The sequence below is a fragment of the Meriones unguiculatus genome, chromosome 6 (assembly GCF_030254825.1).
Source record: "Meriones unguiculatus strain TT.TT164.6M chromosome 6, Bangor_MerUng_6.1, whole genome shotgun sequence".
Taxonomy (NCBI): domain Eukaryota; kingdom Metazoa; phylum Chordata; class Mammalia; order Rodentia; family Muridae; genus Meriones; species Meriones unguiculatus.
Window position 1 is genome coordinate 73403927 of NC_083354.1, and position 60948 is coordinate 73464874.

Genomic DNA, 60948 nt, shown 5'->3' on the forward strand with positions numbered 1-60948 from the left:
TTTGTCCTAATGGAGGTTTTTTGTTTGTTTGCTTTGTTTGGTTTGGTTTTGAGATGGGCTTTCTTTGTGTAAAAGCTCTGGCTGTCCTGGAACTAGCTGTGAATTCAGAGATCTACCTGCCTCTACCTCCCTAGTGCTGGGATTAAAGGCCTGTGCCACCAGCACATGTCGCTAGTGGGATTTTAACAGTAGGTTTTTTTGTTTTTGTTTTTAAGATATTAACAGTAGTTAAAAGAATATTTTTTTTGGGCAGACTGTATTTGGGTGGAAGACAGGCAGATGTCCTACCTCAAATTTTTTCTTTCAGTGGCCTTGAAAATGGTGTGTGTGTGTGTGTGTGTGTGTGTGTGTGTGTGTGTGTTGTGGGAAAACTGAATCTCTGTTTTGTCTCATGCATAGCTTCATAATGGAACAAAGATACTCTTCGTAACTTTTTTTGATTTTCGTTAAATTTGTTGGTCTTTTATTATGGTTTGCTTTCTTCCAGTGCTAGATTTTCAAAAAATTAAGTAGAAGGCATCCCCTGGAGTGTGGGAAAGATTCAATTAATATCCACTCTTTTCTGTGTAGAGTGAATCCCTGGATTTCATTGTTTTCTAACTGGATTTTTCCATTTCCAGATAATTCCTCCACCCCCTCCCATATCTCCAGATTGTCTGGATGACACTGATGCTCTGGGCAGTATGCTAATCTCTTGGTACATGAGCGGTTATCATACTGGCTACTATATGGTAAGGATTCCCTGGGAATGTCCTGACATGCTCTGTGAAGGTGTACACTGCTGAGCTTTGCACCTAAAGCCAGCACTTGAATGAATACAAATGTGGCATGTTCTATGGAACCTAAAAATTTAAGGCAGCTTTTAAGACTACCTTAAAGTTTAAAAATTGACAGGTTTCATCAGCCCTCCTGAATATGATTGTAGTTAATTTCAAAGGTCTGGTTTTGTTGTTTGTTTGTTTGTTTGTGTTTTTCAAGACGTGGTTTATCTGTGGGTATTGGGATCACATCCTTGGCCTTGCGCATGCTTCCCAAGCTCTATCACTGAGCTGTACCTCAGCCTGGCCATTTTTTGCAGTTCAGTGTTTAAATCTTGTGTGTAGGTGTAGCTCTTACCTTCCATTGTATATAAATACATAAGTGTTCTGTTCTCCATTCTACAACAACAACATTGTTTTGTCTTGGTTTTTGTTTTGTTTTTGAGACAGTTTCTCTTTCTAGCCTTGGCTGTCCTGGTCTTTGAAGACCTCAAACTCACAGTGATCCACCAGCCTCTGCCTCCCTGAGTAAAGGCATGTGCCACCACACCTGGCTACTCTAGTCTACTATTAATGACCATTTATCTTGTCAATTTGAGGCTGTAAAAATGTTTCTGGGATAGAGAGATGTCATTGCAATCAAGAGCATTGGCTGCTTTTCTAGAAGACCCAATTTCGATTCCTGGTACCCACATGGCTGCTCCTAATGTGTATAACTCAAGTTTTGCTAGATCTCATGTCTTCTTCTTGCATGCACAGGTACTCTGTGTATGGAAGCAAAATACCCATACATATAAAATAAAAATTTTTTAAATTTAAAAAATATGTTGCTATGAATATGCTATTTTTCTAGCACCAAACTGTTCCCAGTCTCCTGGGTTTTTGTTGTTGTTTGTTTGTCTTTGCATAGCGTCTTTCTGTATATTGCAGCTTTGTACTAGCCCAGACTGGCTTTCATATCACAGTCCTCTTGCTTTGTCTACTAAGCACTGGCTCATTAGGCATACATCACTAAGTTGAGCTTAAGGGTTATTTTTTTGCTTCATTCTGTTCTTATTTTTTTTTTTTTTAAAGAGAGACCAGGCTAGCCTTGGACTCACAGAGATCTGCCTGCTTCTATCTCCTGGTGCTGGAATTAAAGGCATGGGCTACCACTCCCTACATGAGGCAGGGTTTACTGTAGCCCAGGCTGGCTTTGGACTCACTGTGTAGCTGAAGATGACTTTGAACTCCCAGTCCTACTTACTCAGCCTCCTGATGGGGGCTCGCAAAGCTGCATCACCAGGCTGGGCATCAAACTTGGCCTGAAATGTTTATGCACACTTTTATCTAGTGTGTTCCCTGTTCTTTTAACTTTTTATTTGCATTCTTTACAGGGTTTCAGACAAAATAAAAAGGAAGGATAGAGCTCACCCACAAATTAAGCAGTAAGTCTGTTATTTTCTTGTATAACTCTTAAAGTTTGTGGGAAATGAGTGTTTTGAACATTTACAAATTAATGTTTATGTAAACTATAGGAAAAGTTTTTGTTTTTTGTTTTCTTGGGTTTTTTGGATTTGCACATGTGCGTGTGCCCCTGTGTGTTGGGGGTGAGGTTGGTTCATGCCGACAGAAGTGGATGTTGAATCCCCTGGAACTTGAATTACATGTGGTTGTCAGCTGCTTGTCATGGTGCTGGAATGGAACTCATAGTCTAGAGGAACAGCGAGTGCTCTTAAATTTGTGTCCTCTCTAGCCCCACTAAAGTCTGCCAAAAATTAGATTAAATATTGAATTATCCCCACATAATAAAATTCTCATGGTGTCAAAGTGTCATCTTCCAAATACTTGCTGGATGGTTTGGTTATATTGACAAAACAAAGAGTCTTAGGCTGGCCTTGAACTCCAAGCTGCCTGCCTCAGTATCCATAGTGCAAGGATTATACTTTGCACCACTGTACTTGGCTTACCATCTGGTGTAGAGTGTGAAGATAATTGCAGTATCATTGCCCAGTCAGCCTTGGGTGCTTGTGTGTGGGTGTTGGGTGAGGGGTGTGATAGTGATTAAAGCGAGGTCCTCTCACAGAAGTAGTAAGCAAATATTCTGCCACCAGATCCACATGTACTTTTTAGGTTAAACTTTTTGTGTGTGTGGTGGTTTTGTGTACATGAATGTTTATGTTCCATGTGCATGGCTGGTGCCCTTGAGGCTAGAAGAGATAATTGGATCCTATGAAACTTGTTCTAAATGGGTGGTTATAACTTGCCTGGATCTTCCAAGAATAAGAGTAAATGCTGTTAACCACTGAGCCATCTCTCCAGACCCACCTGCTCTTTTGATAAGTAATGCAGTGTGCAGTACACTGTATTATCTGTTGTCTTAGTTACTGTTCTATTGCTGGGAAGACACACTATGACCACGGCAACTCATAAAAGAAACCATTTAATTGGGGGCTTGCTTACCATTTTAGAGGATTAGTCCATGATCATCATGGCAGAAAGAAGACAGGTAGGTTTTGTTTTTTTTCTTGTTTTTTGTTTCGGTTTGTTTGTCCTTCTTTGTTTTTGTTTTTTGTTCTTTGAGACAGTGTTTCTCTGTGTGTAGCTGTGGTTGTCCTGGAACTCGATTTGTAGACCTTGAACTCCCAGAGATTTGCCTGCCTCTACCTCCCAACAGGTGTTTTTAACAAAATCTCCATCGTTTGGTTTTACCAATGAAGGCTTGGGAGCCAGATGTTGTGGTGAAAGCCTGCTAGATCAGAAAGAGAAAACACCCAGCTGATTTTCCTTCTCAGCAGACATCACTCAAGGGTCTCAAACAACCTCCTTTAAACTAAATGTCCTTCCGTTCTACTTCCTGTGCATCTCTATCCATCCACCTGACTACCTCTTACTTTCTGGGATTTTTTCTTAATAATCCTATGATCACTTCCTATCAACTGGTTGCTTGCTCCACCTCTTTACTGTGGTTGACCTTATTTAATTCTATTCACAGTGTTCAGGCAGAAAGCTCTTGGATTAAAGTTGTGTGGCAAGGCTAAACCACACCACACCACTAGAAACAGGTTTTTCTAGTAAATAACAGAATTTCAGGGTTCACAGTGTAAGCAATTATCCTGCAACAAACAGGCATGGCCCTGGAATGGTAGCTGTTTATATATATATATATATATATATATATATATATATATATATATATATATATTTCTTGTAACTTTCAGGAGGCCCTAAAGATTTTAATTCATTTTTAACTTTAGAGACACTTAACATTATAATCCAAGTAACTAATTTCTAGCTTTACTACATGGAAATACATATTCATAAAAAATTATTCACCAAAAAATCTGAGCACAGGAGTCTTTCCTGAGACTGATACTCCAACCAAGGACCATGCATGGAGATAACCTAGAACCCCTGCACAGATGTAGCCCATGGCAGTTCAGTATCCAAGTGGGTTCCATAGTAATAGGTACAGGGACTGTCTCTGACATGAACTGATTGGCCTGCTCTTTAATTACCTCTCCCTGCGGGGGGAGTAACCTTACCACGCCACAGAAGAAGACAGTGTGGCCACTCCTGATGAGACCTAATTGACTAGGATCAGAAGGAAGGAGAGGAAGACCTCCCCTATCAGTGGATTTGGGAAAGGGCATGCGTGCAGAGGGGGGAACAAAGGAGGGATTGGGACGGGAGGGAACCACAGGGGGGATACAAAGTAAGTAAAGTATAATTAATGAAGAATTAAATAATATATATATATCAAATTAGAAGTAACTTAAGTTACAAAATTCATCATTTTCATGTATTTTCATTTACTCTGACAGAAACATGGTTTGGAAAATTAAAAAACAAAACAAACAAACAAACAAAAAACCAGTTCTATAAGTATTACCTAAAGCTTTTATGTTATTTTTAACATCACTGGGAATTGTTATTCATTGATCTCACACTTCAAGAAACCTGCCAAGATTAACCACAAAATGTGTCAGTTGAAGCTGATATTAAAAGAAGAAAAAATACTCATTATGCTGTTGCAGTCACTGTTTTTAGTTTGTTTGCTTGTTTTTTTTTTGTTTTGTTTTTGTTTTTTTCCTGGTTTTATGACACAGGGTTTCTCTGTGTAGTCTTGGCTGTCCTGGAACTCACTTTGTTGGCCAGGCTAGCCTCAAACTCACAGAGATCTGCCTGCCTCTGTCTCCCAAGTGCTGGGAGTAAAGGCCTGTGCCATCATGCCTGGCTCAGTCACTACTTTTTAGGAGGAAAAATAAAAAAGATTTGATAATTTGTAGTATGTTTAAATTCTAGTAGGAAAGATCAAATATAGTACTTCTTAATTTTTAAATCAATATTATGTTTATATTAGCATATTTTATTATTTGCCTTCTTTTTAAAAATATGATCTGGGACTGACAAGATTGTTTTGGAGGGCAAAGGCCTGATGGTCTGAATTCAGTCCCCAGGGTGGAAGAAAAGAACCAGCTCTTACTGGTTGTCTCTGACTTCCACACTTGTATACATAAGTGCCCATGCAGTTTCTTTTTCTGTATTTTATAACTGACTAGACTTTTCTTTCAAATTCAGGTTCAGCTCTCTCCCTAGGAGATGGTACGTTGATGTCCCTGGTCCATAAGAACAGAAGTGTCACCTTCATCTTTGTGGACTCTTGTTTGAGTGACGTCATCAGCATTTTTCCATTCTGGGGTCCACGCCTGAATCACCAGTGGAGCGTGTTTAGAGCATAAGTGGATTGAGGAGCGAACGGGGAGATGTAATGCATGGAAGCCAGTCTGCTGAAACTGTCTGAGCACAGCTGTAGACTGTAACTTTCCTAGTGTGTCAAGATTTTTATTAATGCCTTTAAAAACAAATAAAAGTCCTTTTTTAAAAAGTCTTGACTTTATAACTATTTTCCTTTGGGATATATACAGTGAAATTGAGTCTATTTAAAGATACAGAAAGAAAACTATCTAGACTTATTACTTGGGTAAAAGGTAAGTGCAGAAAGTAGAACAAATTGGTATTCCAAGATAAGGGGACAAAAGCTAACTCAAGTCGCAGGGGCTATCCTGACCAGGCAGGAACGAGGGTGTGTTTTGGTTGTGTGTGTGTGTGTGTGTGTGTGTGTGTGTGTGTGTGTTTTCTGTGGCCCAAATATAAGGTCAGAGAACTACTTGTGAAGTCTTCTCTTTTTCTATGTAGGTGCTAGGGATTAAACTGAGGTCATCTGGTGCCTGGTGTGTTGGAGGTTGGTCTGATGCTTGTGTTTTGATGCTAATTACTGGCCCTCAAGATTTGGATAGACCTATCCTTGTTGTGTAAAGCTGCCTAAGACATTATACCTGATTGGTTGACTAAAGGCCTAAAACCTGGACAGGGCAGAATGGGGTAGCTATGGCTAAGGTTCCCAGGCTTTGGGAAGAGGAAAATCATGGGAAGAACACAGAAAGACAGGAAGAGAGGAGGAAGGAGGATACCAGTATGGGTTAGGGTGGAGAAGGAACCACTTCGGCCAGGAGGAAGGACTCCCGATGGTCAGATGGAGAAAACACCAAGATCAAAAATATAAGCCATGTATTTATAAGATTATGGGTGGAAGGTAGCTCAGATAGGAATGGTTAAGGCAGATGGCATTTGATGGGGGCTGGGAAGTGGATTGTGAGGATATTGAGACAGCGTAGGTGAAATATCTGCCTGGCCCAATGTGAGGAAATTATAAAATCTGACAGGTGCCTGTGTCTTATTAATTGTGGTAATGGGTTAAATAATACTGCCTCGATAAATATAGGGCTAATAATAAACATCATATGGCCCAAACCCCATTTTAGTTACTACAACACAGGCGCCCTTACCTGCTGAGCCACCTTGCCAGCTCTGTTCTTCATTGAAACAGTCTTGTTTTCAGCCTGGCTTGCTTGTGATTCACAAGCCTCCCAAACGCTGGCTTCCCAGGCAGGTGTTACCACACCCTAACTGAGTTCTGTCTTTTAGAAGCCATGCTGTTCTCTCTGCACCTCCCTTTCTCTGTCTGTCCTTCTAGTGTCCCTCTCTCTCCATGATGTTCCTTAATCATGTCTACTTCCTGACCCAGTTGCCCATGCCATTCTCTTCCCATCATGGCCTTGCTGTTCCAGGTACCACCTCCATTATATTCTTATGGTAAGGATTAATGTTTAAGCACTCAGGCTTCTCCCTGGTTTACTCACTTTTGGAGGTTAAATATGATCAGCATTTTATGCTGAAGATGGAGCCCATTGGTAGATCACACATGCAAGGCACTGCATGTGATCTCCACTACTTAAAAAACAGAATATGGCAAATGCTATCCTTTGCTAAGTCTTGGCTAGGTACACTAAATTAACTAAGCTCCCTCTGTGCCTAGCATGTTAGCTGTCAAGTCAGCATGATTAACTTAATGAATTGTCAATACCTAGTAAGTAGCTTTGCAAAATATGTTCTGTGACTTGAGGTTGTAGAAGAGAACATTACATTTCTTAACTACTAGCTATTATAGATTGAGCATAACTTAGTTAATTGGGAGTTTAAATTTAATTATTAACATTTCCATTAAATCTAACCAGACGTTGGATATTAACACTAATTTTAATTCCCTTTAGCACCTAATACATTTATTTGAACTGAAGTCATTCATTCAACAAATACTCAACATTGTTTAAATGCTAGGAGTTGCTCTTGGTGAAGGATGCATTGAATGTTGGTGTAATGTAGTTCCAGCTACTTGGAAAGCTGAGGTAGAATTTATCGTTTGGGACCAGCCTGGCCAACATAGTGAGATCACATCTCATACAGTAAAGCAGAGAGAGCAAGGCAGTGGAGATGCTCGGGTGAGTAAAAGCATGGATAATGGTTAGGTAAGGGCAGGAGGATCACCAGTGTACTGGCCATCAGCCTAACTCCACACCCAGGCTCTTGAGCAAGTAATACAGGACAAAGACAAAGGGCATGTGGAAATGGCCATATGTGTGCCCATATGTACATGTGTGGTCTCGCCTCTCACAAAGTGGAAAGAAGCCTATTGAGGAGTAGTTAGAAAGATGTGTTTTGGCTCACAGTTCTGGAGCTTCAGGGGTGATGATTTTGTCTAGTGTGCTGAGCTTGAATGAGGCATAATATTGCAGGAGGCAACGAGCATGATTAGTGCATACATTGTGTGTATGTGTTCATATTTGGATTCTCAGAAAACCACCAGGATTCAGCGGGAGCTTCATATGTTTTCATTTGTTTATATTTCATGTGCAACAGTGTTTTACCTGCATGTCTGTCTGTGTGAGGGTGTCAGGTTCCCTGGAACAGGAGTTACAGACAGTTGCGAGCCACCAACTGGGAATGAACCCCAGTCCTCCGAAGGAGCAGCTAGTGCTCCCAACCGCTGGAGTGTCATCTTGATGACTTTATCCTAAATACCTTCAATACCTAAATACCTCCAGCTGCAAACACAGTAAGTTAAGTTCCCACTCCGAGTAGTTCACAGTGGGGGGTTGCATTTTAACACATGAACATTTGAGGAATACTCAAAACATTTCTAACCCATGGCATGAGAGAACATCCCAGCAAAAGAAAAAGACAACAAACGGCAAGGGCCCTTGTATAAAAAATGCACACACCTTGAGTCCCAGCACTGGGGAGGCAGAGGCAGACAGATCTCTGTGAGTTCGAGGCCAGCCTGGTCTATGGAGCAGGTTCCAGGCCAGCCAGGGCTACACAGAAAAACTCTGTCTCAAAAAAATAAGAATGTGTGTGGAATATTCAAGGACCAGTAAGGAGTGGAAGGAAGGCGAGATTAAGGAGATGGGAATAAGCAGGGCCCAAAGGTCAGGCTATTGTGAAGACAGTTCCACAGCATTTTCCTTGAACTGTGAGCCCCGTGGAGAAGAGTGAGTCAGAGGCAGTGCATGATCTGACCTCCACGAGGAACCTCTGGCTGCATGATGATGCACCACAGACTTCAGGGAAGTGGGCTACTCATGTGGAACCCACAGTATTTTGTAGGTGAATTGTCAGGATTTGTCAGATTATATGTGGCGTAAGAGAAGAGCTAAGGACAACTTCATGGGTTTCACAAAGCAACTGGAGAAATAAAGCGGGAGTGTCAAAAGATGAAAATGTGCAATAAGAGTACTTTGGTGAAGGGGAGTTAGCTTTGGAGATGTGATATTTCAATGCCTTTTGGAGTCATATCAATAGAGTCTCAGGCTAGAGGTGGAGATGGAGGAGACAGTGTAGACCTGGAACTCAAAGCCATTCAGCTGGATGAGGTGGTCCAGGAAGTGCACTTAACAGAGACAAAGTCAGAAGAACTCAGACCCCCACTTCCCCTGTGGTCAGAGAGGGGAAACAGCAGAGGGCTCAGCTGCAGCTCTCTGAGGAGGAAAGCAGGAGTGATGCCTCAGGGAAGGTGGAGCAGGTGCTTCCTGAGGTCATTGAGGAACCCCAATAGTAGCTCAGCTGCTAGTAACAGGATAAGATTCGGACTGCAACGAATGTATCAGTGTGTAGGTCTGTGTGATACTAAAACAGCTGTTGTGGTGGACTGGGAGTTAAAAGCTTGGGGGAGAGGACATAACTGTAGTGGAAGTTTTGGTTTCTTTCAAAACTCAGTTATATAAACATGATTTTGTTTTAACCCCAGGTGTGGGATACTGGGCTGCTTTAGTTTGTCCACAGCTGTTAACTATGATTGTCTCATGCTCTAAGAAGGGCGTCATCTTTGCCAGCTGCAGATAGTTTAATTCTGAGGACTCTGAGAGGGTATAAATGCCAGGGCCCAGAGAGAGATGGGGCTTTGAGAAAGAAGCGGGCAGCTGCTGCCCACTGCTGCTCCTGGTTTGTCCTGCTGCTGCATTTGCTGCACTGCTGGATATTCTGACTACAGATATTGGACTTGCCCAACAAGCTAAGTCTAAAGAGGTCTACCTCCTCTTTCCCCTCTAACATTTCTCTCTTACCTAGTGCTGGGGAGTTTGAAGGAAGGTAGAGGTATAAGAACCCAAATAAAGTAGATAGCATGAAAAAAAACAAAAACAAAAACAACCCACCACTGCTTGTGAAGTACCCTTCCAGAGAAAGCTGTTTTCTAGACTTGTTTTCTTTGGTGCTTAATAAAATATTTAATATCTATTTTCATGACTTCACAGTTATTTCTTGTTACTTGTTTCACTTGTGCTCGATGTAAACTATGCTTTGATGTAAAATTGATTTTCTGTTTTTTTTTTTTTATTAACTTAAAAATAAAGCAGATGTTCTAAGAAGATACAGTGTTCAGAAAGGCAGCCCATTGGATGGGTTCAGGGAGTTGGTATATGGAGTATGTGATCAGAAACACACATTTCAGTAGCTTTGTTCTTTCCTTGTAAGTGCTGAGAAATAAACCAGAACCATTGAATTCTTATTAGAAAGTTTTCTTTAAAGGCTTTTGTTTTTGTTTTATGGCTATGGGTGATCTCTCTCTCTCTCTCTCTCTCTCTCTCTCTCTCTCTCTCTCTCTCTCTCTGTGTGTGTGTGTGTATACCATGTGCATATGTTTGTTTGGTATTCAGAGAGGCCAGAAAAGAACATTGGATGCCCTGGAACTGGAGTTACAGATGACTGTGAGCTGCCATGCGGGTCCTGGAAATTGAGCCTGGGTCCTCTGCAAGAACCATCTTCCTAGCCCCTGTTTCTTTTGACTTTGCAGTACTATGGGCCTTAGGAACGCCAGACCACAGAGCAGCATCCCTAGCACTTCCTCAATTTTGTTTTGAGACAGTGTCTCTCTAGATGGCCCAGGCTGGCCTGGAACTTCTGCCTCAGCCTACAGAGTAGCTGCGTTACACTCGTGTGCTACTGTACACAGCTTACCTAGGTTTTCCCCATCTGTGCTACTGCATATAATAAGTTCAAGCAGTTGCCACGTCATTGCCTATTTCCCAATTCAGCATTCCTGCAGTACAGGCTTCCTGATCTGGACACTGGTCCCGTCAAAGCTGCATGCAGTGTTTTCAGCAGAGGGTGCTGCTGAGACACCGAGGGAGCTAGGGCTTCTGCTAGTTCTGGAGAGGTAAGGAGGACTTTCTTACACTAGTACATTCAGTGACTGCTTTGCAGTCCGCATCTTAAGCGTCCTGTTACCAGCAGCTGAGCTACTAACGGGGTTCCTCACTGGCCTCAGGAAACACCTGCTCTGTCTTCCCTGCGCCGGCTCCATCCGCAGACATCCGGGGCAGCACACATGGCTGGCTGTGCATTGTGAGGCCTCTTGCACCAAATACAGCCCAGCAGATCCCAGGCTGCAGCTCCAGGGTCCCAGCAAGTTCTGGTGTCATGGCTTTGTCCTACAAGGCGTTGCTCTAAACACCAGGGTTTCTCACCCGACGGTGAAGAGCTTGAGTGTGGTCAGAGTTACTCCTTTCAAGCCAGTTTCTGTTCATCCCAGTCCTCAGAGCTCACGACTGCATCGCACTTTCCTCAGACTTCCCTATGGTAATGGCGTCATGATTTCGGTCTTCAGTGGACTCTGATATAACATGTAAAACCTTTCTGATTACAAAAGTCTTAACATATCAGATAAGCAGAGATCAGATCCCCCAGAGGGAGGGTGTGCTATTGTTTTGATGACAAGATACTTTATTTAATTATAAAAATTATGTATGTGAATGGGTGTTTTGTCTGTATGTACATCAATGTGGAGCTTCCACTGCTGAGAATTGAACCTGAGTTTTCTGGGAGATCTGCCAGTGCTCCTAACTGCTGAGCCTCCAGCCCTAGCTTACTTAAGTTTTATAGTTATTTTCTTATGTTCTCTTTGGCAGTTCTGGAGATTGTGCTTAGGGTCTCAAGAATACTCTGTAGGCACTTTGAACTACACCCCAACCCTAAAGTTTTACTTTAAGTATTAAAGTAACAAGCAATTATAAAACAAAAAAAATACAAAAAGGAGAAAAATAATAATCAAGAATGCCACCTTCCTCAGTCCTCAGAGATAACCAATGCTAATTATTTTTTATGTTCAACCTTTCCAAGCCTTATTTCATAAGGCAAAAATAAAAAGCATATATATTTAAGGTGTTTAGGTGTTTTTATATACATTATGTGTTGGAATATGGTCTAAGGATGGGAGTCGTGTGAGAATTCTTGAGTGCTTATGAGAACACTCCAAGAAAACAAGTGTCTTGTGACGTCAGTGTCTTCAAAAGATGGAATTGTTCTTGGAATGTGTTTTTGTGCCCCTCCCAGATGTAGTGAATAGGAGCGGGTTTCCATTAGATTACGCATTGTTTGCTGCTATTCTATTACATATTTTAAGTATCCTTTGTATGCCTCTCTACCAGCAGTTCTCAACCTTCCCAGTGCTGTGACCCTTCAGTACAGTTCCTCATGTTGTGGTGACCCCCAATCATAAAATCATTTTTATTGCTACTTCATAACTGTAATTTTGTTACTGTTATGAATCATAAATATTTATGTTTTCTGATGGTCTTGAGTAACTTCTGTGAAGGGGTTGTTTGACCTCCAAGGGGTCAGTACCCAGAGGCTGAGAACTGCTGTTCACAGAAAAATGTTTTTGCTACAATGCAGCTTGTCCTTATGATTATATACAGCTTAAACTCATGAGAACTTTACTCAGTACTTTTTTTTTTCTTGTCTGTCAGAGTATAAATTGTCTGATGCTCTGAGTAAAATTGGCCAGTGCATGAGACTTTAGTCTACCTTATTTATTGGTTCTCTTCTTCCAGGTTCACTGCCTCTAGAGAGGCGAAAGTTATGAAATGACAAATAATTATCACAATCAAGTTTAAAATACCCAGAAATTCAGGGTATAAGATTAAAACCTGAAGAGATTATACCCTGAACAGAGTGGATTTCCAGAAAAGTTATAAAGCTATCATAACATATGTAACTCCCCAGAGCCTCTAGAACAAAAGCATCTCTAAGCCCGTATTTTCCCTCATGTTGTCAAAGGAGAGATGGCATTAGCTAGCATGGCCACACCAAGGCTGGTGAACACATAAAAGCCATGCAAAGAGCAGAGCATCTCCTGGAAAGAGGCAGCTGCATCCTGTGGTGAAGTTGACTCGTGCTTCATCATGTGTGGGACTAATTCAATACTAAAACTGTTTCTAACCTCCATCAAATACTCCTTCCATGCTGTGCTTTTTACATAGATCAGTGTTCTTTCCCCAGCCCCTCCCTTCTGGCTGACCTTGGAAATGGAGGGTTTTCTGTATGAACGTGACTGAAGCTCTAATCTTTAAACATGACTATGTAAGGACTGCCAAGGCACTGTTCATCATAGTTCCATGGAGGTATTCAGGCTTTCAAACAGTTACCAGCCTGGCCATTCTTGTATATGCAATAGTTATGAAACAGTTTGATTTTGATTTAGGTCTAAAGTAAGGACTAGTTATGTAACCCAGGGTGAATTCAACCTCTTGATCTCCCTGCCTCAGTCTCCTAATGCTGGGATTATCCCATAGTCAGTTAATGTTAAATGTATTCGAATATTGGGTTTGTAGAACTGTCGGTAGCCTTCAGCTGCATCCTTCACTTCTGAATGACAGGAGAGAATGGCACTATCCATTTCCAGTGAATAATCAAGCATTTGCACTGAGGGTGTCTTTCTTTCATAGCATTCATCACTTTCATGTCCTCTTCATCCAGGAGCCAGCTGAGCATCCTGAGCCTGGTGAGTCTGGGCAGTCTCATCACACACTGAATCAGCGCCTTGACAGTGGTGGCCTGCACTTGGATTCGTTCTGGGATATGCCTGGAAATGTTCAGCTCTTGCAAGTTTGGCAGGTTGTTGAGGGCTTGAAAGAAGTGTCTATATCCTTCCTCTGTAATTTTGTGATTCATTGAAAGGTCTAAGTTCTCAAGGTTTTGGAAGCCTCTGCTGGTTGCTCCCTTGGCTGGAAAGAAAGCAGACAAAATATTCATGAAGACACAATGCTATGAAGACTTGAGTAAAGCTTACAAAGTTATTTGTAACTAACCTCACACCCACCACCAATGAAAATTGCTAATCATATTTTTTTCCAAGACCAGGTCCCACTACACAGCCCTGGGTGTCCTAGAACTCACTTATTTAGCTGAGACAGGTCTAGAACTCACATCTGCCTTCTTCTGCCTTTTGACAGCTGGGATTAAAGGAAATACCACAATGTTTGGCTTTAAATGTGTTTTAAAGATATTTCTTTGAAAGCCCTGAACAGCTGAGAAGTTGATAGGGAACCACCTGGCCAAACTGCAAGGAAGAAGAAGAAATCAGAAGTCAAGAATAGAGCATTTTAGCTGTCTGGGCAATGAGGACTTCTGTTCTGGTTTCAAAGGATGACATACACCAAGGCGGGGCACATAGGAAGAGGTTATAGTACAAGGGACTGAGAAATTGTGGCAACAGTGCCTCCCCTTTTGCAGAGAAAGGTAGGTGCTATTCCAAAAAGCTTGTCTTTTCCTTGTGTCTGTGCTCCAGTGTGCCCAAATGACTTCCTGGTTCCTTAGAGCTCTGGAGGAAATTGGGGCAGGCCAGAGTAAGTTCTCAACCCAAGTCTATGACTGGAAGTGGGGTTTTTGCTAGCAGTGTTTTTTGCTTCAGTTTTAATTGTCACAACCGTGTCCCCTAATTTGGGCAAGTGTTAGGTTTGATTTCACTAAGAATCATGCTATAGCTTGACTTTAAAGACAGAAGCCCTAATGTGTCAGCTGTGCCCTAAGTAGGGCTGTTCAGTGATAGTTGGGATATTTCTCATTGCTTTGAATGATGGGCTTTTCTCAAGAGGGAGAATGTCAGAGGTTATTGCTTCAAAATTTAAGATTCTGGGTCTGAGACCTAATGTAAGAGAAAGGAGTGAGGCAAAATATTGATTTATAATAAACAGAGATGAATGAGGCTATACAAAGCTGGGCCCAGCAGCAAATGCCTGTATTCCCCATGCTCTGGAAGGCAGGGGCAGGCAGATCACTGTGAGTTCAAGACCTGCCTGGTCTACAAAGCAAGTCCAGGAGAGCCAAGGCTACACAGAGAAACCCTGTCTTGGAAAACACAAAAAACAAAAGAAAACAAAACAAAACAAACAAACAAACAAACAAAAAAAAACAGAGAAAGAAAGAAGCCATCCAAGCTAATGTTGCCCAGATTTCCTCTAAAGGGGAGAGAAATGAAACTCTTAAGAAAATCATAAATTACTACCCTCCCTCCTTGTTTTTGAGACAAAGTCTTATGTGTACATGTAATATACACACTGTATAGGTGGGCATGATGCCTGGGAAAGCCAGAAGAAGGCATCGGTTGTCTTTATCATATTACATCATTTCCCTTGAGGCAGAGGTTTGTCCCTATACCTGAGCCTTGCATTTACTCAACTAGGCTAAAAGCCAGCAGTCTCCAGAGTCCTATATCTGGTTCTCATGGTTATAGAGCAATCACTCTTAATCTCGGAGCTATTTCTCCAGCCCAAACCTGATGTCTTAATTCTCCTCCTCAGCCTGTGAGTGCTGCAATTCTAAGGCTGTACTACCACCATGCCTGGCTAAATTACCTTTATTTTATTCTATTCTATTTATTCATTTTTTAGACAGGCTCTTACTATGTGGCTCTGGCTGGCCTGGAACTCACAGAGCAGACCAGGCTGGTCTTCATTTTACAGTGATCTGCCTTCCTTATGCCTTCGGGGAAAGCTGAGATTTCAGGCACATGCCAACACACCTGGTTAAATCACCACTTTAAATATTGGAAAAGTACTTTCTGGAAAAGACAGTCGCTGTGACAGTCCTAAGAGATACCTGTATATAGACACCTAGATGTCTATATATGTATATAGATCCTTGTGTGTTTATGGAATAACAAACTATGAGTTTGCACACATATTTCCAATTTGTGGTTCTTTCTTTTTGACATTTGAAAAACAACTTAAATTACATTTGGCAGTGGCCAAGCCTCTTCTGGGAATGGTGCGTGAGTGTGAAGCTGGCGGCTCCCCTTATTACAAGGCCTGAGGACTTGGGTCTCCACATGACAAGGACCTGTGAGGATATTAGTGCAGAATCTCCTGGCCTTTTCCGAGGGAATGCTTGGTTCACTTTTGCCTTGCATTTGCAAGGCTCAGATCAGGCTGTGATTGATTCTGGTTTGTCTCTGAGGATTGTGGGAGTTTGTTGATGATGTGGTTGAGCCAATGTGAGGGCCTGATCTAGGTACATCAGCTATTGTCTGGATGTTCTCTCCACATAGAAACTTGGTTCTGACAACAATTTGCCCACTGACCTGTTCCAAACAATAGCTATGTGATTATCAGAAAGTTAGGAAGGTCTTGATGGATCTCTAGTTCCAAGACGAAATAGGAACACTCAGAGGCAAGCCAAGCAAGGGTGAGGAATTGATTCAGGTTGCTGATGTGCAGAGAGCCCAAGTAAGGGTGGCCTGAGCTGTCTCAGTGTCAGAGTGTGTGAACTGCATCCCTTGATGCAAGTCTTCATTCACCGACTGCACACTTCCTCCTTCAGGTTCTGAACCCACTGGCACTGCACTCCAGCATGTACCTATATGTATTTAGTGTGTGTGTGTGTACATACTTGAGAGTGCATATGTGCATGTACTTTGGCTTACATGTAGCATAGTATGGGTTTAGGGGTTTAGAGATCAGAGGACAGCTTTTGGAAGTAGGCTCTTTTCCTTTCCATCATTTGGGCCCCAGAGATCCAACTCAGGTCATCAGCCTTGGTGCCAGGCCTTTTACTTGCTGAGCCATCTCCGGCCTTTTTCCTGAAAAAGCTATAATTTTGGCTGACCTCTGTGAGGGAAATCCTGAAATTCACTTTGTGACTGTTTGTGTGTATGTGTGTGCACTCATCTTTAAAAAAGGAAATATAATCCACTCCATTAAGGCTTCATTAACAAGCTGGGCACAGGAATTCAAAGTGTTGCTTCCTTAGCCTGACCAGCATTCTGCTTTAATACTTGTAATTTTCTTTTCCAGCAGTGGGGAAACTTGATGCTCTCAGTGTGAGTTTTACACAGTCAACCTGAGACAGTAGCCTTGAGAGTACCTGATGTTGTCCCTGCTGCTTTACCAGCACCTCCAAGGCCAAAGCAAACACACGAGGCAGCTGCCTCTGCAGAAGGGAAGAGGAAGGGGGGGGTCACCTCTCCTACAAAAGTCTGGGAAGCACTGTGAAGACAGAGCTCTGCACCCCGTATCGCCATTGCCTCCATTTTCCCCATTAGTGCTTCCCATGAAACCATATTATTTTTCTAAACTTTCTTTTGTTTGTTTGTTTTTCAAGACAGGGCTTCCCTATGTAGCCCTGGCTGTCCAGGAACTCACTCTGTAGAATAGTTGGCCTCTAACTCAGAAATCCACGTGCCTCTGCCTCCCAAGTCGTGGAATTAAAGGGATGCATCACCACCACCTGGCCTTCTAACATTTTTTTAACTAAAAAAAAAAGTATATAAATTGTCTATACTCATCATTGTGCTCAGTATGGTTTATCACAGATTAATTTTCTTAACATAAATAGAAGTTTTTGTGTAGATTCTGAAACCTTTGAAACAGAACAGGTAGAGCACATCTAGAATGGGTGTCCAACAATAGAGGTACACAGTGCCACCATGACCAACTTCTATCCTAAGGTGTCAGTGAGTCTGAGAGTATTGCATTTAATGAGTTTAAGCATGAGGATGCATGAGAGCAATAGTATCTGGCGGTGAGACTAAGTATCACCATGGTGTCCTCCAAAGGACCAACATGGCTGGTACATGACCTATAAGCACATTCCACAAACCACAGGTTCAATTTTTTTTTAAAGTGTCTGAGCTAAACATATCCAGACGTTTCCCCCTCTTCCTTACTTTAAGAACAACACACTCTGAAAGGCTCTGCCCTGCAGACTATCAAAGCAGATGCTGAGACTTATGGCCAAACTTTGGGCAGAGTGCATGAAATCTTATGAAAGAAGTGGGAAAGAGTAAAATCTGGAGAGGACAGGAACTCCACAAGGAGAGCAACAGAACCAGAAAATCTGAACACAGATTTTCAAGTACCATGCATGGAGATAACCTAGAACCCCTGCACAGATGTAGCCCATGGCTGTTCAGTGTCCAAGTGGGTTCCATAGTAATGGGAACAGGGACTGCTTCTGACATGAACTGATTGGCCTGATCTTTGATCACCTCCCCCTGAGTGGGAAGCAGCCTTACCAGGCCACAGAAGAAGACAATGCAGCCAGTCCTGATGAGACCTAACAGACTAGGATCAGAAGGAAGAACTTGTGAACTACCAGTGAACTTGGGGAGGGGCATGCTTGGAGAAGGGGAAGTAAGGGAGGAATTGGGAGGGGAGGAGGGAGGGAACTAGAGGGGGGATACAAAGTAAATAAAGTGTAATTAAAAATAAAATAAAATTAAAATAAAAAAAGGAAAACACAATGTAACATTTTTTTTTACATGGCATTATGCATTGTAAGCAATGGAAAAGTTACTTAAAGTATATGAATGTGTGTGGGGTCATGGGAAAACACTGCACCATTTTGTATCATAGAGTAGAGGATGTTCTAGTGTTTACAGCAGCAGTACCTCCTGGACCTAACTGTCATGGAATTAAAGGGACAACTGTACACACCTTGATTTGTTGTGAGTTCACTGCAGGAGGAGGAAGAGGAGGAGAAGGAGGAAGAGGGGGAGGAAAATAATAAATTAAGAAACGCTTCTATAAACTTACCAAACTTTTCTGATGTTTTCTTATCTGGAAATTTTTGGCAATTAAGATCTAATGTCTTCAGAGAAACAAAATTTGGCAATATGTTGACTATGAAAGGAAAAATAAAATTTATTTGGGTCAAACACATTACCTATGACTCAGAGCAGTACTGTTGAGATAAGGAGTATCTAAAAAGTGATGAAAGGTGATATAATATTCAGAATTACTATGACTAAATCCAAGCACCATCCTTACCTAGTCTGAAGAGATCAGACTCCATAGAAGTTTGGATGGATAACTTCTCCATGTGGTGGAGGTTTGGGAACTCTCCCAGAAGGACTGAAAGCACATCTGCTTTGCCATCTAGTCTCAACGACAGTTCTTTCAGGCCTGGGAACTTGTTCAAGTTAGCAAAGAGTTGATCTGGAACGCAACACATAGTTCTCATCACTCAAGGTCCCCAGTGGAAGTTCTCAAGTGTGCTGCAACCTTCAGCCATTTTCATGCTTTCAAGATGAAGTTTATTAGACTTCCTAACACCAGTCTAGGAAGCACATCCAGGAAGATACTGTCAGCTATAGTATCTGCTGATCATAAACTACAGGGAAAGCCCCATAGTGGTCTCTAAACTTACGAAATAAATAAAGCTTCTCTCCATCCAACAGCATGGGAATGTCTGACTTTGCGCATGCGAAAAGGGTGCAGTTGGACTCTCACTTCCAATTCATGAAAGCTAACTCAAAGTGAACTAATGACAACTATAACAACTAACACTAGAACTCTTAGAAGAAAACAAGCAATATTCACAAACTTGGGCTTCACCATGGATCCTTAAATATGACTTACTGACTTACTAGAATATATTTACGATGAAGCAGATGAAAGGGAAAAATAAGACTAAATGAGATTTGCACCTTGTGGGTGGGGAAGTATAATGAAGAAGCCACCATGAAACACAGCGGTTTCCTCAGCAGGTTAAACACGAAGAAGGTGTGGTGGCTCACAGATGTGACTTCAGTGGCTGGGAGACTGAAAAAAGGGGGTTACCATAGCTCAAGGCTAGCCTGTGTTATATGGTAAGTCCCAAGGAAGCCTAGCCTGTAGAAGGGATCTGTCTCAGAACACTGAGCCTCTGTCTCAAATGCCATATGATCAGGAAATTCCTAAACAAGAGGGGTGTATGGCACAGGAATACGGCTCAGTGAGAAAAAGGACTTGTACCAAGCCTGCCAACCTCATTTTGATCCCTAAGAGCCACAGGGTGGTTGGAAGGGAAAAATGGCTTTCCTGAGGTTGTCTCTGCCCCCCTATATGCATGCTCTGACACAGTTCCGTGCCCATGCACACATCTGCAAAAACACACACACACACACAGTAGAAAACAAAAAAACATTCAGATATAGACAAGAAAAGCATTCCTAAGCATGTAACACACAGCTAAAGACAAGAACTAGACTAGTTATGATTATGAAATTAAAAAAAAAACCGAACATTTACAGGACTATCAAAACTTCTAAGTAAAGATAAACAAATTTAATGAAAGTCAGGTGAAGCCTGTACTGAAAATAACCAAGTATTACCTAATGTTAAACACAACTAATAGGAGATATTTTTCCTAGTTGGTTTCTGTCAACTTGAAACAGGCTAGAGTTATTAGGGAAGAGGATCCTAAATTTGGAAAAAAAATCCCCTAAATTAATGATTGATGAGCAAGGGGCCAACTCAGGGGGGATGGTGGTGCTGCTCTGGGTAGGTGGTCAAGAGTTGAAGAAGAAGGCAGATATGTAAGCAGCCAGGAAAGGAAGCCAGAGTCCTCCCTGGTCTCACCTGTTCCTGCCTCCAGGTTCCTGCTTTCATTCCCTCTGCGACATCTGTGAACTGTGCTAGCCAGGAGGTGTAAGATGTGATAAACCCTTTCTTCCCCCAAGTCACTTCTGGTCAGAATCTTTTATTACAGCAACAGAAACAGAAGTAAGACTATATTGTTCCTACTTTTTAATTCCTTTTCTGGAGAAGCTAACCCCCCTCCTCCTTCTCGCACCCAGAATGCAGATATCTCTTCAGCAACATCGCACACACAGTCCAACATTGACTAATAACAAGCAGTTCAAGTGCCCTTACAACCTCTCAAGCAATGAAACAGGGAAGCTATTCTTGAATTATGTGAAACCCATTCTGTCATTCAGGACCTTCCAATGATCTATGCACTGCCCCAAACAGTGAAAGCATTTAAACTTCTCCTATAAAGGAACATTCATGAAGAGATGAAACTGAGGTTTCATTCATCTAAAACTAAGGATGAGAAAATGGAGACATAAAGTTATTGTGTAATTTAAATGCTGATTTCTGTACACACACCCCCATATCTGGTTGCAACCCTTGTTCTGAGAATCTCCTGTTTCCATGTTGGGTAAACACTGCTTCCCAGTTATCCCCTAGTATGTCAATAAGGTAAATTACACAACAATACTGAGCAGTCATTACTCTATTCTTAACCCTCTAGGCTAGTCTGGCTTCTTCCCTGCATAAATCATTGACATACTTGCATTTTATGGTATTCTCTGCTCCAGCTGCTCTCTCTTCATGTCTCTTGGACCTCTGCCTATGGCTGGAAATTCCCCACTTCATCCTCTAACTCTTCCCCTCCTGGAGAGCAAGAAGTCCAGCCTTATTCTCTCCTCCACTCAGCTCTTGGCTGTAAGCTGCTTGTAATTTCTCTTTTCTCATAGGCCATGGTTCTATTCGAATAGGTTGGTTAGTCAGCCTTAGCAGGAAGGCCATTGGTGTTGTGTCAGCAGGGTCTCCTCCATATGACCTTGGAGAATCAGCTTGTGCTGTGTTCTGTTTATGGACAACTTGGACAGTTTTACTACCTTTGTCAAGAACATCCCTGATTTTATGGCTTGTCCCTGCAGTTGGAGGAATGGCAATCCATGCTTCTTACTGTTGCAATAGATCCCTCCCCCATAAATTCATGGCTGCATCAGTCATATATGGCCTTAATTTTCCTGTTGGGATTTCTGGCCCTACACATTTAAGACATTTTAGGCTTTGTTTTACCTGCGACAGTGACACAATTCCCAGGAGCTGTGTAGATACAGTTTTAAGTGGCCAAATTGGATACCAGGAGTCTTAGAAAATTATTGTTACATATGCTCCAGGAGACACTAATCCTTCCATCTCAATGATATCTAACTGTAATTCTAATTTTGGCCTTTTATCATTTATAGCATTTGCCAAAATATCTGTATTTTCATCTTTAGTGCCTCTTGTTTTATCCCCTAGGAGCATCTTTATCTCCTTTAAATGGTTTATCTAAGTTTTTAGTAGCCCTGTTTGTCCTATAAGGCCTTGAATTTTCTATTTTTTTTTTTAGAATAATCCTCTTTTGGTGGGCAGGAAACTAATGGTTCATGTTGTTTTTTTCTGTCAGACCTTGAGTGAAGTCCCTTAGTCAGTTTTCTGAAATTAAGGAATTGCCTTGGATAACCTGCATTCATGAGCCATATAACCATTCCTTACCATCTTTGACAATATCAATTCCTCTAGTCCTATTTCATTAATGCATAAGTGAAGCCTCATCTTTCCACCATGCCAGCCATTGAAATTAAGAGCTAAGCTCTAGAATGGCTGTCATCAAATCTCTCCAGTCTTTTGGAGTTATGCAATTCCCTGTGGCCCAGTTATTAAGTATTTGTTCAACGCATGGTGAGTATAAGCCACAACTTGTTTTTCCTCCTTAAGCCTTTTAAAATCTTGAGCCTCTATAGATTTCCATCTGAATTCTTCATCATGAGACATGAGGAGAGATCAGCTGGAGCAGAGAATGCCATAAGTGCAAGTATCTTGGGTATTTACATGGGGAGGAAGCCAGACTAGCCTAGAGGATTAACAGTAGAGTAACTTCTCAGTACTGTGCTGTAAGCTGCTTTATTAGCCTATCAGGCAACAACTGGGGAGCAGTGTTTACACAATACTGAGGTGGGAGATTCTCAGAACAAAGACTGCAAACAGATGTGGGGAGTATAGAAATCAGAACTTGAATTACACATTAACCTTATGCCTACAAGGAAACAGAATTAGCCAGACTGCTTGTGAAAGCACACTCAGGGATACCTGGTAACTGGTTTGTCCCTGAGACCTCAAAAGACTGCAGGGCAGGCAGGGTGAGAAGCAGCTCCTGTTCTGCTGTGCTGAGCTCCAGCCTGCACACAGAGCACTTGGTGACAGAGGTCTTATTCAGCTCCAGAGCCGGGTGGATGCTTTCAAGAAAGCCACTGCTGTTGGACAAGCAGAGCTCAATATTCTGTGAAGCTGAGAAGACTTCCATTAGGACCCGGAGCAGTGCTTGGTCTGCTGGGCCCATGTCGGCCACTGCAACTTCCAACCTAGGGATCTTGTGTGGCTTGAGTGACAGTTTCCAATAGCCAGTACTGATATTTGGTGGGGCCTGGTGTCGGATATCCACATAGTTCCTCACGATCTCTTCTTTTTCAGCCAAATCTTTCTTGCATTCATTCACGGGTTGAAAGGCAGATGCATAGCCCTGATCTACAGTTGGTGGCTGTAATGTTTCCAAACTTTTTTCTATTAATGACAAATATATTTGCTGTACCCACTTATTTCCATTTATTGAGACCTCAATACTCTTCAATAATAACAGGCTTTCTGGGTGCTCCCAAAAGTACTGTAAATTCAATACTTTTAAAGTCAGTGTTCTTCCCTGAAGAAATTGCAAAATCAATGGAGAACATGCAGAAACTGTGTTGCTTTCATAAGCAAAGTTTAAAGCAATGCTCACTAAATACACTGAAATTAATGAAGAGAAAAGTTTAGGCGATAACTGCCACAATCCTCTAACGGAGTCCATCCATAGTGAAGCTTCCGGGTGGAGCTTCATGTAGTCCTCATAGTCAGACATGTTCTCCAGCGACTCTTTCTCATCCACCAACTGAAGCAAATGAGACACAACTTTCTGCCCTGCCTTTGATGAAGGGTGGCTGGAGACATATTTCAAAAAGTTGTTGTAGGTGGTCAGAGCCTTCAAGGGCGAGTTAATTTGTCTCAAATAATGAATTCCCAGGTATTGGTCTCCCTGCCTGTCTGAACCCAGGAGTTCAGTGAGCCTCATGGCAGCAAGAAATTCTTGGAAGAGAGGACTTAAAAACCAGTAGACTGGTATCAGTCTCTGGACAGTGAATTTGCTCATCGCAGGTGGTCAGGTCTTCATCTTCATCCACTCCAGCCTCTGTGAGGTCATCATTGTTGTACTCAAAGCATGAAGAAAAACGCCCCCTTAAGGCCAGCTGCCCACATGAGGACACAGTGGCCTTGAGGGTCTTAGCTGCAGCTTTGTACTTTAAGGACAGATACTTCATATAGGACTTGAAAAAGGCCACATCATGAAAGGGCTGGTCAGAAGGATTTTGAAACCAGTCAGTACAGACTGCTGCCATGAAGAGAGGAGTTTTGTTAATTCCTCTCAGATGTTCATTCTTTCCAAAGTAATTGAAAAACCTTTGTACACGGATTATATTATATGAAAAGAACTTCCGTAATACAGAGACAGTATTATAGAAAGGAAAATCTTTGATCTCTAGAATTGTATCCAGGTATGGACGGATGGACCTGGCCCTGTTTGTATGGACAGCAATCAATAAGCTGGTTCATGACAAGTAGTTTTTTGTAATCAGTGTCTCTAGGGCTTGGGGGAGCGAGTCCACCCCATTATAGTCATCCAACAGGAACAGCACCTGGTGTTTTAACTGCTGGATGATGCTGCTCAGGCATGCTTCACCAACACAGCCTCCTGCCTCTAGGAGTTGGGCGCAGATGATGCTGGCCAGACCCTGGTCTGGTCTGGTGGAACTAAGGGAGAGGTAGAAGACTAGCTGGAACCTGTTCAACAGGGGACAGCATCCTGATGCCCAAAGAAAAGCTATTTTCTTCAGGAAGGTTGTCTTCCCACTGCCAGCTTCCCCTTCCACACACATGACAGAGCTGAGATTGGCGAAGACCTCGGAGATTGTCAGGGCCTCTTGCACTGGCCTGCTGATGTGCTTTGAAACGATGGACACATAACAGCCAAGCAAGTGGTCAGTACCTTGGCTGGAGCACACCTCTGGCAAATTCATGTGGCAGAAAGTGGCTTTGGTTTAGGCTCCTCGCAGCTGCTCACTCAGACTCTTTGCCTCTTGAAACCACTGGGCTTCCCTCAGAGCCAAGCCTGTGGAGAGAAGGGAGGCAGAGGAAGGTGTATCTTTACATCTCTTTGATTGCTTTGTTTGTCTCCTAAGAGTGGATTAGGACTCTCTTCTCCTTCCCATGACCCCCCTCCATACCCTAAGACCCTCTCAGATCTTTCCATAGCATCAGAATGTGGGGTACTATGTCTAAGGCCTCTCATTTGACAGGGACTTGGATATCCTGGCACCCTAATTTCCCTTTAGGATCTCAGGAGACCAGCCTGCTGCATGATGCCTTAACACTGGCTGCTTTGGATCTGGCATGAGGACTGCTGTTGGTAGTCCTGCATTCACTCTCAAGATGCCATGGGAGCACTGACTCTCTCACCCACAACTCCCTTCACCTCAGTGCTCTCCTCTAGGCGTTCCTCAGACAATTAGAAATATGCTTTCCTGTCCAATGTACAAATACACAGAATCCCATGTGCTTTCATGTTCCTACCAGCCTCGGTGGGATGAACTGGGTCCTCGTGATTGCTTTCACTTGTGATTTCCTTTGAAAGAGAAATTCTTTATTAAATCATAACTGGGTCTTGATTTAAGAGTGGGCATTGTATTATTACTGAGGATCTTCTAAACATCTTCTAAACCTAGCCTGCTCAATTCTGATAAAAGGAAGGCATAGTCCAGGTATGAAAGAATAAATTTCACATGTGTGCAGTAGTCATGTTCCTAGATGGTACATGCATTTTACACACATCTTCTGTATGGGTGAGGACTTTGTGCGTTATCAGAACTGTAATGTATGGTACATGCATTTTACATACATCTTCTGTATGGGTGATGACTTTGTGAGTTATCAGAACTGTAATGTCTAGGACAAGAAGAGTCCTGCAAAGTTCATCTAGCATTCCTCCCTGCTTAGTCATTAGTAACTACATGTTTAATACCATACACAGGGATGGATGCAGACATATTATTAAACACACACTTTTTTTTTTTTTTTTTGAGACAGTGTCAGGTAGTGTAGTTGGTCTGGAATTCCCTATGTAGCCAAGGGTAACGTTGAAGTATTTGTCTGCCTTTCTCCATTTCCCAACTGCTGGTATTATAGACATGAGCCTACACACACCCTTGGCTTTGATACCATTTTTTTTCCTTTTCTTGAACTCCAAACATCTTACTATACCTCATTTTATTCAGAGCTAAAGATGTTTTTATGGAACGTCATATGGTTTTAGGGAACCATATGATATCTGAGTTACATCCTCTGCGCTTACAATGTCAGCCCCACATCTGACAAAGGGCTGATATCCAAAATTTATAAAGAAGTCAAGAAACTAAACATCAATAAAGCAAATAACACAATTAAAATATGGAGTATGGATCTAAACGAAGAAATCTTGACAGAGGAATCTCTAATGGCTGGGAAGCACTTAAAGTTCAACATCCTTAGCCATCAGGGAAATATAAATAAGAACGACTCTGAGATTTCATCTTACACCCTTGAGAATGGCTAAGATCAAAAACTCAAGGCACAGCTCATGCTGGTGAGGACGTGGAGCAAGGGAAACATTTCTCCACTGCTGGTGGGAATGCAAACTTATACAGTCACTTTGAAAATCAATTTAGCAGTTTCTCAGAAAACTGGGAATAGATCTACCTCAAGACTCAGCTATACCACACCTGGACATATACCCAAGGATGCTTCATCCTACCACAAGGACACTTTCTCAAGCATGTTCATTGCCTCTTTATTCATAATAGCCAACTGGAAACAACCTAGATGCCTTTTAATGGAAGAATGGCTAAAGAAAATGTGGAATATTTGCATGATGGAGTATTATTAAAAACAATGACAGAATGACATTTGCAGGCAAATGAATGGAACTAGAAAAGACCATCCTGGTAAGATAACCCAGAACGATAAACATGGTATGTTCTCACTTATAAATGGATATTAGCTGTGATGTAAAGGATAACCATGATTCAATCCACAGACCCAAAGAAACTAAGTAACAAGGAGGGCTCAAGTGGGGTTGTGTGACTCTCACCGAGAAGGAGAAATAGAATAGGCATTGTGGGTGGATGGTAGGAGGAGACTGGGTCAGGGCAGAGGTAGGGATGGGGACAGGAAGAATCAGGTGTGGGGAGGATGGAGAGAGTACTGGGGGAGTCAACTGCAATAGGGGGTCTCTCTGGGACAAGCTAGAAACCTAAGACAATAGAACCTCCCAAGAATCTCTGAGGGTGACCGTAGCTAAGACTCCTAGCAATGGGGAACATGGAGCCTGACGCAGCCATCTCCTGTAACCAGGCAAGACATCCAATGGAGAGATTGGGACACCAACCCAGCCACAAAATCTTCGACCTACAATTTGTCCGACTTACAAGGGGTAAAGATGGAGTAGAAATTGAGGGAGTACCCAACAAAGACTGGTCCAGCTTAAGACCCATTCCATGAGAAGGAGCCTACCACTGTCATGATTAATAATATTCTGTTATACTTGCGGACAGGAGCCTAGTATAACTGTCATCAAAGAGGCTTCACCTAGCAACTGATGGAAACAGATGCAAGACCCACAGCCAAACACTGGGTGAAACCTGGGGAACCCTGCAAGAAGAAGGGGAGGAAGGATTGTGGGAACCAGAGGGGTCAAAGACACCACAAGGAAACCTACAGAATCAACTGAACTAGTCCCATGGGGGCTCACAGAGACTGAACCGCCAACCAGGCAGCATGCATGGGACTGATCTAGGTCCACTACATGTACGTAACAGTTGTGTAGCTTAGTCTTCATGTAGGATTCCTAACAGCAGGAGAAAGGGATGTCTCTGACTATGTTGCCTGCCTTTGGAGCCCTTTCCCCTATTTGGGCTGCCTTGTCTAGCCTCAACAGAAGAAAATGTGCCTACTATACTTGATATGCCAAGGCGATTGATATCCACAGGAGGCCTCCCATTTTCTGAAGAAGAAAAGAAGAAGAGTGGATAGGGGTGTGGGGAAAGGGCTGGGAGAAGAAGAGGAATGAAAAACTGCAGTCAGGATCTAATTAATTATTTGAAATAAAAATTTCAAATACAAGAGATTTGTCAAGGGAACCCAAAATTGCACTGCTGTTTTGTTTTCCTTTATTTTTCTCTATTGTAATCAGCTTAAACTTTGTACATAACTATAGCTCCTCCGTTGAGACCTACTGTAGTTCTTAGCATAACTTTAGCTCTTCTGTTAACAAATGCTGTCTCCTTTAGCATATCAGAAGCCATTTTACTTCCAAGTATCCATTTTGATCATAAGGTAAAACTGAGTTCAAGTTCTCAGGCCTACCTGCCTGAGACCAGGGTCCACTGAGTCAGAGAAGGGGCGGGGCTCATTACCATGGCTTCCAGAAGTGCATGGTGGATCTCAGGGGCTGGAATCACTTCTGCAGAGGACTTCAGGTTTTGAAGAAATACGCAACTATGCAGAGAAGGTAAACGTCATAAAATAGTTCCATGAGATAAGGATTTGTATTTGCTTTTTTAAAAAAAACATGAAGATCAGGACCAGGTGTGAGGACTGGCTTTAGCTCCGAGGTTTCTTTGGCAAAGAGACGGTTCTGTCAACCCACACTAGCCACTTATGTAAAGAGTGAGTGTCTAGTTCAAGACCCGCTGGCGCTTCCTAGTCCTTTATATCTGGAGCGCAAATGTGTTGCCGGTGGCGCGATAGGTGAGAGGCGTTCCCGTGTGCCCAGACACTACCCGAAGAGCCCACCGAGTTTCACAGCACCAATGTTATAATAACACAACCGCCCCAGCATGTTTCGTATAAGGAAGGAAGTCGGTCGTGGAAGGGGGAGGGTTAAGAAAGAAGGGATGAGGGGTGCCCCAGAAAGAAACAGAGGGAGGGAGAAAAAGCAAGAAAGTCAATGGACTTGGGGAGGGACATGGGAGGAGATGAGGGAGGTAGGAAAGGATTGGGAGAGGAAGAGGGAAGGGGCTACAGCGGGCATACAAAGTGAATAAACTGTAATTTATAAAAATATAAATAAAAAAGAAAGCCAGGGAGAGAGCGAGAGAGCGAGAGAGCAGTAATGGGCAGGTCGTTTATATCTGGAGCATGCCTGGCTTGCACCTGGCAGAGGCAGGTGATGACATCAGAGGTTGCTAAGCAACCTAGTCTAACATTAAGCATGAAGCAGAAAGCAAAGATTTTCAGTGATTCTGTCAGTCTTGTATCCTGAATAACCTTCAGTTTCTGGGTTCCAATAAAAATGCATGTGGTTTGTAAAGTAATGGTGAGGGTATTCAGGGAATGTGTTGGGGTGAGAACAGAGTTAGTGCCTGTCCGTGAAACCAGCTGAAATAATCTTAAAGAATAGAAAATATTGACACAGCACTGTGGGTGCAGAGGCAAGAGGATAACTAGGGCACACTGGATGCTAGCAGGTTCAGAGAGAGACCCTGCTTCAAGGGAACAAGAGGGTGACATAAAGGAGAGGATACTCCCTGTCTCCCTTTGGCCCTATGTAGAACACACAGTGCACACACAAACACACATTACCTAAGTGAACAAGGTAAAAATGAATAAAAGTTTAAAGACTAACTAATGAGAAAACTCTAGAGTCATGGAAAAAGAACAACAAAGGACATTAAAAAATACTAAACAAAGTATACAATTAAGAATTTAGTTAACAGTAATTTTTAACCATATCAACTCTTGTCAAACTGTCAGAAACAAACCCACAAGATCCAAGTGTGCCAACTACATGAAATTCACATAAGATAAAAACATAGATAAACAATAAAATTTGTGTGATAGCCAGAGCTTGGAGATGGCACAGTTGGCAAATGCTTGCTGGGCAAACATGGAGACTGGGCTAAGATCTCCAGCACCTGTGTAACAGCGAGGCAATAGGGACAGTGTAATCTTAGTGCCTGAGAAGGAGAGACAGGAAGACCGTAGGGGCTCACTAGCCAGCCAATAAGTCTCATTGGCCAGCTCCAGGTTTAATGAGAGACCTGTCTCACAAAATAAGTTGGACAAAACTACAGACCTATTTCTGAATACACAGAAAATGTTGCTTTCAGGATAGAGAGGAATCAAGCTGGAACTGACTCAGAATTTCCTCCCTGCTGTCTCCCTGTCACAGTACTGGAAGAGGCTTTACAGTCTGCTGGGGGAGGAGGGCCACCTGCATTCTACAACATCACCATCATGCGCCAGACAAGATGAGGCCAACTGCTTTTGAATTAGGCTTGAGGCTGCTTCACAGATGCACTAAATGTGGTCAATCTTGGTGTGGTGGTGCAGGCCTGTAAATCTCAGCACTTGGGTGTCAAAGACAGGTGGATTTCTGGGTCAAAGGCCAGACTGATCTACATAGCAAAGTCAGAACAGAAAGGTCAACATAGTGAGACCCTATTTCAAAAAGACAAAATGAAAGAAAACAAAAACCTAAACTAAACCTGGTCAAAAGCACAATGCCCAGAAAGTCTATAAAGGTCTTAGCAGAGCAGGGTCTACTAATGCAATCTGGCTTAATGGACATCCTGTCAAATTGTCTTCTAAATATTTATGTTCCTATAAAACGAATGATGCTGCTTTGAACCTTGGCTAGATAAGCTTTTCACTGCAGCACAGAAAATAATTGATGATCGAGTTCTCAGCTCTGAATGAGGCATCTATATCAACCTCACACAGAGGCTCTGGGGACATCTGGGAAAGAGTGTTTGAACAGCTGTGAAATGCTGCCTGCTGAGCATTATTGACCATCACATTCATGAAACCTCATCTGTGGTTACCTGAATAAGAGCACACAAGATCAAGCCAACTTTATCCCAGAACCAGGAGCCTGACTAGCACCTGTTGCCACCTGGGCCATTTTTTCCCTCTTACTGAGTTTGGTCATTTGCTTGCTCAGCTAAGGTTCTCCCTGTGTTGCTGTCATTCATCCATAAGCACTGATCAAAGTGCAGAGCTTTCTGAGCCATGGTTTGGAAGCCTGTTCTTTTTTAAAAAGTATTTTATTCTTTGGAAATCACAGAAATGTGTGCAATGTATGTGAATTATATCAACCCCCAGTGCCTTTCTTCAGTTTCCCCAGACTCCTCGTAAAGTCAGGTCTGCTCCCAGCTTTGTATCCTCTTTTAACTGAATTCAATTAGTGCTGCTCATGTGTGAGTGGACACAGGGCCATCCAGCAGAGGTCGGGAAACCTCAAGGCCCACGGGCTGAAGAAGACTGACTCCAGCAGAAACAAGTGTCAACAGCTCCCCTCCTACAGGTGGGTCTTGGCTTGGCTGGATTTTGGGCAGGCTTGTATGGATAGGCAACCACAGGAACTGTGAGATCCTGAGGGAAGGACCCTGCTGTGCACAAAACAAGACAAACCCAAGACAAAGTCCTCTACAGCCTCCTCTTGGGCCCCTCTTCTGCAAAGGCCCTTGAGTTTGGGAGAAGGAAGTGTTCCCTCAGGAATGAGCACACCCTGTCATTTACTGTCTGCACTTTGATCTTGTTGTAAGTCTCTGGAATTCTGTTCTTGTTAAGGTCTGAATTTATGTTTATTCCAGACTCCCATTAGCAACTAAGAGCCCTGGGATGTCCCAGAGAGACACTTGGATGAAAGGATATGGTTGTGATTGCCAGTGATCATTTTATATCTTGTCATTGTCTATCTAAACAAGATCTGGGTGTGGTGGAGCATGCTTGTCATCCAGCACTTGGGATGTGGAGGCAGTAGGATGAGTTTAAGGCCATCCTCCCTAAACACTGAGTTGAAGGCCATCCCGGGTTATCTGACACTGTGCCACAAAGACCTCTCTCCAGCTGCCCTTCCCCAACACAAAGAGTCACTAAACCAGGTTATGATAGCACATGCCTGCTCTTCTGGTATTCATGAGATGGAGGCAAGAACATGGGAGTTCAAGGGAAATCTGAGCTATACTGAAAATCAAGATCCATTACACAGTGAAATCTTTTCTTAAATTGCCTTTTTTTTTTAAACAGAGGTTCTCTGTGTAGCCATGACTGTGCTAGGACTCTCTCTGTAGACATAATTGAACATTGTGTCAAACAATATAAGGGTTGGAACTATAGCTCAGTAGCAATGTGCTTCTTGCTTTTTTGTTCATCTTAGGGGGAAATATGGGCAAACCAAGAGTTTCTGGAGTTTGTCACTGGTTTAGTGTATAGTTAGCAATCATGACACTCTGGATTCAATCTTTCTCCCTCTCCTTTTATGTCTGTCTGTCTGTCTGTCTCTCAAACAGACATACAGACACACACACAGCAAATATAGAGCTAAGACAAAAAAGAAACAAAAGACAACCAAAGAAGAGCAGGCAAAGCTGAAGGTTTATGTAGATGTGTGTGTGTGTGATTGTGCGTGTGTTTGGTAAAAGGACAATGAACTGAAAATCAGGACTGTTTGCCCCTGAATGAGGAGGACAGCATCAACCAGGACAAGGGACTGGTACGGTGGCCTCTAAGGCACTGAGAGACCTTGACTTCTTGACTTTAGCGCTCAGCTCCTAGGCTTTATTGTTGTCCTTTCAACCAGATATGTAATTACAGTAGATACGCATTACATATGCTAGTTTGTAATTATAACAAAACAAAACTTCATCGACACATTATAAAACAAGTTTTAAATATAACTAGATTTCCTCCCTACTTACCATCCCAGGGACTGAGAAGACAGCTCCTGCAGTCTCCACAATTTTCTGCATATTACTTCCAAATTAAAAAAAGAAAAAGTAGAACCTGAAAATGTCTCAGTGGGAGAACAGTCACTACTCCTGAAGAGGACTCAGGTTTGTTTCCCAACACCCATATCAGGCAGTTCACAGCCTCCTGTAACTCAATTCTAGGATATTTGATGCCCTCTTTCTGACCTCTGTGGGAATCAGGTATGCAAGTAGTACACAGATATACATACAGACAAAACACCCATGCACATAAAGTCAAATACTAAAAAAAATAAAAATAAAAATAAAAATAAAAAAATAAAGTCAAATACTTTAAAAAGTAAGAGAAAAAGAAAAAAGTGACCACTGTTGTCACTAGTCTTCTAACTTCAAAATTAAATGGAAATATTCTATGTATGTATTATTTATTTATTTATTTAAGTTGAATAAAAGTTTTACTATGTAGCCCTGGGCTGCTCTAAAACATGATTTTAGAAGGAAGAGGATTAAGTGAAGACAGAGGGAGATAAGAGAAGGTAAATGGAAGGATGGCGGTGACATGATTGTCATACACTGTAATATATATATTTTTGTGTGTAAAGGTTATAAATGTACATATATTAAAATGTCATTATTTTATATAATTAACATACACTAACAAAACATTTTTAAAGAATACTTTAAGGACTTGGGATGTTATTTCCATTTTATCTCAAGACCAGATAGTTATTTAAAACTTTACATTTTAAAGTTTAATAATTAGACTTAAATAAATCTAGAACACTTTGAGGTATGCATTGGCTGCACACCAAACACACCTGAGGAGCTGAACACAGACTGCAGAGCATTTCTAAGGCAGAATGAGCTACATAGAGAAATATGTATGCATATTGACTCAACCTAAATTAAGATTTAACTATGATGTCTAGCTAGACAGAGAGACTCTCATGTGAGGAAAGAAATGAAGATACATGGATGTATTCTTCTCAGTGGGAACCAGAGAGTGAGCAGACACTACCCACAGATAACAAACATGGACAGTGAGGGAATAACAGATGAAGTGAATTCAAAGTGAAGAGAATTCACTTTGCTCACTTTGGGAAAAACTTGGTGTGGTCTGCTAATGGGTCGTCACCTTCCTCCCACTTCTCCATACATCCTCCACAGGAAAAACACCGGACAAGGTCCTTTTTTGCCTAGGAAAAGGATACGGGGTCAGCTCAACAGTATGTATACCTGTTAACTCACAAGAATTCGACTCCAGATTTCACTAGTTAAATCCTGCTTGCTCCTCCAGTTGGATTATGTGGCAATACCACACACAGGAGGCAAGAGTTCACACAGGACTCTTAGTCCTTCCGTCGGGTGGTCAGCAAGAGACGCTGAAGGTTCCTGTGCACCGTGTGCTTTGATGAAACCTGTCCCAAACCATCATTCTGAAAGATTTGCCATCAGGAACTGGAGTAGGAGCTCCGTGAGAGCAGAGATTTCTGTCTGTTCTGGACAATGATGACACATGGGACATTCACAGACAGGCAACCAACAAGCAATTGCTTACGGAGTAAATCGGGAGAATATACTTGTAGCTGGGGCAGGATGGAAGAGCAAACTTAGGAGCCTGTATGCAAGGCAGGTTATGAAGAATCCCTGTCTCTGCTCACATTATTGCCAGCTCTCCTCCCCTAGAAATAGGAGCACTTCATCGGTGAAACTCAGGCAAGGCTGGCAAGAGAAGACAATGCAGTAAGACTGGGTGGTGAGTTTTGTGCCAGTGGAATAGGCCTGTAGGATGAAGTGACCTCAGGATCCCCAAGCCCAGAGGCTGAACACCGAGGGAATTACGGAAAACTGAAGGTCTTATGAGGCCCCAAAGAGATCTATGACAAATGAAAATAAAGAAAAGTGCAAGTTCGGGATTAGACTACTTGTCAGACACAAAATTCTGACTTGGGTGCTAAAGAGATGCTCCATGAAGAGCACTGGCTGCTCTTGCAAAGGAGTCAGGCTTGTTTCCAGCACCACATGCTGGCTCTCAGCAACTATATCTCCAGTTCCAGGATCCAACACCCTGGCTAGCCTCTGAGGGCACCAGGCAGGCCTGTGACACCCATACTTACATTCAGACAACACTCACACCCAGAAATGTAAAAATAAAGGGGAAAAAGCCGACTGTGTAGAAAAGGCCTGCTTTGACGAGAGCTTCAACAGCCACAGGTGACTCGTGGGGCCAGTCCTTAAAAGTGTCCTTCCTCACTTCTTCATTAGCAAAGACGCTGTCATTGCAGTAAGCTTGGAGAAAAGATGTGGGCGAGAAGAGCAGGCTTTGATAACAAAGTTCAAGTGAGTTGTGTGTATAGGTGGGATGATCTTATGATGTGTGCTTGTGTCAGCATAATTAAGGGTGGTTAGAAGAGCAGGAAGAAATAAGAGATACAAGAAAGACCATGTTAGAACTGCTGGGCAAAGACTGGGGTATTCCATTCATTCTATTCATTTCTGTGCATGGTCAGTGTGTTAAAATGTAACTTAAGACTGTCCCCTGGTCATCTAGCATTGGGATAGAGCAATATTGAGAGGAGATTCCTATTTCCAGAATCATTGTGAAGATTTGAGAAAGGTCATTTCCCCTGTGGCTCCCTTAAAAACATTTGTTATAACAGCTTGCTCTTTGAGATGACCACATGTATGGGTGGGGTCTCCATTAGACTTTTTACCTCACCCTGGTCTCTGGACACTGGTACATGTCTTCTCCATGCTGTGAGCATGTGAAAATTAAATTCCCATTACCTTGGTCTGACAAGTTTTTCAAGATGAAAGCCTGCCCGTGTTCACATTTCATCCTAGGATTAGGATTTTTTTCCCTTTGCTTTAAGAATTTCATTGGCACAAAGAATACTATACTTTAATTTAATTAAGAAAAAAACTTAGAGTTTAGAAACATTTTGTATTTTACTTTTGACTTCGTTAAGCCCTGAGATCATAGGGAATAGGTTATAGTGTTTTCCTCAGTGCTCACCAGTGTGCTTTCTGGTTGTGTACTCTGAAGAGCAGGTTGGCACTTCAGACTTTCCTTAGTTTCCTTCTTTATCTCATCATTTTCTTTCACTACATCAGGAAGCTGTCTCAAGACTTACAATTCAGAGTGTTTCATGTGTGTGCAAGTCCGTTTGCATATATGGACTCACATCTGTGGAAGTCTGAGGACAACCTTCCCTGTTTCTCTTTTAACCTGCTCATTTAACAATGACAAGAGTGCGCTGGGCAGCACTGTAGACTCTTCATTTTGCTAAGGCAGCATTCATGAGCAAGCCTTCTTCTGAGAAACCCATTTCCTATGTTCACAATGTCACCCTTCTTGTAGACTCTTGCTCATGTGGCCAAAGACACAGCTCTGCGTTCCCAAGACCTAGAGAACACTGCTTCTCCTTTTCTCCATAGTGTTTGCTATTTTAACAACTTATTGAAAAATGGTGTTTTCAGTCAGAAGGATGCCGTGTGCGTGCTTGTAAGTATGTATGTATGTATGTGTAGCCAGACATTTGAGTACTTTATTGGGTTCTTTTATCTACCACCGTTCTGCCCCCTTCTTCCACCCTTCCAAACCCCCAACACTAAGTAAAAGAGAAAGAAGGTTACAGGGGAAAGGGGGCTTCAATACTGTTAGAATACTTCCTGCTGGTTAGGGGCGTCGATTTCCTTGGAGCAATATTCAATTTCTTCCACTCATCTCTGCACACAACCGCGTGACAAAGAGCAACCAACTCCAAGAGCACCAGCCAGCAACTACCAGCAGCAGCTGCAGCAGCCAGCGCCTCTACCATAGTAGGAGGAGCAGCAGCCACAGCCCCGCTGACAGCTCTAGCATTTCTATACTCACTCAAGAGTCCCCAGAATTCCAAAAGTCTTACACATGCAGAAACTACCCGCAGTTGGCCAAATCACACCCAAGCCAAAGTAGGAGGCAAATCAGAGTCAGCTTCTGGGGACAATCTAAAGCAGCCCCAGATCTCACATCTGCGATTAAAATGAAAACATATTCCTATAACTGTCTGTGTTTTTAAAGAAACCAAAATCCTCACTACATGTATGTGTGAGTGTTTTGCCTACATGTTTGTATGTCTACCACATGTGTGCCTGGAGACCTCTCTGGTGGCCAGAGAGGAAGTCAGATTCCTGTGAGAGGGGGTTGCAGATTGTTGTAAACTGCTACCACTTTAAACTGAACCTGAGTCCTCGGCAAGAACAACAAATACTCTTAACATCTGAGACATCCCTTCACCTTCTGCTTATTTGGGGGGTGGGACACAATGCGTTGCCATGTAGGCTAAGCTAAGCCATCCTTAAACTCATCCTATTTCTGCCTCAGCTTTCTTAGTGCTGGGATCACAGGCATGGAGCTCTACACTTGGCACCAACCTCATGCAGCCCATACTGGCCTCTGACCTGTTACCATAGTCCTACCTGGGCAGAAGTGTCTCCTTCCACCTTCCAAGAGCAGGAATTCCAGGGATGAGCAGCCTCAGGCGACCATGGAATTCTTACTGTATTATGATTGTTTTCATCCTGTCTACTATCCCTTCTCCCCACGTACCTGACCTCTGCTGGGGCTGAACTCAGGGCCTATCCTACTTGCTATACAGATGTTCCCCAACTCAGCGAGATTCCTAAAACTCAGATTTTGTTTTCCTGTGGGTGTTGGGATGGAACCTAAGGACTTGCTCATGCTAGGCAAGGGAGCAACACACTCAGGCCTCTCGTCTCATTCAAATGTGGATATTTCTTAACTTCTTAACAGCACACAGAGCCATTTAAGAAAGCAAAACAACCAAAGTCATTCTCTATTACAGAAATCACTTATGAAAATAATTTTTAAAGAAAGATGATGAGGGCTGGAGAGATGGCTCAGTTGTTAAGAGCACTTACTGCTGTTCCAATTGTTCTGAGTTCAACTCCTAAGACCCACAATCAGGCAGCTCACATCACAAATGCCTGTTACTCTGTCTCCAAGGGATCTGACACTCTTGTTTATCTTCTATAAGCACTTGTATACATATGGCACACACAACACACACACACACACAGACAAACACACACACACATTCGAGCATGAGAAAGAGAGAGAGAATGAGAACACAAAAAAAGAAACAAGCAAAGCCATTGGAATGTGCTTGAGGTTTTACCTGATACCATGGGTAATTCTCTTCTGACCCAGGAATTCATAAAATGTTCTCCCTGGGGAAAGAAATTCAAGTTACTGCCAGATTGGCTGACTTACAGGATATACCTCTATCTGTGGCCTACAACTTAAGGTCTTCCCAAACTGAAGTGAATTTTCATTCGAGCAGCAGAATTTGAGCAAAGCAGTCCTTTAATTTTGGTTTGATTTCTATTGATCTTGTAAACTTTGATGTAGTGCCAACATCAGTGAAATGGAAGCTTCTCAGGGTCACTCTTACCACAGACCCTGCTCAACCACAGAACTGTACTTACACACAGAGGTGTATTTTGACTCATGAGGAACTGAGACATGGGAAGGGAGCCTTGCTCAGAAGAACCTCTCCAATCATGCAGCTCTCCCTCAGAGAAAACTGCACCCCAACTGTCAGCCCATGCCCTCTGCAGGGGCTGCCTCTCAGTAAGTCAGACAATACAGTTTCCTTTGGCTTCAGTTTGAGGTGGGTTCCCACTGCTTGCTACTAGGAAGTCCTTACTAATTATAGAGTGTGAATAACCAGGTTCAGGAGCCAGCTTTGAGTGCCCAGCCTCTGCCATGTACTAGGTCAGAAGATTGAGTCAGACATCCAGATGGAGGAGGCAGGAGGTAGCTAGAGTAGTGGCCTCACTCAGAGGCAAGATGAAGGAGGCAGCGGAAGCAACCCAAAGCCAGACTGGAAACTGTCTAAGTGGTTCCAGCTTCACAAGACAAGAGTTTTGTTTCCTCTCTGCAGAGAGAGGGAGGACAATGAGAAGAGAAAAGAAGAAAAACAAAGAATATTTGGGAAAACAAACAAACAAACAACAACAACAAAACATCACCCTGACGTATCACATCTCAGAAAGAGTTGACATTGGAAATTACCGTTACATGAACAAATCCCTCGTAGCTCTGAATATACTGGGCAATTTCCTCTGACGATTTCTCGCTTTGAAGAAATTCACATCTAAAATTAAAAATATGGTTAAAAACACTCCCAGTATTGTGACGAAGACCGTCTATATCACAAGAAATATTTGCTAAAAACCCATCAAACTGTTGAATTTCATGCTTCAATAAAACTGTCCATTTTTTTCCTGAAGTCTTACTCATGAGAATTAACATTGTGTTAGAAACATGTAAATCATATTAATGACAAAATACCATTATTTAAAATTCCAACCTTGTGCTGCTTTAGTTTTTCATCAACTTGACATATAAGCTAGAGTCATCCAGGAAGAGGGACCCTCCGCTGAGAAAACACCTCCATTACACTGGCTTGTCAACAAGTCTGTGGGGCATTTTCTTGATTAATGATTGATGTTGGAGGGTCCAGTCTGCTGTGGGCAGAGCCACCCCAGGCAAGTGGTCCTGGGAAGCCTAAGAAAGGAAGCTGGATATGAACCTGGGGCCAAGGGGACAAGCAGTGTGTCCCTTCATAGTGTCTGTCTGTTCCTGCTTATGTTCCTGCTCTGACACCCCTCAGTGTGGGTTGTAATCTGGACATGTAAGCCAAGTAAACCCTTTCCTCCCGGGGCTGCTTTTAGTCATGGTGTTTATCAAAGCAACAGAAAGCAGAGCAGGACAATCTTCATATTATTTTAACTTTTAGTTCAAGGCAGGGTCTCCCTGTGTTGCAATGGTGATGCCAAACTCTGACCTCAGGCCGTGCTCCCACCTCAGCCTCAACAGTAGCCTACGCTATAGGCACGCACTGCTATACCCCGCTGCTCTCTTCTTGAAACACATATGCGGTAAATCAAAGAGGTTGATTCATAGCAAGCAGAGAGTGGAACACACACTCATACTCTAAATCAATGTAAAAATTCACCAACAATGAAGGGAGCGGGGCGTTTGAATACTAGCTAAGATATTTAATGTTATTCCACTTTATTGTTCATCTTTGTAAGAGACATAACAATTCTGTGGCTCTTTTTTTTTAAATCACTATTTAAAGTTATATGCTAAAGGAATAAGAAATGAAACCATGTGTTAGCTGGATTTTGCTTTGACATAACCCGATCATGACCATTCCATGGGGATGGCAGGAAAGAGGTAGATGAAATAGGATGAGGCCAGCTGCTGACAGGTGCTCATTTTATACACTTCTCTGATTTCTTTGAGACTTTCATAATGAAAATTTGAAAACTAGTTAGAAGAATACATCTGTATGTAACAGAAACAAAACATCAGATGCCAAAATCATACCACTAAACACATTATCACAAATAATTAAAGCACACGTCTTTCCTAAGCCCCATCCACTTCCCAGGGGCATATATTCTTTGTTCTCTGGAAGTTGAACTGCCCATCAGCTGTTCCCAGGGTATGTGATCCCTATATGGCTCTCGCTGGCCATTCCAGGCAGGCTTCTCGTCTCCTGCTCCTCCTGACTTCGTCAGCTGCTGGGAGGCAGCCCCCCAGGCAGGAGGAGAACCACAGTTATGAGATTACAGGTGTGTGATACCATATCCAGTGAGAGAGAATTTTCATTTGGTGCATATTTCTCTGAATATGGGAAACCACTTGTAATATTTTAAAGACTGTTCTCGTCTTTTCCATCAATACATCGTTTCCATTCCTGTGCAGATTGACTCATTTGGTAGTTAAGGTAAATCATGAAACTGCTCGACCCGACATATTGTAGTGTTGGGGACAATAAAACAACAGTAGTAACTGTTGAGAGGGCTGGAGAGCATGTGCTCAATGTACTTGCAGAAGACCTGGGCTCAGTACCGACACCCACTTCGGGCAGCCACCTGTAACTGCAGCGGTAAGGAAGTCTGACACATCTGTCCTGGAGGGTGCCTGCACTAATGCACATCCCCAATGTCCGAAATATTAAAACTGAAGTAAACAATTGGATCTGGGGATTGTCTCAGCAGGTAAAGTACCTTAGCTTAGGCATGACGCCCTGAGTTAGAATCTGTGTTGCCCATATAAAAGCAGGGACCAGGCCACCATGTCACTAATCCTAACCCAGGAGAGATGGGGACAGATGGATCCCATGTGGCTTGTCTCAAAAGATAAGGTAAAGAATGATGAGAAGGTGGGCTAGGTTAGCATGTGACCTCCACAGGAATGCACAAGGGCACATATGTACACTACACACCAACACACCACACGTATTAACACAGTCTACATGCACCAACATACTACACAGGAAATATGAAAATGAAAAGATAAAAAGCAAAATAACACAAAAGAGAAAAGGGCCATTTAAGTTGATGTGATTCAAGCTTTTCACTATGGGACCAGATTTCCTTGCTTGAAAATTTCTAGGGTGACCCCATATTGAACAGGAGAAAGATCAGAACTCATGTGGTACTCCAACAAGGTTGCTCTTTTATCTCCAGTTTTATTTTGCTAAATATCAAGCAACAGAAACAGAAATAAAAGCTGAAATCTTTAAGAAACAAGCGTTTGAAACTTACTTGGGGAACCACTTGGCATGCTCCTTCCAGGGATGGTCTCCTTCTTCCCAGTTTCCCAGGCATCCACTGCAGGAGAAGCACTGCACAGTGTCCCTTTCACCTACAGATGCAGGGAAGCGATGGCACCAGGTGTGTCTTGGAGCTGATCATACTGAACCAGAGCAACACAGACCCCAGCATGCTTGCTCTTCCATGTCCCCTCTGGCTGAATCCCTGGCCACATCCCACTGCCCTAAATGAACCCCCTTCTAAGCTCTGGACGTACATTTCCCAGCCATGGCCATCCTCCATAGACTTAGCCCTCAACATGCCAGTTTCTTACACATAGAGGCTGCTCTTTAGCTTTCAGGACCAAAGTGATGGAGAAGTAGGCAAAAGCTAGAACTACCTGGAATAATGCTGTCAGAAGGTCTAAGAGTTAGCTTTGCCATGTCACCTCTATGGAAATAGAGGCACAGTTCTCTAATTCTCTGAGCCTCAGTGAACTCAATTATCAAACACGGGGAAAGGGCAAACTGAGTGAATTAGAATTAGTGTTCAATCCTTATATAGCATAAGCAGGTACTCAGCACCCACAGATCCTGTTGTAATTGTCATCCACATCTGTCCTAACACCTGTGTGTGGCTGAGGCATTTCAAATTGTAGTCTTCTTGAGGATAGTTTGCCTCATGGATGAGAGTTAAATAAATAAAAACAAACCCTTCCAAAACTATAGAAATTAAATTAATCAAGGAAACATATAAATAGTAATATTTGTGAAATGAGAAGAAAGTGGACTTAAGCTATCTCATAATCCATTTTCAGGTCCTTATGAGTGGAGCTAGTGTTTTCTGGAGTCTTCTTATTCTGTTTTCCAGTGCTGGGACTAAACCAATGGCCTTTCACATCCTCAGTTAGGCCTCAAGTAATGAGCTACACCTCAACCTTCAGTTAATATATTTCTAGGCCCACATTTACAGAAATGTATCCATATTTACAGAAAACCTTTTATTTTATACATATTTGACAAGTTAATAATGCTACACTAAAGTAAATTATAGCGGAAGTAAAATTATTAAAGTTTAATGAACTAGATCTTTAATATAACAATTAACAAATAAGGAATGATTAACAAGAAGTAGTAAAAGAAGGAGGAGGAAGAAGAGAAGGAGGAGAAAGAAAGAGGAAGAAGAACAACAAGAATAAGAATGTGGATTAGGAGAAGAAAAGAAAACAGAAGGAGGAGAAAAAGGAGGAGGAGACAAAGAAGGAGGAGAACAAGGAGAAAAAAGAGGAGGAAGAAGAGAAAAATAAAAACAACAAGAAGAACAAGAAGATGAAGAAGTTGAAGACCAAGAACAACAGGGATAAGAACAAGAAGAAAAAGGAGAACAATAAGAAGACCAAGTCCAAGAAGAACAAGAACAAGAACAGAAGAGAAAGAGTAAAAAGGAGGAAGAGAAGGAGGAAGAGAAAAGAAAGGTTGGAGAGATGGTTCAGAGTCCTTCCTCTTGATTAGTTTGGAAACTAAATTTTTACAGAAACACCTCACAAAATGAGACCCAGTTACCTGTAAAGACAAAGCCAGCTGCGGAGAGTACACATGGCGAGGTCCCATGGGCATAAAAAGGCCACTTCTCAAAGGACTCCAGCCTGTCCTCCTCTTCTTGGTACTGTGCTTTGCCGCTTCTCAGTGTCTTCTCTGGACTCTTCACCCTTATGTCATACTTGCCAATGTTACCGACATCTTTGCCCAACAGGAACTCACATTCCGGATGTAATTTCTTGTGGATTTCTATAGGAAGGTTCTTGAGTCTGGTGCTAAAGAGGATTAAGCTACAGCAAAAGCACTGCACCCCAAGTTTCACCCCGGTATGGTAAAACCCAGCAGCTGCCATGTCCTGAGGCGTCCATGATTTGAATGACTCATAGGTCACAAAAGTCTTTAATCTTCTGGCTTCACTGTGCATCTGTGAGTTAAAACCTTTCTTCATCTTCATTCGTTCTTTGTGGTCTTCTTCATGCTGTCTCTTTAAGATCTGAAGTGCGTCCACACCGAGAAGAGCAGAGAACTCAGAGGCCAAATCATCATCAAACTCATAAATTCTCTCCTCGCAGGCTTCTCCCTGGGATGCCATTTTCTAAATGAGACAGGAACGCGGATGATTTTGGTGTCTGCAATACCTTTATTATAAAGGGTTGTGTCTCTGAGCCAGGAAGATGGCTCAGTGGGTAAAGAGGCTTGCCACAGGCCCAATGATTTCAGTTTGTTCCCCAGGACCCACATGGTAGGTAGAAGACCAGCAACTTTTGTATGTTGCCATCTGATCTCCACTTGTGAAAGACAGAAGTTGCTTGAGAAACTATGAAACTTCAATATTCACTCACTCAATCAACAAATATTTGCTAAGCACCTACCTGTGTGTCAAGCAATGGGCTAGGCCTTGAGGACTGGCAGTGAACTAGACACAGAGAGCTGGCTCCATTCATGGAGCCTTGCAAGTGTCCTTCAGTTTGACTGTTTGCTTGTTTTTCTTAGACAGAATCTTGCACTTAAGGGTGAAGCCAACAAGCATAGTAGAGCATTTGGTCTGGGACCCTATTTGGTTTTGCAATAATGTGCTTGGTGTTCCTAAGTTCTTCACCTGTACACACTCTTTGCACACCCCTCCTTCAAGACACAGCTTGTAGCCTCATCTCTGGACAACAGTATAGATTTCCCTGTCCCTAACAGTAATCAACTTTAGTCAGTCTCTAGTCAAGTACATTCCCAATGTATTGGGATAGGAGGACTGGAAAGGCTGATCAAACTGACCTGGATTTGGGTGCAGATGCAGGCAGGCAAAACTGTGTCTTTAATGTTTAAGGAGAATCCTCTATTTTCTATCTTAGGCACATATATACTTAAAATCACACACATTCTATGACATACATGTGACATGCGCAATGACCAAAGACTTGGATAATTCAAATCCGCCAGTCAAAACAGAGGGCCCTTACTTAGCAACCAGCCTTTCCATCTCCTGAGCCCCATAAAAGAAATCCCTAAACAATGATGAGACTCCCTAAACACTCTCACTCACGTGATCAACTATCAGTCTTGAAGGTAAAAGTCTGTGCCACTGTGTCCTTCCAGCTAAGGTTATTTTGTTCTTGTGCAAATCCATGGGGCCCTTTATCTCTGAATCCTTCTATAGGAGGCCAAGAACTTGGAATGATAAACCCAGTGTCTCAGCCTCTTGGATGCTGAGATATGTGTCACCATGCTCAGCTCCACCTCTGAAGTATAAAGACAATGACATAGCTTTACCACGTATGTTAAAGAAAAAATATGCACAATTATGTAGCCTGAGAGTGACAATTTGATAATATCATTCAGTTAAAATTATTCTTGAAGATTTTATTTTTAAGTATGTATGTATATATTTCAGAAAAGGTGTTGGGCCCCCATAAACTGCAGTTACTGGTAGTTATGAGTGGCTTGGCCTCGGGGTCGTGAGCCAAAATTGGCTCCATTGCAAGGGTAAATCCATTCAACTGTAAGGCCATCTCTCCAGCCTCCAAACACATTGTTTTTGTCATGTTTGCTCTCCAGTCTTAGTGCTTCATGTGATCTCCAGATGCTCCCTGTTTCAGGCATGGTTTTGAGTCTGGGAGGCAGCTGCTGGGGTTCATAGGTTCTTAAAACTCTTTACAATGGGTTGTAGAGAGCATGTGGATAGTGATAGGGTGAAGAGTCCTTATTAAAGGAGAGATACTGATGAGCTCAGAATCAAATAAGACCTGGGCTATGACCTGGCGCCAAGAGAGGATGGAAGTGGCTCAGCATGACATCTGATATGAAATTTGCATAGAACCTTACTGCCCTGATGATTTTATAAAGCTAGCTCTTCATGAACATGCTCCCTTTGTTAATGAAGCCCAGGTGGGGAAGGGCTTCCAGCCTTACACCTTTCTTGTTAATTTCTGGAACCTCTTTCTTCACCCAATTCCCTATTCTTCTGACTCACAATTATTGAAATGACTACAATAGACTATACAGACTATTTTACAGTGTAAAATTGACAAATATTTGCAATGTATTGAATTTTGGCTATGTGTGCTTGTAGGAACGAGCCCAAGGCCTTGGCTCTGCTAATCAGTACCCACCACTGAGCAGCAGGCCCAGCCAGCACTGTCATCTGTTTTTGGTTTTGTTTTTGTTTGAGACAGAGTTTCACAGTATAGTCTTCACCATCCTGGAACTCACTCTGTAGACCAAGCTGGCCTCAAAATTACAGAGATCTGCCTGCCTCTGCTTCCTGAATGTTAGGATTATAGGCATGTGCCACCACCATCCTGCTGGTTTTGTTTACATTTTTTGAGACAGGGGCTCACTGTATATCCCAAACTCATCTGGAACACAATATAGAGACCAGGTTAGCATCAAATGTGTGGCTATCTTCCTTTTTCTCCATCTGTAGTGCTGAGCTAACAGGCCTGCATCACCATACCTGTTCTTCCATCATACTTCTCATGAGACCAGAGGATACAAGCTACTCAGGCAGTCTGAGCTCAAGTAACTGGAAAACAAGAAGTTTCCTTGACTGGAAGCCAGAAGTAGCAAGACTGACTTGACACCAAATGTGAAACGATTCCAGGGTCTCAACACTTGAGATGCCAATGCTAGGTAGCCAAATAGAGACTAGCAGCCTTTGATGGAACTGATGGAGCCCTCCCTTACAGCTGGATTTGGACACCAGCTTTCCATCGCAAAGCTGTTTCCTCTTTGATAAAGGAATGAAATCTGAGTTCTACTTCTGGCTCCAGTTAGAGACGCAACATTCTCCACTGTTCCAAAGATTGCAATGTCGCTTATTACTGTGTTCTCCTTTAAGAGTAAATCTAGCTAAGCCTATGAATCACCTGGCTGGGAGTCCACACCAGAGTCACTGGAAGACAAGGTAAAGAAATGGGAGGAATACTTATCTCCTCAGAAAGAAGATACACTTCTCAGAAGCCCTCACCCCTATGTAGTGGCTTCCACAGCTAAGCCTCTCCACTTTTCTGAATTCTAAGTTAAAAGTATTAACTTTTCCTCTGCTTTCTATCTCTTTTTCACATACTGATCCAAACTCTATGCATGCTTTTCTTGACACTCTGGACTCCCTTACTCTGCAGACTCCCTACACACTCTCTGTCCAGGTGGTTACTGACCTTGATTGTCAAACCTGCCTGTTTTCTTGGACCCATCTCCAAAGGTATGGCCTTCCCCCCATCTCTTTCCTCCTGGCAGTTACCAAGATTTACAGCTTGTCCTTCTTGTTGTTTTTGATCAGACACTAATAAAATGGTCCTCAAGTTTCCTTCTGAGTCCTTTTAATTTGTTGTTGTTACAAGACTCATAATACTTAAAACGAATTCTCGTTTCCTTGGCAACACTTCATGTATGAGTATGTGTGTGTGAATGTGAATGTGTATGAGTGTATGAGAAGTGAGTGTATATGTGTGTGTGGTGTAAGTGCACACATGCCTCAGAGCTCTTTGGAAGTCAGAGGACTTTTAGAGGTTGTTTCAATTCCTTTCATCTTCCCTCTCTAGTGGAATGCAGGGATCAACACAAGCCATTAGGCTCGTAAGATATGTACTTTTACTCACTGAGCCATCCATCTTGCTCCCCAACTCTTCCATTTTTAAAAATCTGTTCATACATAATTGTTTAATTACTCCCCAAATGTGGATCATTTAAATCATTGTCCTTCTTCATACATAAAGATGAATTCAATATTCAATATTCTTGTAATGATATTAATAAATATTTCCAACATTTAAAAAATTTCCCCAGAGTAAATTCCTGAAATAAGAATAGCTGGGTAAACCACATGCATCCTCTTAAGGATTTTGGTGTTTGTCAGGCACTGGCCTTGCTAATGGTCTTCAGAGTTCCTTTTACCTTCAATATGGTCAGGGTCCTGCTTCTTTTCAGGTGGTTTCTTGCAATGGGATTTCACATATCAGAACTCCATGTCTCTCTGTAATAGGAATTAAAATATGCTTATGAACTGAGAACTGATTTCCCAATAGAAAAGAGTGGTCAGGAGTCTTCATGGATTCCTAGCCCAGCATCCTAGTGGCCATGTGGGTGACCATCAAGAGGCTGTCCTAGGCACAAATAAGTATCTGACACTTCTTTAAACATGAGTTCTGAGACTCCACCACAACCTTTTGGACAATGACTATTTGAAGTTCCCAAAGAATCTGCTTTCATTCAAACCACACATCTAACTCCTCCCCAACATCCACTCCATTCAAGGAGGAAGTTACAAAATTCTCAAACATATGTGATTTCTCAAGGAGCTCAGCCAATATTTGTGCCCCCCCTTCTTTATCTTGTATCTAGAAAATTAACTTAGTAGGCTGGGTTTTTTAAGAGAAATGTAAGTAAATCCTAGGAATTTATGTTAGATCTTGTTTTTCTCAGTTTAACCAGCTAGGCTGGTTAACTGGCACTATCAGTTCATCTTCAGATTGTTGGAATCATATGTACAATGAAACATGGCTGCTCAGCTAAATTAAATTGGAGCCTTACCAATAGAATGTATCAAAGAGAAGAGAGAATATTAGGACTATTCTTATATTGGATATTAGAATATTAGATAAAGTAGAGGAACTGGACCACTCAAGGAAAGAATGCGTAAACTCTCTAAAACTACATGAAAGGAACATGCAGGAACTTTGGAACATCGTGAAAAGACCAAAATCTTCTAATTATAGGCACAGAAGAAGGAGAAGAATCCAAGGCCAGTGGCTGTGCCAACTAGTTTTACGACAACTTGACACAATCTATAGGCATCTGGGAAGAGAGAACCTCAACTGATAAATTGCCTGCATAAAATCAGGCTGTAAGACATTTTCTTAATTATTGATGGACAGGACCAGCCTATTTTGGGTGGTGCCATCCCTGGGATGGTAGTTCTGTAAAAAACATGCTGAGCAAGCTGTGTGGAGCAAGCCGGTAAGTAACACCCATCCATGGCTTTTGTATCAACTTCTGCCTCCGGGTTCCTGTCTTGTTTGGGTTCCTGTCCTGACTTCATTCAATGGTGGAATAAAATGAGAAAATGTAATCCAAATAAACCCTTTTCTTCCCAACTTGCTTTTTAGTCATGATGCTTCATCGCAATAATAGAGAGCCTAAGTAAGACACTATTTTAAACTACTGTATGCAGCATAACTATCTCTCATAGCTGAAGGACAAAGAAAAACTTTTCAAAGTATAAACAGGATAAAAGAATTCTTTTCCAGTAAACCAGACCAACAGAGGAGCAATTCTTTGGACTGAAAATTAGCATAGCCAAGCAACTGAAGAAAGTAAACTTTTATAATAATTGAAATAATAATTAAAAAAAAGGATTAACACCGTAAACAGCAAAATGACAGCAATGAACATACACTTTCAATAACAACTTTAACATTAATGGCCCTAACTCACTGGTTAGTATTTTTGTCAACTTAATACAAGCTAGAGTCATGTGGGCAAAATGAGCCTCAATTGATAAAATGCCTTCACCAGAGAACATTATAGAGAACATCAGCCAATCGAAACCGAGAGAGCACAGATCTTGGGTGCACAAGCACAACTGATACATCTACAACATGACTTGTGCCCTTAAAGCTCAGGAAATATCTTGGAAGAGGAGGTCAAGAGATTTTAAGATACAAAGGACCAGGAAGTCTGCTGTGAGACTGTGTCTCCTAAAAATGACAGGGAAGCTTCACTCACGATACCTCAAAAATCTGGCTGCCTAAACAAGGCCCGGCCAATGACAACACCAGTATATATGCTGGCCTGAAAGGAAGGACTCTCACAGGGTCTTACCCCAGATAAAAAACCTTGGATAACTAAGAAACACTAAGAACACGACAAATAGTATTCCCTGAGATGAGCCCCCAGTTGGTTATCCAATACCAAGTAGTAGGCCCTCAAATCCTGTGCAAACAAGTAACACCAAAAGAACTAGAGAGGTTGCATTTTTATGTTTAGGTACGTACATGCACACACACATATAATACTGCGACAATAACCATTAAGATAAAGAGACCATGGTTTCAAGAGGGAGCCAAGAGAAGTAAGTGTATGATTAGTAGAAGAGGGTGTGCGTGTGTAATTTTAATTAAAAAAAATAAAAAATAGGTGACAAGATGGTGGCGCCATCTTGTCTGAAGAGCAGGACAACATTTTCTGTACAGCGACCAAGAGACTGAACTCTGGGCCCTAAAACAACAGTGATTGTGTTTCCCAGGTGAGAGGAAACCCCCATGGCATGGGAATCAGTCGGGTCCACGCTCAGGCCACCCAGTCAGAACTTGGAAGAGATCCCAGGTCGGGTGGGCACTAGGTCGCCAGACCAGAGCCACACGCCTGCGTGTCCTGATCACCTTCCCAGGATTGGTGGGCACAAAAACACCAGAGAATGGGAGTCCCAGTCACGAGAAAACCCCACAGGGAAGGAAGAAAACGGGACTGACTTGGGTCACCCAGTCTTTCCCTGGAAAAAGTCTCGCATACCGGTGGGTACAAGCCGCCATCACTGAACTGGGCTCTAGCGGCGAGCACAGACAGTTGCTGCGTGCCCAGCTCTCCAGCACAGACAGAGCTGTGAGCCTCAGGGCAACAGAGACTGGGAGTCACTGTCAGGAGAAATCCTCACAGGCAACAAAGAAAAGGTGATGGACTTAGGCCACCCAGTATATCCCTGGAAAAGGTCCTGCCGACCAGCCCAACCTAGGGACCTGCTGTGCACCAGATAGTCTGCTGTTACCAGGAGAGCGGTACCCACCTGCCACAGATTACAGCTTGGATATTGGGGCACAAAGCCCCAACCTCAGACCAACAGAAGTGCAGAATCCCCGAGATCAACCCCCAGATACTGCTCCAAGGGGCAACCAGTTATCCCTAACAAAACTGACCAAACCACGGGACACACAGGTTACAGCAGCAGAAACCCAGAAGCAGGGCAGCTGTCTTCAGGACTTCTCTGGGTGAGAAGAGAGTCCTCTCGACTAAAAAGGACCACAGTTACCACTCAGGTCTCTATGCCTGAGGTGAGCAGTGGCAACTCCTGAAAAACACTGACCATCCAGTGACTATACCCAAAAAGCTGAGAAGTCTTCCTTCAGGAAAAATCAGCTTCCTGCCAAGGTGATTCTTTCCACCACAGGATCCAAGGAACCACCAGAAACTAATTCCAAACACCTAAGATAGCCCATTGGGTAGAGGCCAGCATAAAAACTCAACCAACAAAAGACAGAGCAATATGGCATCTCCACAACCCAGTTATCCAGGGGCAAGTAGCTCTGGACACCCCAGCATAATTGAAATTCAAGAAGATGACCTAACATGTATGCTCATGAAGAGTATAACAGAGGAAAAAAATAAAATGCAAAAAGACCTAGAGGAAGATAAACTCAAACAGATTATGGCCATCTGTAAAGAAACAGAGGAAGATAAAAACAAACAGATTATGGCCATCTGTAAAGAAATACAGGAAGTGGCAGCCAAACAGTTTGTGGCCTTTAGAGAGGAAATGCTTAAATCACTGAAAGAAATAAAAGAAACAGAGGATTGTTCAAACAAACAGCTGAAGGAATTGAAGGAAAAACAGGAAAATACAGTCAGACGGATGAAGGAAATCAACAAAATGGCTCAAGATCTGAAGATGGAATTGGAAAAATTAAAGAAACACCAATGGAGGAAAGTGTGGAGAGAAAGAACTTGGGACGAATACAGGAACTACAGAGGTTAACATAACCAATAGACTACAAGAGATGGAAGAAAGAATTTCAGGTGTGTAAGATACAATGGAAGAAATAGATGTATCTGTCAAAGAAAATCTTAAATCTAAAAAATTCCTGACACAGACCGTCCAAGAAATTCAAGACAACATAAAATGACAAAACCTAAGAATAATAGGAATAGAGGAAAAAGATTCCCTGCTCCAAGGCCCAGAAAATATTTTCAACAAAATCATTGAAGAGAATTTCCCCAACTTAAAGGAGAGGCCAATAAGAATATAAGAGGCCTACAGAATACCCAATAAATTAGACCAGAAAAGAAATAATTGAAATTCAAGAAGATGACCTAACATGTATGCTCATGAAGAGTATAACAGAGGAAACAAATAAAATTTAAAAAGACCTAGAGGAAGATAAACTCTAACAGATAATGGTCATCTGTAAAGAAATACAGGAAGTTGCAGCCAAACAGTTTGTGGCCTTTAGAGAGGAAATGCTTAAATCACTGAAATAAATAAAAGAAACAGAGGATTGTTTCCCCAACTTAAAGGAGAGGCCAATAAGAATACAAGAGGCCTACAGAATACCCAATAAATTAGACCAGAAAAGAAAATCCTCCCGCCACATAACAATCAAAACAGTAAATATACAGAACAAAGAAAAAATACTAAAAGCTGCAAGGAAAAAAGGCCAAGTAACATATAATGGCAAACCCATTAGAATCACACCTGCCTTTTAAACAGAGACTATGAAAGCCAGAAGGGCCTGGACGGATATCATGCAGACCCTAAGAGAACACAGATGTCAGCCCAGGCTAATATACCCAGCAATACTCTCAGTCCTCATAGATGGCAAAAACAAGATATTCAATGACAAAAACAAATTTCAACAATACTTACACACAAATCCAGTGTCACAGAAGACACTAGAAGGGAAAATACAGCCTAAGAAAACTAGCTACTTTCAAGAAAACACAAGAAATAATTAACCTCACTACAGTAAAACAAAAAGCAACCAAGCACACAACCTTATGACCACAGCCAGCATCAATATCAAAGGATCTAACAGCCACTGGTCATTAATCTCTCTCAATATCAATGGACTCAATTCTTCAATAAAAAGACACAGACTAACAGAATGGATGCATAAAGAAAACCCAGCAATCTGTTGCATACAAGAAACACACCTAAGGCACAAAGATAGACATTACCTGAGGGTAAAGGGTTGGAAGACGGCTTTCCAAGCAAATGGACCCAAGAAGCAAGCAGGAGTAGCCATTCTAATATCTGATAAAATAGGCTTTCAACCAAAATTAATAAAAAGAGATGGGGAAAGACACTTCATACTCATCAAGGGAAAATTCCACCAGGAAGACATCACAATCCTGAACATCTATGCCCCAAATACAAGAGCACCCACACTTGTAAAAGAAACATTGATAAAATTTAAAGCACATATAGATCCCCACACATTAATAGTGGGAGACTCAACACCCCAGTCTCAGCAAAGGACAGATCAACAAAACAGAAATTAAACAAAGAAACAATGTCTCTAACAGAGGTCATGAATCAAATGGACCTAACAGACATTTACAGAACCTTATACCCAAACACAAAAGAATTTACCTTCTTCTCAGCACCTCATGGAACCTTCTCCAAAATGGACCATATAGTTGGTCACAAAGTGAGCCTCACCAGATACAAGAAGATTGAAATAATCCCTTGTATCCAGTCTGGTCACCATGGAATAAAGCTGGACCTCAATAACAACAGAAATAGCAAAAAGCCTACACACACATGGAAACTGAACAACTTGCTACTAAATGACAGTTGGGTCAGGGAATAAAGAAAGAAATTAAAGTCTTCTTAGAACTCAATGAAAATGAAGACACAACATATCCAATCTTGTGGGACACAATGAAAGCAGTGTTAAGAAATTAAAGTCTTCCTAGGACTCAATGAAAATGAAGACACAACTCACCCAAAATTGTGGGACACAATGAAAGCAGTGCTAAGAGGAAAGCTCACAGCACTAAGTGCCTTCAAGAACAAATTCGAGAGAGCTCATTCAAGCAGCTTAATGGCTCACTTAAAACCCCTAGAAAAAGAAGAAGCAGACACACCAAGAAGGAGCAGACGGCTGGAAATAATCAAACTCAGGGCTGAAATCAATCAATTAGAAACAAATAAAACAATTGAAAGAATCAATGAAACCAAGAGCTGGTTCATTGAGAAAATCAACAAGATAGACAAACCCTTAGCCAAGCTAACTAAAAGGCAGAGAGACACCACCCAAATCAACAAAATCAGAAATGAAAAGGGGGACATAACTACAGACACTGAGGAAATCCAAACAATCATTAGGACTTACTTCAAAAGTCTATATGCCACAAAATTTGAAAATCTAAATGAAATGGACAATTTTCTTGATAAATTTGACTTACCAAAGCTGAATCAGGACCAGGTAAATCAATTAAATAGTCCTATATCCCCCAAAGAAATAGAAGCGGTCATCAAAAGTCTACCAACCAAAAAAAGCCCAGGACCAGATGACTTCAGCGCAGAATTTTACCAGACCTTCAAAGAAGAGCTAACACCAATTCTCTTTAAACTATTCCACAAAAGAGGAACAGAAGAAACACTACCAAACTCATTCTATGAAGCCACAGTCACCTTGGTACCTAAACCTCACAAAGACTCAACAAAGAAAGAGAACTTCAGGCCAATCTCCCTTATGAACATTGATGCAAAAATACTTAACAAAATACTTGCAAACCGAATCCAAGAACACATCAAAGATATTATCCACTATGACCAAGTAGGCTTCATCCTAGGTATGCAGGGGTGGTTCAATATACAGAAAACTATCAATGTGGTTCACTATATTAACAAACTGAAAAAAAAAACACATAATAATCTCCCTAGATGCTGAAAAAGCATTTGACAAAATTCAACATCCATTCATGTTTAAAGTATTGGAGAGATCAGGGATACAAAGCACATATCTAAACATAGTAAAGGCAATATACAACAAGCCTATAGCCAACATCAAACTAAACAGAGAGAAACTTAAAGCAATCCCACTGAAATCAGGGACAAGACAAGTCTGCCCACTATCTCCATACCTCTTCAACATAGTGCTGGAAGTCCTTGCTAGAGCAATAAGACAGTTGAAGGAGATCAAGGGGATACAGATTGGAAAGGAAGAAGTCAAATTATCACTATTTGCAGATGATATGATAGTATACGTGAGTGACCCCAAAAACTCTACCAGGAAACCCCTACAGCTGATAAACACCTCCAGCAAAGTGGCCGGATACAAAATTAACTCAAAAAAATCAGTAGCACTCCTGTATACAAAAGACAAAAGGGCTGAGAAAGAAATTAGGGAAATAGCACCCTTCACAATAGGCACAAATGACATAAAGTACCTTGGTGTAACCCTAACCAAGCAAGTCAAAGACTTGTATGAAAAAAATTTCAAGTCTCTGAAGAAAGAATTAGAAGAAGATATGAGAAGATGGAAAGATCTCCCATGCTCATGGCTTGGCAGGATTAACATAGTACAAATGGCCATCTTACCAAAAGCAATCTAGGCAGGATTAACATAGTAAAAATGGCCATCTTACCAAAAGCAATCTACAGATTCAATGCAATTCCCATCTAATTACCAACAAAATTCTTTACAGACCTGGAAAGAAAAATGCTCAACTTCATATGGAATAACAAGAAACCCAGAATTGCTAAAACAATACGCTACAATAAAAGATCTTCTGGAGGTATCTCCATCCCTGATCCTAAGTTGTACTATAGAGCAACAGTTTTAAAAACTGCATGTTACTGGCATAGAAACAGAATGGTGGATCGATGGAACCGAAGAGAGGACCCAGAAATAAACCCACACACTTATGGAAACCTGATCTTTGACAAAGATGTCAAAACCATACAATGGAAAAAAGATAGCATCTTCAACAAATGGTGCTGATCCAACTGGATGTCTACATGTAGAAAAATGAAAATAGATCCATACTTATCACCCTGCACAAAACTGAAGTCCAAGTGTATCAAAGACCTCAACATAAAATCAGACACATTAAATTGGCTAGAAAAAAAAAGTGGGAAATACCCTAGAACTCATTGGTACAGGAGAGAACTTCCTGAACAGAACACCAACAATCAATAAATGGGACCTCCTGAAACTGAAAAGCTTCTGTAAAGCAAAGGACACCGTCATCAAAACAAAGTGACTGCCTACAGATTGGGAAAGAATCTTCACCAACCCTTTATCTGACAGAGGACTCATATCCAGTATATATAAAGAACTAAAGAATCTGAAAAACAGCAAACCAAGTAATCCACTTAAAAAGTGGGGAACAGAGCTAAACAGAGAACTCACTGTAGAGGAATATCGAATGGCAGAGAAGCATTTAAAGAAATGCTCAACCTCATTAGCCATTAGGGAAATGCAACTCAAATCAACCTTGAGATTTCACCTTACACCCATCAGAATGGCCAAGATCAAAAACTCAAGTGACAACACATGCTGGAGAGGTTGTGGAGAAAGGGGAACCCTCCTCCACTGCTGGTGGGAATATAAACTTGTACAACCACTCTGGAAATCAATCTGGTGCTTTCTCAGACAACTAGGAATAGCACTTCCTCAAGATCCAGCCATACCACTCCTAGGCATATATCCAAAAGAGGCTCAAGTACACAAAAAGGACATTTGCTCTACCATGTTTGTAGCAGCTTTATTGTAATAGCCAGAAGCTGGAAACAGCCCAGATGCCCCTCAACTGAAGAATGGATGCAGAAATTGTGGTACATCTATACAATGGAGTATTACTCAGCAATGAAAAATAAGGAAATTATGAAATTTGCAGGTAAATGGTGGGATCTAGAAAGGATCATCCTGAGTGAGTTGTCCCAGAAGCAAAAAGACACACACGGCATATACTCACTCGTATAAACATACAACATAGGATAAACTCACTAAAATCAGTACATCTAAACAAACGAAGCAAAACAGAGGACCCTAACCAAAATGCTCAATCCCCATCCTGAAAGGCAAAGAGGATGGACATCAGAAGAAGAAGAAAACAGGAAACAACCTAGGAACCTGCTACAGAGGGCCTCTGAAAGCCAGAAGAAGAAAACAGGAAACAACCTAGGAACCTACCACAGAGGGCCTCTGAAAGTCTCTGCCCTGAAGACTAGCAAAGCAGATGCCGGCCAACTGTCGGCAGAGTCAATGGAATTTTATGTAAGAAGTGGGAAATAGCAAGAGCTGGAGAGGACAGGAACTCCACAAGGAGAGCAACAGAACAAGAAAATTTGAACACAGGGAACTTCCTAGAGACTCATACTCTAACCAAGGACTATTCATGGAGATATCCTAGAACCCCTGCACAGATGTAGCCCATGGCAGTTCAGTGTCCAAGTGGGTTACATAGTAATGGGAAGAGGGACTGCCTCTGACATAATCTGATTGGCCTGCTCTTTGATCACCTCCCCCTGATGGGAGAGCAGCCTTACCAGGCCACAGAAGATGACAATGCAGCCACTTCTGATGAGAACTGATAGTCTAAGATCAGAAAGAAGGAGAGAAAGACCTCCCCTATCAGTGGACTTGGGGAGGGGCATGCATGCAGAAAGGGGAGGAAGGATGGTATCAGGAGGGGAGGAGGGAGGGTTTTATGGGGGATACAAAATGAATAAAGTGTAATTAATAATAATAATTAAAAAATTTAGGAAAAAATAAATAACAATTAAATTCTTAAAAATAACACACTTTCATCATATTAGCCAATAGACAACACTGTGGAGAATTTTCTTTCATTTTAAAGCTTTAGTTAATAAAAAGTTACATCATTCCCAATTTATTTCTAATATCAGAGATCAGACCTCTACTCTTGCCTGATGCGTCTAAAACAAAAAGGGGGAACTGTAGAGAGCTGCGGAATGCTATGCCTTAAAGATGGAGCTGGTTTCCGCCTTCCACCTTCCCGATGGTGAATGCTCTCTGTCACGAACAACTCCACATTTGGCTAAGGCCGAGGATCTGGCTTGCTTCCATGTATGTGGACCTATCTGCATTGCCCCCGAGGCATGCCTGGGTTGGCTACCCAGAGGCTATTTAAGCTGTGGGCTGGCTTTCCCCGGGGTCCGAGGATTGTTCAATGTTCCTGAATAAACTGCATTGAAAAAAAAAATAAATTAAAAAAAAAAGTTACATCATTCCCCCAGCTCCCTTTTTTCCTTCTAGTTCCTCCTTAATCTCTCCACCTTTAATCCTTCCCAAACTAATGACTGTTTTTTCTTTGACTGTTGTCATTTCACACACACACAAATACTTAAATACAACATATCTTGTCCATTTATTAATTCTTCAAAAAATGAAGAATCAGGAAAACAAATAACCCAATCAAGAAATGAGCTATAAATCAATAAACAAGAAGTAAAAATAGTCACAAAATATCTTTAAAGGATTCAGCATCCTTAACAGTTAAGAAAATGTAATTCAAAATTGCTTTGGGATTTCATCTTACCCCTGCCAGAATGGGAAAGATCAAAAACATCATTTGCTGGAGAAAATGTTGGGGAAAGGGAGCCATCAGTCAGGACTTCAAACTGGTGCAGCCACTCTGGGAACCAGCGTGGAGAATCCTCAAAAGGCTAAAAATCAACCTACAATTTGACCCAGTTATGCCCCTCCTTAGCATATGTGCCCAAAGGACTCAGCAAGCCACTCCACAGAGACTTGTTCAGCCCCGTTCATGGTTTCTCTAGTTACGATAGCTAGGGAGCAGAAACAGCCTAAATCTCTGTTGGCTGATGGGTGAATAAGGAAAGTGTGGTACACACAGGCAGTGGAACTCTATTCAGCTCTAAAGATGCAAAACAATGAAACCATGAAATCTGCAGATAAACAGTGAAAGCAGAAAATATACTGAATGAGCAGAGTCAAACCCAGAAGGATAAATGCTGCAAGTTCTCTCTTATTTGTGGTCCCCAGTTCTGAACCTTAGATGTGAATCTATAACCTGGAGTAAGTGCAAAACCCAGGCAGGTAGGAAGAGGCCATGGGCAGGGGGAGAGGGGGCTCTAGAGAGGGGGATAGGACACAGATGCTATGAAGAGGGGAAAGGGGAAAATGGAGGGGAGAGAGAGAGAGAGAGAGAGAGAGAGAGAGGAAAGGGAGGGAAAGGGAGAGATGGTGGATAAGTAACTCTAGGGATGTTTGAAAAAGCCATAAGGAAACATTATTTTATGTTTTTAAAACTGCATATATATGTATGTATGTGTATATAATTTAAATTAAGTTATAAAACATGAGGTGATGCTGTTCCAAAGAGTTATAGACTATCTAATAAAAATCCCAGTGCCAGACATGTATAACCTCCCTTTGAGTCTCCCACAAGAATCCCAAAAGCAGGTTATTGCCTTTGTCCTTGGTTTCCTTCTAGAACTTGTAAAAGACCCTACTGCTAAAGATGTCACACACTTTGGACATAGTCCTTGGAGGGATCAGCCTCAAAGAGGTCTGGAAACCTCTTCCTTGACGATTAGCTCTCACGGTATCTGAAGGTGTTATGCAGGCTGCCACGGGAGAAAAGCAATCAGCACTCCTACCCCTCAGAAAAGCCGGGAGCCTCTACAGTGAGGGGCTCATTTACCTCTGTGGCAGGGAAGCTGCCCCTGGGAAATATCAACAATACGCCCACCTAAACAAGACCTGCAGAATGACACAAGCTCGACATGCCAGTGTGGATGGGGGAATGTCACAAGGCCTCCCCACTGTAAGAAGTCTGGGCAGTGAACAGCTGCTGAAAGAGGGACAAGCCCCTGATAGGATATCCAGTCCCAACTGGTCAGCCCCAAACACATATACATATGAGGAACACTAAATGGACTCAGTAAGGATGTGTGTGTGTATGTGTGTGTGTCATAATTAAAGAAGGAGTCAGGAATTTGGTGGGATCATAGAGGGGTGGGTAGAAATAATGTAAATATAGTTCTCAGATATGAAACTATCAAAAAGTTTTTAAATAGGGCAAAACGAGGAACACCTTTGTGCAAGCATATGACCAATCTACACATTTCAGTGCTCTCAAAGGAATATCAAATCTATTTTTGGGTAGAGGTAGCGCTGTCACATGATGCTTTATCTACCTCATTCAATTTGGAATTTGCCTACCTAGCTACACTTTTGCAAAAGCTGCTGCAATCTGAAGGTTTTCACTTGTTTGGGGGACAGGGTTTTGCTCTATAGCCCATGCTAGCCTCAAGGCTGACACCATCTTGCTTAGCCTATTGAGTGGTTCGACTAGAAGTATGTGCCACCATACCTGGCCAAGTTGAAAACAAGCAAACTCTTTCACCAGGCAATTTTTATGATGAGTTTGCCCAGCGTAGCAGATAACCACGTTTGACTATCCCTAATAAGATAAAAAGAACTCCGCGTCACTAGCATGTGAAGTGCCCAGCAATGGTCCTTCTGGACTTCTATCAACCCTCAGGCTATTCAACATCTTGTCTAGTTAATTTTGAAGTAGTCCCTTGATACACCACACCTTACAGTCTCGTTAGCAATTATGAGACAAAGGTCGTGTTCTTATCTATAGACACAATTACCCTACTCTAGCTTCCTGTTCCTTCCCTTTACAGAAGGAACTGGCCAGGACTTGCCAGCCTAAGGCTGTGCTTGGTGAATTTCCATTTTCACTAGTGCAGCCTGTCATTACTTTTCTGTTGCTGGGATAAAAGCCCTTGACAAAAGCAGCTCACAGAGAATAAGGCTTATTCTGGCTTACAGTTTGAAGATCGCTATTTCATCGTGGCACAGAAGACCAGCCAGTTGGTCACAGTGCATCAGCAGCGAAGAGGCGGAGAAAATGAACAGGAAGTGGCACCAGGTTCTAAAGTCTCAAAGCCATGTTCCCCATGACCCACTTCCTCCACCAGGCTCCGCCTCTTAAAGGTTCCAAAATATATCACCAGCTGGAAACCAAATGCTCAAACACATGAGCTGCGCATGAGGACATTTCACATTCTGACCACATTATAAATCCAGAGACAGTGTCCTCCAGTAACTTCTGTATGTGAATCTCCCTCCCACTCTCCTCCTTGTCATAGTCTTCGCTTTTAATTTTCTAAAATTATTCTACCTACCATGTGTCTGTGCACATGGACCATTTTTTGGTCTATCTTAGGAAGTTACCAGGATCCAATGGGAGCTTCACCTTAATGACCTTCTATAGATCCCACCTCGAAACACAATAAAGTTCCCACTCCTAGACTCTTACAATGAGGATTCCAGTTCAAAACATGACCCCTTACAGAACTATCAAACCATCATGGCACAGCTAATCTTGGTTGTCAGCTTGACTACATCTGGAATCAAATAAAATGCAAGCTCTGGACATTCCCATGAGGGGTTTTCTTAATCAGGTTACTTGAAGGAGGAAGACTTATCCTAATGACAAGGAGCACTCTTTGCTGGCAGCCCAGATAAAGAGATATGGAAGAAGGGAAGTGCTTTGTTCTTGTGCTCATTCTCACAGGCAAGTTCATCTATCTTGCTTCTGTGGCATTCCTTCACTGGTATTAGAACCAACTTATTCATGAGTAAAATGTAGACTGAAGACCAACCAGCCCTCTCCAGGAATCCTCTAGGACTCCAGTGCCAGACTGGGACTGCTGAGTCATCATCCCACCTTGTAGAGTCAACAACAGCCAGATTCTCAGCCTCACAGTGTGAGACAGCCATTGCTGGATGACCCAGGCTACATTCTGTAAGCCAGTCTCATAAATGCCATGTATTTGGATATATAGATACATTTCCACATCTATTTTATATATCTATCTATGTTTGCATATGTATATCTCTACCTAGACCTATATTTGTATATTCTATCAGTTCTGTTCCTTTAGAAAACTCTGCCTAAAACAGAAGGGGGAACTTCCCAGGAAAAGAAAATGACAGCTACAAAAGCTCTGGAACAAGACTATACACAAATATTTTTGTTGCAACACATAAGGAAATCAGTCTCAAACTGACTAGGAAAGTTGCTTCTTTCTAGAGAGCTTTCATAATGCAGTCTGTGTTCAGTTTCACAGGTGTGTCCTGTTTCCATTCCAAGGCATACATAAAAGTGCTCTAAACTGATTTAAATCTAATTGTTAAACTTCATTTTTGTACAATTTTTTATTTCATACAATTTATCCACTTTGGATCCCAGCTATAGTCCCCTCCCTCATCACCTCCCAATCCTGCCCACCTTC

General features: G+C 42.1%; 1 pseudogene; it reads right to left on the reverse strand.

The window, feature by feature from the left end:
- Positions 1 to 12430: 12430 nt before the first annotated feature.
- LOC132654709 (baculoviral IAP repeat-containing protein 1b-like) lies at positions 12431 to 59544 on the reverse strand (annotated as a pseudogene).
- Positions 59545 to 60948: the final 1404 nt, after the last annotated feature.